This window comes from Scardinius erythrophthalmus (genome assembly GCF_964197995.2).
Source record: "Scardinius erythrophthalmus genome assembly, chromosome: 7".
In the NCBI taxonomy this organism is placed as follows: Eukaryota; Metazoa; Chordata; class Actinopteri; order Cypriniformes; family Leuciscidae; genus Scardinius; species Scardinius erythrophthalmus.
This window is the reverse complement of record NC_138227.1, coordinates 16884994-16957082: the sequence shown is the minus strand read 5'-3', so window position 1 is coordinate 16957082 and position 72089 is coordinate 16884994. Positions and strand designations below refer to the sequence as shown.

General features: G+C 38.3%; 1 protein-coding gene and 1 long non-coding RNA gene across 2 annotated transcripts in view; one reads left to right on the top strand and one right to left on the bottom strand.

Annotated features, from left to right (window-relative positions):
- The window catches only part of sorl1 (sortilin-related receptor, L(DLR class) A repeats containing), a 56944-nt gene extending 37784 nt beyond the window's left edge, over positions 1-19160 (top strand). The window contains exons 17-48 of the mRNA XM_081371356.1: positions 1305-1477; positions 2064-2195; positions 2279-2370; positions 2460-2706; positions 2811-2949; positions 3688-3861; positions 3967-4080; positions 4172-4294; positions 5344-5463; positions 5567-5692; positions 5909-6019; positions 6117-6248; positions 7114-7245; positions 7497-7631; positions 7731-7883; positions 8625-8780; positions 8959-9087; positions 9181-9307; positions 9661-9830; positions 9953-10065; positions 10143-10247; positions 10358-10424; positions 11946-12028; positions 12133-12214; positions 12294-12478; positions 13736-13855; positions 13933-14097; positions 14183-14357; positions 15360-15466; positions 15658-15856; positions 15941-16153; positions 17157-19160. Of these exons, the coding sequence (XP_081227482.1) occupies positions 1305-1477; positions 2064-2195; positions 2279-2370; positions 2460-2706; positions 2811-2949; positions 3688-3861; positions 3967-4080; positions 4172-4294; positions 5344-5463; positions 5567-5692; positions 5909-6019; positions 6117-6248; positions 7114-7245; positions 7497-7631; positions 7731-7883; positions 8625-8780; positions 8959-9087; positions 9181-9307; positions 9661-9830; positions 9953-10065; positions 10143-10247; positions 10358-10424; positions 11946-12028; positions 12133-12214; positions 12294-12478; positions 13736-13855; positions 13933-14097; positions 14183-14357; positions 15360-15466; positions 15658-15856; positions 15941-16153; positions 17157-17224 (4367 nt within the window). The 3' untranslated portion in view covers positions 17225-19160. The remainder of the gene's footprint in view (positions 1-1304; positions 1478-2063; positions 2196-2278; positions 2371-2459; positions 2707-2810; positions 2950-3687; positions 3862-3966; positions 4081-4171; positions 4295-5343; positions 5464-5566; positions 5693-5908; positions 6020-6116; positions 6249-7113; positions 7246-7496; positions 7632-7730; positions 7884-8624; positions 8781-8958; positions 9088-9180; positions 9308-9660; positions 9831-9952; positions 10066-10142; positions 10248-10357; positions 10425-11945; positions 12029-12132; positions 12215-12293; positions 12479-13735; positions 13856-13932; positions 14098-14182; positions 14358-15359; positions 15467-15657; positions 15857-15940; positions 16154-17156) is intronic.
- Positions 19161-45668: 26508 nt separating this feature from the next.
- Positions 45669-59344, bottom strand: LOC308694092. The gene is made up of 4 exons (XR_014030553.1): positions 59304-59344; positions 59133-59178; positions 53628-53733; positions 45669-46620 (listed from the first exon to the last, which is right to left on the bottom strand). It is a non-coding gene; the product is annotated as an uncharacterized lncRNA (long non-coding RNA).
- Positions 59345-72089: the final 12745 nt, after the last annotated feature.

Here is a 72089-nt window from a genome sequence, read left to right as displayed (position 1 = left end):
CTATTCATCAAAGAACTCAGAATTATTATTTTTATCACTGTTTCCACAAATACATGGTAAGACAAGACTTAACTAAGTTTTAGAAGTAGTTTTCATTGTTAGTTCTTGTTAACTTATATCAACCACAGCAATAACCAAAACATCAAAACTGACCAAATTTTAAATGAGATTTATATCTTTATCTTGATTTTTCACTGGTGGACTTTTTCAAAATGCTGTGTTATGTACTCGTTTGTTTTCACTTATGACATAGTAACCAGATGCAAGATATAGAATAATGTTAGACCTTCACTTTTTCTCTTGATCTAATCTTTCATAATAATTCCGTTTAGTTGTTTGGTAGCAAAAAACACATAAAAAATACATTGGAAATGTATTTCACTGTAAGCACACAATATGACATTTCATATACAAATCACAGTAATGTCTACAACTGTACCTGAATGTGTGTCCATAATAAATGCATAAATGTGTAATGACACAGTGAGATGTCATGATGGACAGATGCATTGAAAGCTACTCTGTTGTTGTACAAGATGATGCCTAGTCATTACTCTGGCACCTCATAGATTTAAAGCGATAGTTCACCCAAAAATGGAATTTTTTAAAATGGAAGACATTTTAAAGAACATTGGTAACCAGACATTTGACGGCATTGACTTCCATAGTAGGAAAAAAAGTACTATGGATGACAATGGGTGCCGTTAACTGTCTGGTTACCAACGTTCTTTAAAATACCTTCTTTTGTGTTCAGCAGAAGAAAGAAACTCATACAGGTTTGGAACAACATGAGGGTTAGTAAATGAAAACAACATTTTTGGGTGAACTATCCCGTTAAAACATTGCATACAGTAATGTGGACTGCCAGTCCTAAAGATGGGATTTAAAAATTGAATTAGGATTGTCTGTAGTGTAATCAAAAGCCCATCTTCCCACCGAGCTGTTCAAGAGCCGTCACTGTCTAGACTGCCTCTTTTCTCTGGCATTGTAGTGCTCAGCCACTTGACCACGCTTCAGTGGCTGTGTTGATTGGCTTGCCTCTCAGACTAGAGGATGCTGGGAATAAAAAAGGGGCCCTTTCAGAAAGCTCAAATCTGAAGCAGTGGGAGAAGAAAGTGATGTGACTGATGGGCCATCAGATTTCTTTTAAGACTATCAATGAAATAGAAAATGGAAAGTCTTCCCAGATGAGTGGAGGCTGTTAGCAAGGACCAACTCCATTTTAGTGCCAGTGGTTTTGAGATGAAATGCTCAACGAAATCTCTTAACTGAACACTCTTGCCGCCTTCTTCTTCTTCTTTTAGAGAGTAATGAGTTTATCCTGTATGCGGTGAGGAACTCCATCCACCGCTTTGATCTGGCCACAGGCACAGACCAGCCGCTCCCCCTCTCGGGTCTCCATGAGGCGGTGGCGCTGGACTTTGATTATGAGAAGAACTGCCTATACTGGGCTGATATTTCACTGGACACCATTCAGGTGAATAAATCTTTATAGGGATGCACAATATATCGGTGCCATATATTGGTTATTATTGACTGATATTTTGTTATTTGTGAATACTGAGAATTTGTTATTTATTGTGTTGGCTGATATTGTATATTTAATTGGTGTTCAGTTGTTCACATCTATTTCTCCTATTTGTTATATTTAGATGACCTTTGCTTAAAGTTAATCTTTAATAACACTTATAATTTATTGACACTTTAATGTCTTTAAACTGTAAAATAGCAGATCTCAAAATGATTATACATTTTTCATGCTGTGCATTATAACTTTGTGATGCCTAAAGCATCAATTTTTAAAGCATTTAAAAATTAGTTTACTTAGTGTCTTTTTTTAAATGTATTAAGACAAAATAGTTTAAAATGGTAATGTTGTATTATAAAATACAAAATAATACAAAATATTAACATTTCAGTCGTTGTCCATAACAAATAATTATCAGCTTTTTTTAAAAAAAATCCCAATTTTATACAATTTTTTTTAAATTGTGTATATATATATATATATATTAGAGAAATTTTAAAAGCAATGTATAAGCATTTTGTATGTTTTTGTGTAGAGATTGTGTTTGAATGGAAGCTCTGGACAAGAAGTGATTGTCAAAAAGGACCTACAAAACGTGGAGGCGCTGTCATTTGACCCCATCAGCCGGTTGCTGTATTGGGTGGATGCCGGTGCTCAAAAAATCGAGGTAATCTAATGTTAAAACAACTTCAGCAACATCAGTTACAGACATTCGTTCATGTAGTCGTCCTCACACTGTCTCTCGTCCAGGTGTCCAACTCTGATGGAGACCTGAGACGCACTCTGGTCAACTCTTCAGTGGTGGAACAGCCTCGAGCCCTGACTCTCATGCCAGGAGAGAGGTACGGTGTTCCCATAATCCCCTTTGTTTTCCTTAGCCGACCTTTTGCTCCCTGAGTACTAAGCTGCATGTGCTGTCTGTCTCTCTTAGCCTGATGTTTTGGACAGACTGGGGCGATCGCGCGGCGGGCGTCTACCGCAGCTGGATGGACGGATCCAACATCTCCTGCATCGTGTCCGAGGGAGTTCGCTGGCCCAATGGCATAACGGCAGATGAGTCATGGCTGTACTGGACGGAGGCATATGGAGACCGCATTGAAAGAGCAGACTTTAATGGAGGCCACCGCACTGTGGTAATGGAGGGCCTGCCTCATCCTTATGCCATTGCTGTTTTTAAGGTAGGCCCAGTCTTATCACTTTCTGGGAATGTTGCAACTGGTATTCTATCAAACCTTATTTGATAATCATAAACTCATTGTTGAACTGGTCTTTGTTGGTGTAGAATGACCTGTACTGGGATGACTGGTCTAGAATGGGAATCTTCAAAGCACCTAAATCAGGCTCACCAGACAGTGAGATGATAGTGGGCAGACTGACAGGAGTGATGGATCTCAAGATCTTCTACAAGGGAAAGAACAAAGGTCAGTTCTTAAGGAGACACAGTCGTCCTGAAACATATGGAAACTATGTTAATTATTACGGCATGAAAGGGTAATAGCCAGTAGCCTTTAATTTCTATAACAGCTACACAAAACCACACTTGTCAGCTTGTATTGTTAATGAATGCTAAATAAAAACATTTTTAAATGTTTTTATTTTGAAATATATAAATTCCCGTAAATTCCTTAGTGATATTTATAATTGGGCGGGGGGATTTTTATTGTAGTTCTTGCATTTTAGTGGACAAGAACACAGGGTTATTATCGTTAACTAAAACTAAAACCAGAACCATATAAAAGTTTTCATCACTTAAAATTAAATAAACCTAAATTTCAATAAAATATATATAAAAAAACACCATTTACAGACAACATTTATATTTTAATTTAGTTTAAGTACAAAAATAACTTAAACTAAATGAACTAATATGCAGCAGAAACAACGCAACTATCCAGGTGGATGCTGCACATTGGTGGTGGTTGAGGAGATTCTCCCCCCTTCTATGCAAAGCGCTTTGAGTACCCAGAAAAGCGCTATATAAATGTAACAAATTATTATTAACCGTGGCGTCCTATATCAGGCCTATTTTTCAGGAGTATTTTTAGGAGAAAACTATAGCTTTGATGGCCTTAAACCTATCAGACACGAAAAGCCACAGAACTCTGTTTTGACGTAAAATATAAAAATAGTAAAAAAAAAAAAATGTTTCTCCCCTGTAGGTCAGAATGCTTGTGTGGATCAGCCATGCAGTCTTCTGTGTCTTCCCCAGCCTGGAAACAAGCATCACTGTGTTTGTCCCGACGGAGTTTCCAGCACCATCCTGCCGTCAGGAGAGCCTCAGTGTCAGTGTCCCAGTGGATACCAGCTCCACAATAATACATGCGTTAAGACAGGTCTGACAGAAACAAAAGTGTCAGATATCAATAGCTCTAAATCGTAAATCATTTTTATGAAGTGAGTTTGATTTTATTGATGTTTTTCTGTCTGCTGCCCATCAGAGCACACCTGCTTGCCGAACCAGCACCGCTGCGCTAATGGGAAGTGCATCAGCAGCATCTGGAAGTGTGACAGTGACAACGACTGCGGCGACATGAGTGATGAGCAGGGGTGCCGTGAGTGACATCATCAGCCCCGCCACCTCTTTCTCATATAAAACAACACTAATGTACGAATGTTGAGTTTCATGTCTTTCTCTCACTGTAGCCTCCACTTCCTGTGACCCTGCGGTTCAGTTCCGCTGTGTGGCCTCAGGTTCCTGCATCCCACTGGCCTTCAAGTGCGACCATGAGGATGACTGTGGTGATAACAGCGACGAAGAGCATTGTGGTATGTGTGTGTTTAGAGCTTGATGTATCCAATATTCAAGATATATCTAAGAGGATTTTGCTGTTGGTATAAAATTAAGTGGTATCGTGATATTTTATTGCACTTTGTAATTGATCCTTAAGTTTAGAGACCGCATTACAGACCAGTTTAGAGATCACGCCCCATCTTTCAAATATGAAAACGTTATGATATACATTTTTTTTTAATAGTGTCTCAGAATCAATGTTGTTTTTGTCAAATAAAACTTTAAAAAGCTGAAATAAAATGTAATATACGTAATTAATTTATATTAATAAATAAATTGAAATGCTTCCTTGGCAACTAATTGAAATGAAATATGTTTTTAGTTGAAACTGAAACAGAAAAATGTAAAATAAATAGAAATATTTTTCTAAAAACAAAACGACTAATACATAAAACGTAATTCAAATGAAAACTGAAAATATAAAAACAAAAGCTAATTCAAAAAATGTATACATACTATAATAGTATATAAATAATATAATATATAAATAAATGAATTTAACTTCAGTAGCAAAAATTGTTTTAGTGTAATTTATTTGTCAACTGTTTGTTTCAGTGAAATAATAAATATGATTAATAGATTAATTTGTGAACACTTGAAGTTCAGGGAAGTCTATGTAATGTATGTTAATGGGAAAAAAAAAATATTTTAATAAAATTTCTGTTCATGAGTATAGATTGTTATATTAATATAATACAAATTATTAAAATATCTTTCTTCTGTTAATTAAAAAAAAAATAGAGCCTTTCCAAAATAGAGTAGAAATATTTTGAGATTTTTCTTTTTTTTTTTTACATTGCGGTTCAGGGCTTCCGTAGTTTGATATGACTTCCTTGGATTGAAAAAACAAATCTCAACACATTTTTTAGAGCAAATACATCAATATTAATAATATCTTGGAAATCATTGCAATGCTAAACATCATTGAGAGACTTTTTTTAGCTATATTGTATATGTATGTTTTATCTTGATCAGTTCAAATAACTTGGATGGAGCGCTCATATTTTATCTGCTTTCTTTTTAGAGTCTCACCAGTGTGGACCGGGAGAGTTCACCTGTGCAAGAGGCGTGTGTATTCGGGACGCATGGCGCTGTGATGGGGACAACGACTGCAGGGACTGGTCAGATGAGGCCAACTGTACTGGTGAGAGAGACTCATTTACTCACAGGTGCATAAAATATGCAGTGAAATATGTCACGTCTACATCCTTTACGTTTTTTTCTTTTCCTCTTTCTGTCTCATAAAGTGGGTCACCACACATGTGAGAGCAGTAGTTTCCAGTGCCACACGGGTCACTGCATTCCTCAGCGCTGGGTGTGTGACGGAGATGATGACTGCCAGGACGGCTCAGACGAGGACCCTACCCAGTGTGGTCAGTCACAAACACTGCCGTACTCACCTCCCTTGTTTCATTGTAAACTATATGATTTTTATTTTTATTTTTTTGGAAGACAGTGCATTTTTGAACATCAAATGTTCTGTCAAGCTCCAAAAATAACATAAGTGTCCGTACAGTCTCATTTATCACGTAAAGTCTTATGTATGTATGATTCTGTGTAATTTGACATCTATTGGTTTTGTCCGGCAGGGCGTGAAAAGTGCAGCGGGTTCTTGTGCGCTAACGGCACCTGCCTGCCCGCTAGTGCTCACTGCAATGGTGTGGAGGACTGTCCAGGGGGCGCTGATGAGCAAAACTGTGGTATGCGCTTCCTTTTTTATTTAATTGCAATTGGTTTTTTTATGTTGTGTTGTCATTGAAACTAGATAAAGGTAATAATGAGGGTCTGTTCCTGCAGGTCCCCTCTGTGCGCACTATATGGAGTTTGTGTGCAAAAACCGAGCGCAGTGTCTGTTCCAGTCTCTGGTGTGTGACGGTACACGACACTGTGCTGATGGATCTGATGAGGACGCAACATACGCTGGCTGTCGTGAGTCCAACAATTTGCTAACTGATATGTGATTATTATAAACCGTTCACTAAAGGAATTAGCTAAAAGCCCTTTGTGTTCTAACTGAGACTCTACATTTAACATGTTTAAGTTAGTGCAATTAATTATATTAATAAATAAACATTTCATAATGTACGCATTTAATCATGCTCCAAGTGTAAATACCTTAAGATATTCCTATGATTGCATATTTTAAAATGTCATTTTATTCCTGTGATGGCAAAGCCATTACTCTTCAGTGTCACATGATCCTTCAGAAGTCATACTAATATGTTGATTTGGTGCTCATAAAACATGTCTTATTATTATCAATGTTTAAAACAGTTGTTCTGCTTGATATTTTTGTGGAAACAGAGATGCTTTAATGTTTAGAGGATTCTTTGATGAACAGAAAGTTAAAAAGAACAGCTTTTATTTGAAATATAAATCTTTTAACACTATAAAAGTCTTTTGAACAATTTAATGCATCATATGAAATTTCTTTAAAAAAAATCTTACTGACTCCAAACTTTTGAACGGTTGAGTGTATATTATATTATTATTATTAATCATAAAAATAGTTATTAAATTATATGTGTATAAAAATAAGGCAATCAACCTACTTCTTATGACACTTTTTGCAATGTCTATTGCTTTTTTCTCGTCTGCCACAATTTATTGTTCTAACTTATTATCATAATTATTCATAATATCTCAGCAAGAATATGTACGTGCTTTCCATTTAATTAAATTAATCAGCACATCATGTAATTAATATGATTCCATTTTTGAATCAATTGACAGTCCTAAACGTGGACTTTGGATAGACTTTGGATGAATTGATTTGTTCTCTTCTCTTCCACAGCAACTAACCCTGAGTTTGAGAAAACATGTGACAGCTACAACTTCCAGTGTTCCAATGGAATGTGTGTGACCCTCGAGTGGAAATGTGACGGTATGGACGACTGTGGCGACTACTCGGACGAGGCCAACTGTGGTGAGCAATAACTCCCACACTGATCAAGAGGCCAAAGGTCAAATTCTAGGTTGAATTTATATGCGTCACACTGCACATTGACTTCATGCTGTTAGACAGAATTTTGGCTATGGAAGGCTACAGACTTCCAGTCAGAGAGTAAAATAAATCAGTAGGTCCAATCCAGTCGCACCTGGGACTAGTTTCAAACAGTACTGTTCACCTAGTTTCTGCGCTTGTTTTCTAATGAGTTTGTGTGCTTTCTGTTTCAGCTTCCCCAACCGAGGAGCCAGGCTGTTCACGTTACTTTCAGTTTGAGTGTAAGAACGGCCGCTGTGTGCCTGCCTGGTGGAAGTGTGATGGGGAAAATGACTGCGGTGACTGGTCTGATGAATCTCAATGTTCAGGTACATAATTTAGACCTGTATAGTTTGTTTGTAAAGTGCCAACAAAAGACACATGCTCAGTGGATTAATTACGATGCATTATGTTGTGTCTGTGTACAGGTGGCGGATCTCCTCACACACCTGCGCCAGGTCCAGCTACCTGTGCTCCTAATCGTTTCCGCTGTGGTTCTGGCGCGTGTATTGTGAACACCTGGGTGTGTGACGGCTACGCTGATTGTCCTGATGGCAGCGATGAAGTGGGCTGTCCTACAGGTGCCTTCCCTGCTCTTTTATTTCAGAAAGACATGTTCATTTAATATATTGGTTTTATATATTCGTAAAATCTTTTTTTTTAGCTTCTACCGATAATGTTTCAGCTTGCATCAATCAATAACATGTTTTAGCTTGCATAAATAAATTAAGCTTAGTTTAATTAAACTCTTTTTTTTTTATAATGTGACATTCGGCACTCATGTTCATACATGCAAATTCACGCTCTTCAGCTCAAACTGGTTCAGTGGGTGATAGGACAGTCCAAGAGCGCCACATTTCATTTTTCCCAGAGCTTATTCAATTCACTTATAAACTATATATATAATACTATATTAAGTGTTGTCACTCAATAATACTGTCCCTAGAAACATATTTATAAATAAGTGAATATCTTAGAGGGCTTTCACAATGGTCATGTTTGCTGCGGTCTGAGTCAGAGCCTGATTGTTCCCAGTGTTCCCGGCAAACATGCACGGCACATGATAGAAAACAGGATGGTTTTTTATTAATTTGGTGCTCTCAAAGTTCTCAATTATAAATAAAATAATTCTTAATACCAGATCTCAAGTGAATAAGTCTTAGAAAAGCTAGTATTTTAATACTAATTCAGTGCAGAGAATGAGATTTATTGAATGGGGAAAAAAATTTCACATAGGGAGCCATTTAAATGTAAAATAAGTTTAACCCTTGCCTCTTTTCATGGCTTATTATATTGGTGTCCTGCTTCTGTCTATTGCTTAGTCAAAGGCTCTGTGACTCCAGTGGCAACTGTTCCTCCATCGGGCCGCTGCTCTAAAGACCAGTTCCTGTGCCTGAAGCCTGCGACCTGTATCGCTGATTGGAAGCGCTGTGACGGACACCCTCACTGCCAGGATGGATCTGATGAGTCCAACTGCCGTAAGTGTCGTAACGTTTTGACACATCTACTCACTCTTTTCTACCGTTCTCCTCATTTTGGAAAAGAAATAAAGTCTTTAAATCTGAAATAACACAAACACTGTTACACTGCTTAGCCTCAACCAAAAATGTCTTCTACCTGCAACCTTTTCATTCTTAACTCTCCGTTATATTTCAGCCACTCATGGTCCGTTGCTCTGTGTGAACGGTACTCTCTGTGCGGATGGCGAGGCCTGCGTGCTGAACAGTGAGAGGTGTGATGGCTTCATAGACTGTTCTGACAAAAGTGACGAGAATAACTGCACTGGTGAGACACTGAGAGACGTTCATGTTGTGTCTGCTGACTGCATTGTACCACAATAAGACAACCTGACTGTTCATGCTGATTTACCCTTCTCAGTGGATATGCTGGTGTACAAGATTCAAAATCTACAGTGGAGCGCCAACTTCTCCGGGGCTGTGATGCTCACCTGGTCAAGACCCAAAAATATGCCTACAACATCCTGCTCTTTTATCATCTACTTCAGGTAAATTTAGCTTTCATCTACACCTGTGGTTATTAAGCTTTTCCAGGTGGTGGACCATTTCAACTGTGAACCAAATATCACAGACCACTTAACCTTTATTTGTTTTGTTTTGTGATGTCCCAATTAAGTTTTTTGTGCCCCCGATCCGAGTCATTTAATATTGAATATCTGCCGACCCTGAGTCCTGATCCAATACTTGTATTCTCTTGCTATGTGCACACTTAAAGTTAAAAGTGATTTAAGTACTTAAAGTTACATTAAAATCAATCAACAAACGTAGACATCAAATATGCGAAACAGACCTAGGGTCCACATGGGTCAATAACAAAGGTTGTATTTATTTTATTTTATAGGCAGGTGGGTGTCCAGCAGTGGACGTCTATGGACACGAACAGCAATAAGGGCAGTGCCGTTTTGACCGTGTTGATGCCGGACACCACATACCAGGTGAAGGTTCAGACTCAGTGTCTCAGCAAACAGCACAGGACCAATGAAATTCTCACACTACGCACACCAGAAGGATGTAAGTCTACAATAGCAGCACAGTCACTAAAATCACTCATAGAACAACTCAGATTTACATGGAAGGGATATGTTTTGTCTTCCGTTGCTTCATTGTGTCTGACGTCTGTGTTTGTGTGGCAGTGCCGGACCCTCCTCAGGGTCTGCAGCTGAGCTGTGACAATGCTGAGGATGGGACCGTACTGTGTTCCTGGAACCCTCCTGATAAAACGCATGGACTCGTCAGGGAGTATATTGTGAGGAAGATGTCTTCAGTTCTTTATAGCATTTATCAACGTCTACTTGCATCTAACTGGCTGTGTGTGTTGTGCAGGTGGAGTACAGTGAGAAGGACAGCGCTGAGTGGTTTTCCCAGCGTAGCACCAGCACCAGTGCAGAAGTGAAGAACCTGCAGCCCAGCTCGCTCTACAGATTTAGGGTGAGACACTCAAGAACTTGTATAAAGTTATTTTTATGTGAACTTCTGTTGATGATACAAGATCATCTAGATCGCTTCGTCTAACAATGTGTTCATCTGTTGTTTCTCAGGTGGCTGCCGTCACAAGCAGAGGCGTAGGAAACTGGACAGAAATTAAATCCATAGTTCCTCAAAAAGGTAAGGAAACTATATAAAAGCAACCTTCACAGAAGAGTGCTGACTCCCCCTGCTGGACATGTTTTATCTCATCCACCGTTTTCCTGAGCAAAAGATGAGCACATGATGGATTCTAACTGTTTGTATGCTGTCCTGTTCCAGTCTCCATAGGAAGTTAACCCGTTGTTAAAACGGGGTAAAAAGAGCAACTGAATTAATTCAACTGAAAAATTTAAATGAGCGCAGGGTTGCAAGCTGTGCTGTTGCTGACTGCCACAACAACAGCAATAGACTGAAGTAGTTCTTGGAAAGTATGTGTTTTGTTTTGAGCACCAGCAAATCTGAAAAGAATGTCCATATACGGCGCCATATGCCTTGCATTTTATGCCAAAGACTGACATGAGAAAACGACCATGGCTTGAAGCACTTAAGTTAAAAAACTCCCCATAAAAGTTATGTGCTCGCTCATCATTTTGAGGACAAAACCAACCCGAACTTCACTGATCGGGAGCTGTATGTAGGATATGAGCGCCCATCTGTTTCCAGTGTAGATTCATGTCATCTACACACTTATTAAACTTTGACGGGTGAGGCACTGACAAAAGACGGTCATTGCGACACTGTTAAGTGATGACACTATGAAGCCATGTGCTTTTTAAAGTCATTTTAATAGGTTTAATGTTGCATTATCAGTTTGGAAAATATGCTAATATAACTGGAAATGCAAAGGATAAATCCACTGCGAGACTTCCGCGTTCAGGAAAAAATGTGGATAGGATGGTTGGAACAGATTGAGTGTCATTGTAAACTCCCATTTCAGCATAAATATAAACAGGTCAATATGTATCTGTAATTTAATATCACTGGAAATGTCATGTGATGATATGAATAATAATGAGACAGGGCTTTCTAAAAGGATAAGACCATACAGTCTCATAAATGATTGAGGCATTCAAAATAACGGATACTAACATTTCATTAAAAATAAAGGATTTTAACATGATATTTTCAGATTAACACTGACTTTTCAGCATCATTACTCCAGTCTTCAGTGTCACATGATCCTTTAGAAATCATTCTAATATGCTGATTTGCTGCTCAAGAAACATTTCTTATTATCAATGTTGAAAAGGATTTTTAGAATGATTGAATAGAATGAATTGAAAGAACATAATCTTTGTATCATTATGAATGTCTTTACTGTCACTTTCAGTGATTAATGATCGATTTGATGCATCCTTGCTGAATAGGAGAAAAAAAACAACATACTGAACCAAACCTTTAAATGGTAGCATATCTGTTAATAAGGATTGGTGGTATGATCAAAGACTTATCCTACAATATCTTTTCACATTATATCACTATATCTCAATGATCTTGTCAGAGTAGACTGGTGACTATGTATTTTGATACAGATATTTTACTGGAAATATTACCCTCAAATGTTTTATATATTGCATAAATATCTAGTTGTATCTATCTTAATGTTTTAACAAAAAAATGCTGTAGTGTTTCATGACTCTTTAATAATGTGTCTTTCAGCTCTCTCTCCTCCTAATGTCGCGATCACCAGCATCACAGAAGACTCAATGACTTTGTCAATCACCAATGATTATAAGGTCCAGGTTGGTCAGATTGTTTTGTTTTCTCTGTGCAGGGTTTATGTCATGACCTCCTTCAAATGTAAATATAATATTGATCTCTCTCTTTCTCTCTCTGTTACGTGAAGCACTACATTGTCGTTATTTCGTGGGTATTTGATGAACATGTGAAGGAGAGCTGGAATTACACTGTCTCGGGAACATTGAAAGGTAAAACACTTCACAGTCATCAAACATCCTGTCAGTGTTTCTGGAAGAAGATACAATTTGTGTGCTCTTTTTTGTATAGCCACTAACCTGACAGCGGGGATGGAGTATGAGGTGGCGGTGTGGGCTCACACGGATGATGGAGACAGTCCTACTGCTCTGTCCCGCCAGCAGACCAAAGGCACAAGACCTCCCGGGCCGTCACTGAAGGCCAGAGCGCTCAACCAGACCGCTGTAGATTGCAACTGGACCGGCCCTCAAGCTGAGGTGAGACTAACTCATAAACACTTAATAAACACTCATAAAAGTGTGCGGTCACATTTATAGGTGAAACTTAAAGGCCGAAATCCACTAATTTCAATAGGAATTTGTGTGTTCGGGAGTTTCGCATTAGGGTGAAAAAGTTCACTATGTAGATTTCGTTCATGTTCAAGGTGGTCATATGAACTCAGACTATTGAGTTGCTCACTTTTTATTAAAATATAAGACTTTTACACAGATTAGCTCCAAATTCATACAAGCTCTGTGTTAGAGCTGCACGATTCTGGATAAATTGAGAATCGATTTTTTGTTTAAAATAGAGATCACGATTTTCCCACGATTCTGAATAGACAAAATAACATAAATTACTAGAGGTTCTGACAAAATATTAATTATAAAAATATTTAATCAATTTGAGTTAAAAAATGTTTTATCTGTTTGAATGAATGATTCAATCATAAAGACTTCACTTGTTTCATTACTGGATGAAACAGCGATTTTGAACAAATTTCTTGAATGAATGAATGAACGATCCAATGACAAATACATTTTTAACATTCACTTATCGCCACCTAGTGATGTAATGATGTAGTTAATACAATCTTTGTAAAGTATCAAGTTACGTTCAAAAGGTGATTTACTCTATATTGAGACATCAGTGTTTATTATCCGAACTATAAACTTTTATCCCAGTACTAATGTGATAAATTGAATTATTGTAACAGAAATAATGTTACTGTGTTATGTGGTTGAAAAGTCTGTTTGTGAAGCCGTTTCAAACCTATACATGACAACTGCAGGCAGCGCCAACGAATGTTCGCTGTGTGATCGTACTTCTCCAAGGTTTAATGGACATAGTCGAATCATTGTCATTTAGGAATAAGATTGCGTGGTTTGAATCGAGATCGCAGTCTTTTAACAATTAATCGTGTAGCTCTACTTTGTGTATTTAAAAGTATGAAAAGAAAAAACTATAAATACTGTAAGATATGAGATCAAGTAAAGCACTCATTGGTCACACTGTCTAACTAGTATGTACTAAGATTTAAATTATCACTTGAGGAAGAAAGATTTTAGGGTTTAGTCATGCAAATTCGCAGCGTTGACTAATAGAAAGCTGCTTGGTTTGAAAGTGGCTTCTGTGTGAGCTTTTGCTACACTATTGGCAATAGATAATGGACCTTTTTTGCTGAAATTTCGCTAATGTGACCACACCGTTAAGCTGAAAAGAGGCTAGTGAGACACCATCTTCTGATTTCGCAGGTGTATGGAGTGTTCTACGCCACCTCTTTCCTGGATCTGTACCGCAGACCTCACAGGGTGAATACCACCTCCACCAGTCTGACTGTGATCGTTGACAGCGACGAGCAATACCTCTTCCTGGTTAGTATCCACCCTCACTTTGAAGATCCGTTTTGGCACCATGATGTCCAGATGAAGTGACTGTGTGTGTTGTTCAGGTGAGGGTGATCTCGCCATACATGGGTCCTCCATCAGACTATGCTGTAGTGAAGATGATCCCCAACGAGCGACTTCCACCTCGAAACCTGCACAAAGTGCGAGTGGATAAGACGCAGGCCACTCTGAAGTGGCAGCCGCCATTCGATTCTCCCAGCAGTCCTTTGGTATGAAAACAAAGTCAATTTAAATGTTTTCATGATTTAGTTATGTCGGATGGGGGTGTTTCAAGCATCTTTGTGTATATATCAGACATATGCAGTGCACGTGAGAGATACGGTTCGTAAAACGGAGCGGGACTATAAGGTGAACACTCAGAACAACACGGTGGAGTACACGCTGAAGGGTCTGGAGCCTGGAGGACGCTACAGCATCACCATCAGGCTGCTCAACATGAGCAAAGAGGCCAGCTACACACTCAACACGGGTAGAGTCATCTCTTTTCTTGCCTGAAACATTGTATCATAAAAAAGGTCACGGGTGCCTGAAGGATTTCATCTGTCGGTACACACAGAGGGGGAGTTTTTTAGCAAAAACAAATGCAAACGCATTTGGCCAATTCACAGAAAGTCAGTCGGAGCGCTCATATTACAGTTGCAGACTCCACTGAAAAAAGTGAAACACTAAATGTGTTTAATATGTTAATATTAGTTGTATAGTACTTACACTTTATTATGTAATTTACGGTATGAGAGGCAATCATATAATATGGCACACAGTGAAGTGCCTGCAACCTCTTCAGCCCACGATGTAGCAGAGCCTGCGTTTATAACACACTTTCTTCATTCTAAAAATATTAAGGGCACACATTTTCATTAACTTTTTTTTAAACCAAATCCTCCATTCCCATCACTACACAACCATTCAGAAGTTTAAGGTTGGTAATTTTTGTATTGTTTTTGACAGATGCCTTTTCTGCTCACCATGGCTGCATTTATTTGATCAAAATATAGTAAAAACAGTAATATTGTGAAATATTATTGGAATTTAAAATAACTGTTTAAATATATTTTAAATTGTAATTTATTTCTGTGATGACAGCTGCATTTTCAGCATCATTACTCCAGTGTTCAGTGTCACATGATCCTTCAGAAATCATTCTAATATGCTGATTGGCTGCTCAAGAAACATTTCTTGTTATCAGTGTTGAAAACAGTTGTGCTGCTTAATATATTTATTCTTTTATGATTAGAAAGTTAATAAAAAACAGTATTTTGTAACATTATAAATGTATTTAGTGTCACTTTTAATCAGTTGAATGCATACTTGCTAAATAAAAGTATGAATTTCTTAAAAAAAAAACTGACTTTTACTGACCCCAAACTTTTAAATGGCAGTTTATTTATGGTATAAGTAAAAAATGTGTTATTTCATGGTGTTTTTGTTGTTGTTGTTTTGCTCTAAGCCTATATTTATCCATTCCACACAGTTTCTCTGCCTGCACCTGAAGCCCTCAAAATCTTAGAAGAACAGGATCATGTGTTCCTCTTCTGGAAGAGCCTGGCTGTGAAGGACCGGACCTTCAATGAAAGCAGGGTTAGAAACCACCTTTAAAGTCCACATGAAATCCACGTTGACTATTTACTCAATTAACATTTCTGGTTTAATTGTGTATGATTTATTGGTGCACATTATCCCACAGAAAACTGTTTGAAACATCTTTCCTATTTGGCTTTTTCCATTTCCTTGTTTTTGTTGGCTTCGCTAATGATCGCTTGACTCTTCAGGGCTATGAGGTGTATGTGCATGACAGTGTCACCAACTCCACCATGTGTCTGGGTAACACAACGGAGACGTTCTTCAGGATCAACAGCTTGTTGGTGGGCCATAACTACACGTTCTCAGTGCGGGCGCGCTGCCTGCTCAACAACCAGCTGTGTGGAGAGGCGGCTGTGCTGTTATATGACGAACTGGGCAAAGCAGCAGGCATGAGCTTTTACACACTAAACATTTTTGCCTATATGTCTGTGGCTATTTGTTTGATCCTGACACACATTTGTCATCGTTCAGGGCCGAATGATGCCAAATCTCAGTCGGGTAAATCCGAAGACATGGCGGCGGTGGTTGTTCCAGTGTTGTTCCTGCTGTTGGTGGGTGTGTGTGGAGGCCTGGTGGTGCTTTATCTCAGACACCGTCGGCTACAGCACAACTTCACCGCCTTCGCTAACAGCCACTACAACTCTCGCCTGGGCTCTGCCATTTTCTCCTCAGGAGATGAGCTGGGTAAGACCAGCTTGAGTCCTATACCTTTCATGAAGTCTGTATTTTGCTTCAGTGTACTTCAGAGAAGTGTAATTTACTGTAGTTAACTTCTCTTCCGTTTAGTTCAGTTAGCTTCAATGCAGTTCACTTTAGTTCACTACACTCCATTTTAATTCAGCTTAGCTCAGTTGTTTTTCTGTTTACTTGTGTTGATCAGTTGACCATTTTGTTTCAGTTCAGTTTAGCTCAGTTCACTTCAAGTTCACTTGGTTCCATTTTAGCTCAGTTCCACTTAAGTTCACTTGTGTTTAAATCGGTTGACTTATTTTAGTTCAGTTCACTGCAGTTCAGTTTAGTACACTTGTGTTTAGCTCAGTTGACTTTTAGTCTCTTCATTTTTGTTCAGTTCACTATAATTCAGTTAAGCTCAGTTGCCTTCATTTTAGTTCACTTAATTTCCGTTTACTTGAATTGAGTTTATTTCAATTTGGTTTACTTGAGTTGTTTACTTCAATTCAGGTCAGTTTACTTCAGGTGTGTTGTGTTCAATTTATTTAATTTCACTTCAGTTCAGTTAAAGTTGACTTTATTTGAGTTCACTTATATGTAATTTAATTTCCATTTAGTTCACTTAAGCACTTTGTTCAACTGAATTCAGTTCTGTTCACTTCAATTCAGTTTAGTTCAGTTGCATTAACTTGTTTTCAAATCAATTCAGTTCTGGTCCCTTTTAATTAGGTTCAGGTCACATGACTAATGTTTATTTCACTTCAGCTCACTTTATTAAGCACAAAGTTTTACATGCTAAAACTTAACTGAATTCAGTGAGAGTTCTGGTCACTTCAGTTCAGTTTAGTTCCGGTGCATTTACTTGATTTCAATTCAGCTTAGTTTAGGTCACTTTTAATTAAGTTCAGGTCACATGATTTATGTTCACTTCTGCTCACTTTATTTAGAGCACAAACTTTTCCACACTATGAAAATGAGCTGCTAATGTTGTTTCTTTGTTCCCTCTCTTCTGAAGGTGACGATGATGAAGACGCTCCTATGATCAGTGGCTTTTCAGATGACGTTCCCATGGTTATTGCATAGCTGGACAACTCTTTCTCTCCTCCTCCTTCACTTCCCACTCCACTTCCTCATCCTCATCATGTTTTCTTACGTGCCCATCCGGCACACCTTCAAGCTGCAGAGCTCCCTTCCTCTTGACTTCTCCCCGTCACTTAGAAAAACGCTGGATTTATGTTTCTGGACCCCGAGGAAGAAAAGAAAGCATGGAGCGAAAGAGATATTTTTAAATATAAGATGCACTTTTTTCGGATGCGCAATAACTTATTTTTTATATATAATATATGTGGGTATTGGACTTTGTAGGCATTAACTGAAGCAAACTGTGAAGGAGTTTGTCAGCTGATCGGCAGACTTACTAAACAGGGAACAGACCCTTAATGTATAAACTCTCACACGAGCATTACATTTGCTTTAAGCCAAAACAAGTATCTAGATATGGGTACATCAGTGCAAAAATTCACAAAAGAAAACAAACTAGAAAGCAAACCTCATGTACACAGATGAAAATGGACCAATGAATGCTGATAAAAAGGGAGGGCGGTACGTAGGCTCTTGACAGTAAATTGCACTGGATCCGATTTTTTTGTTGCATACCGTATGCTCGATTTGTGTCACTTTGTCAGTAGGCCTGCATTTGTCCATGGTACCTTGTTTACACTTTGTATCCATTGTTAATTTCCTTGCTCAGCAATAGGTTTAAAATTCTCCCTGCTTTTTGAAAATGTGAAAATTGTTGCCTATTTTGGTTGTTTTATCAGCTATTTTCAGAAAAGAATGACCAAAATGAAGACAATATAGGTTATTAGTGTAATTTACATATGCTCAGTCCATAAAAAATGCTTATGTTCACTGTCTGCTTTTTTCCTTTGATTTATCCTACGCATTTTATCTAGCAAAGAATATTATTGCATATCCTGTGTGCTGCCATGGTTTTAGTCCTTTAGTGTTCTCAGGGAACTGGGTTAATGTAGATGTACCAGCGATATCAGTCACACTGCCACAGGCAGCGCAGTGTGTTTAATTCGGAGACTATTGTGCTGTACAGTAGTTCCATATTGCAGTGAAGCCTGTGCAGCTCTTGTCTGAGCGAACCAGAAGGCTTCATCTTAGTCTCTTGTGCCAAGCTTAAGAAAAGCAGAGGGTAGCGCAGACGTCTTGCCTTCCCGAACAGTTGTGAAGAGGTACATGTGTTAAATCCATGTTTCATTTTAACTGAATTGTGGGTGTTGCTTAAAGATTTGTTTATGAATGTATTTTTTTCTTCTTCTTTTTTGTATCTTGTATTGAGGTGACCAGAAAAAAGGAAAATGGTTACGGTCTACCCCCTGCTTATTTGTGTTCAAGGATTTTAAATGAGGTTTATGGCCAGTTTACATTAAATGCTTGTGGTCATTATTAATGATACTCTCTCCCATTGTTAATTGGCAAAACTGTTCAGTTGGTAGATGCGGCTGTTTTTAGTAAAACTGTGTTTCTTTCAGTACCACATTGCCTTATTACAACACACTGAGTAAAGTATGTAGCAGTATGTCAATGTGATCACACATGTACACACTCACAGAAAATTGAAAATTGTATAAAGACAGGAATAGTGCGATAGGAAATGTGTGTATCGACATATTGTGAATTACCACTGTATAATGTTTTAAAAGTTCCAGTGCAGCACTTGTGTGAATCCTGAGCCACCATTTTTATTTTGTCTTGTTTGTATTCTTTACTCGCAACCATTTGTGGCGATATTTGTCATGCCCAATTTGAAACCCATTTTTTTTTTTTTTTTTGGTCAATAAGATCTAAACATTTTTACATAGCAGTGACGTTGGACACCGCCATGTTTAAATATTTAATCTTGCCTGCCTACTGAGGGTTTTAAAGATAAGAATATTTTAAGTGGTACAGTATGAGATGTTTTATGAACCACTTATGCTGAAATAAATGTGGAAAAATGTTAAATCTGACTTCTCTTGCTTTGTGTAACTCAATGGGTTAATAATCACGCTCTTGCAAAATAGTATGATTCGAACTCAGGGAAAATGTTTTTTTTTATACAAAGACTGAAATTGTTGTCGAAAAGCTTAGGATGGTGACGTTGAAGTCATGCGACTGGTGTTTACATATGGTTCGTTTATAGCCGTTTAGCTTAGACTTCTGCTGGTTTACGCTTCAAGATTTATAAAGGTTGTTCATTTGTGAAGATTATCATAACGAGTAAGAATCATAAGCTTTTGTTAGTCATAGACCTTATTTTCTGCAAAAATCCAAAAGCCAATGGAAAAATCCTAATGGGTATTTGTCGAGGGAACCAGGGTGATACTAACTTCCGGGTTGGCCTTCAAAAACACCTCACACCTGCACCTCTAAATAGCAAACCACAACGATCCAACCATCCAATTAATTCCCAACGGAAAAATATTAAGAAAAGATTATTGTCGTTTAATGCCGACTTTAATGTGCATGTGTGAATAAGTAAACTTGCTTAAATTAAGGAATAATTAGGAATCTCCCGAAAAATCGACTCAAATCAACTTATTTATGCTTGGTGACACATTATATGAAATAAAAGTCATTTCTGTAAATAAGTAAACCTAAAGAAAACAGTTTGCTTCATTTCCCTGCCTCAGCCTCTGGCCCTTTTGCCCGGTGTTTATTGATGTGTGGGCTTTATGTGAACCACAATTAGACATGTTTATAGAGGTGGGATGTCTTTATGCAAGGCATGTTCCTGTCTCTGTTTATTTGAACTTGTCACCCTTTATTTATCCTCACATCAAACTCCTCCAGCACAGATGTTGCGTTCGTGACGTCACGGTGAGCTCGCGGTTTCACAGCTGAACGCTTCAGAGCGTTTCGTTTGCTCAATGAGCTGCTCTCTTTAACCTGCTGTATTTGGCAGAACAATTAATCTCTGAGTAATTAAACATGCATGCGCTAAAATAGTGACTCTGATTGTAGATCACGAGTGCCATTTTTTGCCAGCGTTGTGTAGCTATATAGCTTAAACCAGCTAACATAACCTACAACAATTATGTCGTCTAATTAAAAAAATAGATAATATAGAAATATTTCAAATTTTTTTGCATTAAATGTTTTTTGAGTATTTTTTTTGTTTCAAAATTAAGATTTATTTAAAAAAATGCTAAATATATTATGTATTTATTTTTTTTATTTTTTTTAAATACAGCCCTTCAGGCATTCAGACAGCTTCTATAATGAGTTTAGCATGTGGCAATGACAGTGTAACAGTAAAAAAGCAAATGACATGAAATGTTATCAAATTTGGCCTGAAAAACGTCTAAATAATAATGCTGCAGCTTCCCTTATCCACCAGCAGATGTCTCTCATGTCTCAGTTTACTTTTTCACCTTCACTCTAATAAGTGCTGTACGCACTTACTGTACTGTCATTCCTTCTGTTTGGTGAGAACAACTACCGGTATACCAAAAGAATACATATAGTTAACTGTTTCCATAGGAGTATGAACGTTGGTGCTTTGTGTGAACCAATCTGTTCTATTCTGTTTATACAAATCACAAAATACAGAATTATTCATAGCTAGACAATTAAAACAGAGACAACATGAAAAAAAGAGAAAGCATGCATCTTCATCTATGAACATTTGCACAGATATGCATATTTTTCTATATTTCAACCAAATTTGTAAATGACTAACAAGTTTCAGCTGTTATTAAATGCATCCAGAGTTTAAAAATGTATAATAATATTTAAATTTAGTATTGTTAATATTTACCTGTATAATACCTTTACCAACAGTAGAAGACATTTCTTAAATTTTTATTTGACATTTAATATATATATATATATATATATATTTTTTTTTTTTTTTTTTTTAATTAGCTGACAAGCTGTTTGCTTTCTGTGATCTCTTTTATTAGAAAGCTCAAACTCTTGAAATGTTTCTAAGCTGACGATTTTTGAGCAGATTTCCATTGATGCGACACTGTCAGCGTAATGTAGTGGCTTCTTTGATGTTTGTAACGGGAAGGTAATTGATGTGAGCTGTCTAGTGTGTACAGATAAGGACCGTTAAGTTTTACAATGCCAAAGCTGCACTGGGACAAACAATTACATGAGGTCAATGTGGTAATGGATCTGTGTCTTTAGAGAAAAGGTCAGACAGAAAGGTCCACGTCTAAAAATAGACCCTCTGAAAAAGTGGAAATGACTCTGTCTTGTTTTCTGTTTCTGCTTAAATGTTGACACTTAAAGGGATAGTTCACCCATAAATGAAAGTTCTGTCATTAATTACTCACCCTCACGCCGTTCCAACCCAGTAAGATATTGTTTTTTTTGCGCAAACAAAGCACTCGCGTCGCTTCATAAAATTGAGGTTAAACCACTGGAATCACATGGATTATTTTTATGATGTCTTTACTACCTTTCTGGGCCTTGAAATTGGTAGTTGCGTAGCTGTCAATGGACGGACAGAAACCTCTCAGATTTCATTAAAAATATCTTCATTTGTGTTATGAAGATGAACTGCAATCTTACGGGTTCGGAACGACATGATGGTGAACCATCCCTTTAAAATGTGGTTGATTTTACTGTGCATGGTTTTTGTTTTCAGAAATAATTATATTAAAATAACTATATGATTATGAACAACAATCAGGGCAGAAGTATCATAAAGATGACTAGACATTACATTTAAAAGGAAGCACCAGCAGTGGGTGCACCAGCACAAACACGCTGTTTTCCTTTCACTTCATCTGTGATGCTTTTTCCTTTGCTTGTTTGGTCACTTTTCGACTCTTAGAGTGCGGATCGTGTTTCAAGACTTCAGCTTTCATCATTTCATTAGAGATACTGTTTAATATGTTTTTGTTCTGAGACTAAACAATGCCACAACTAAAAAAATAACAACAAAAAAGTCTATTTATGAAAACAGATGTAAGATATTTTTAGGATTTGAGAGATGTAACCTTTGCACTAAATCATGAATATTGTATGATTTATTTTAATGGAGTTTAATTTAATTAATTAATCAATTAATTAATTAAATCATTTATTTATTTTTGCTTAAATGTTGTAAAAAGTTGCAAACCATTTTAATGATATGTGACCCTGGACCACAAAACATGGGTCAATTTTTTAAAATTGAGATTTATACATCATCTCAAAGCAAAATAATTAAGCTTTTCAATGATGTTAGTTTGTTAGGATAGGACAATATTTAAAAAATCTGGAATCTGAGGGTGCAACAAAAGCGAAACATTGGGAAAATCACCTTTAAAGTTGTCCATTTATGTTCACGATTGTGCAGCATTCACTCACAAAATTTTTTTTTTTATATCTTTACAGTAGGAAATTTACAAAATATCTTCATGGAACATGATCTTTACTTAATATCATAATGATTTTTGGCATAAAAAGAAAAATCGATAATTTTGACCCATACAATGTATTTTTGGCTATTGCCACAAATATACCTGTGTAACTTATGACTAGTTTTGTCACCCAGGGACACATATTTTAATGTACATGATTATTATATAATTAACTGTTGTTTATCTGTTATACCTCTACCAACATTAGAAGAAAAAAAATAGTTATGACATTTAATTTTTCTTAAGTTATAAGTTTATTACCAGACCAGCTGTTTGTGGTTTTATCAAATTTAAAAAAAAAAAAAAAAAAGAATAGTAAAATTATTACACATTTTAAAATGCTCATTATTGACAGCAGTTATTACTCAAAGTTCATCATTTTTGCACACTATTTCACTTATTTTTAATAAACATTTAAAAAAAAAAAAAAAGAAATGCAGAAATGATCTTGCAGAAATGAAGCACCTGTTCAGATTTCCTGATGGTTGGTCATTTACCAGAGCTCTTTCCACAGGTCTGATGGTCCCAGTGTGCCTGTATGTGTCCTGTGTTTGTGTGCTCAGCATCCAGTCCTTCCATAAAACACCAGGAGCCTCTTGAACCGCATGCTCCTAGAGGTGAAAGGTCACCAGGCAGGTGGCAGAAGAAGGTCAAGGGCAGGTCTGGCACAAGAAGTTACCAAGTAAGTCGTATAGGGCTAATTTGTTGGAGACCTTCTGTGTTGTGTCAGTTTAAGTGGTTCTGGAAAAAGGTTTTTTTCTTTTACATTTTCAAATCTAAATCTAAATTACTTTTAGTGTTTCTGACAGAAATTTGGCCCTTCGTCTCACGGGCCATGACTTCCCTCTGTGCCTAGTGCTGGAGGCGGTTGTTCTCGGCTCAAGAGCGATATAACTTCCTTGACCCTTTCATATAAATTCTTGTGATTGGGAGCTCTGCTGTCACAACACCAAATAAGGGGCATTAAGTGCAAGTCTGAAAGGATTTGGCATTGGGTTTGGGAGTATAAGAGATGGAGAAAATGTTTTGCTTTGAAACACCCGACATTTTATATCACCAGAGTTCCTTCCCCATTTCATATCAAATTTTGACCATCTATAAGAGTTTTCTGAAACGTTATGTTTATATAAGCAAATGTGGCTTCATCTGATTAAATCTGAGTTAAATGCTTTTACAGAGGGAAGTTTGGATATCTCTTTTTTTATCACTTCATAAATCAGAAAATACCAGCATTAAAAAAACATATCTTTAGGAAAACATTATAAACGAGGCAAATGACACATGAACAAACCCTTAAGTAAAAACCTTCAGAAAATGGATAGAAATAAAACTGTAAAGTTTGGTGTAAGTGCTACTGAGGTGGAGTTTTTTAAAGATATGTAAATAAATGTAATCAAATAAACAGTCAAATGTGTATTTTGGATGGTTTCTTTCCACTATAGTCTGAAAGAAGACTTGGGAAGCAAAATAAACCAAAATCTCAAAATTGACCATTGAATGAAAAAACAAAAAAAAAACAAGGTTTTCCCTGTCCAAATCTGCCCTAAAGTCTTATTTTTACACATAATTGTGCCTGGATAGCCAACACTGTCCAAGTCTAGTAGCGATTTTTATTGGACGATCGCGCAGGTCCTAGCAGCCAATGGAAGTGAACGGCGCTGTTCCTCTCCTAGCAACAGGACTCCTTGGTAGTGCAAACTGTGAGCTTATGGACAACTACATGACAAAATAAAAAGAACTTAACACTCCCAAACAATGTAGTTACTGCAACCCCCCCCTTTAATTCTCCTTCTCTTTTCAATCCCATCTTCCCTGTCGATTTAGTGAATGCTTCCCAGGACAAAGCTAAGCAACATGGAAAGCAGCTGTATCGGAACAAAATCAGTTTTGATTCATCTGCTGTCGATGAACAGGTTAGTTGACGTACAAATTGTAAATTCTCCCTCTTCGGGCCTCTCCGACATATGGCGAAGCTTTGAAGCGCACACAGGGCTGCTCTGTCTCCTGTTACACGTGGCCCCGCTCAGGTTGCTATGTTTAGCTTGGGAGAGGTGTCACCTAGTCTCCATCAGCACCGGCCAAATCTCCACAAACATTGGGCACAGTTGAGCTGGCTTACCACCTCCAGCCCAGCTGCGGGTTCAGGCCGTGGCATCCCGACATCCCGTCTGAAGTGCAGACAGGTACCGCGGACGCCATTATGCCTGTGTGCCTTACCTGCTACTTTCCAGAAATAACACTGGCGAGTGCTTCGTTTCAAGCATTATTTGTCCCTTTCAGGTTCAGCCAAATGAGTCCAGACATCCGGGACATTGCTAGCTCGCAGACGAGCGTGAGAAAGACAAACAAGAGCCTGTTCTCCTGATACCAGCTCCATCCTCTTTTCTGGACCGTTGGCATGACTTCTCAAACAAACAGCCGTCTCTTTGCTATTTACGCTTTTTCAAAAGCACATTAATCTTCTGTAAGCTTTTCCCATGTATTAGGCATCTTGTGTTTATTGGGCTGGCTGCAGATTTTTTCTTCTTCTTTTTTTATTATTAATTGTAAATATTTACAGAGGACTTCTGGCAAATGGAGGTATAGTTAGCACCTCTTTAACACGCAGTATGAGGATGTAATGTGGTGCCAAAAATACCCCCAGCCACTTTCAGCCTCTTATAGCACATTATGTTGAACAAAAATCAACACTTAGGCCTACTGTCTGTTTTTGGCACATTCTATTTCTCTTCCAGAATGTGCGACACATTGATGCATACAGACATATTTGTGACGTGGATTAAAGTGTTTGCCGACTTTTTCTCTACGTTTTGGCCTTTTGGCACAATGAGACTGCATTTTTGTCCAACGAAAACTGCGCTTCCCCAAGTGGAGACATTTGAAAATGCTGTTTTCGCATTGTGAAAATAGGTATTTGAAAACGATGGCGCCGCGCGTATTGTACCCATTTATCTATGGTTGTACCTCCATTGTTTTCACTGTTATTCATTTTCATAGTGTTTGCTAAAAGACAAATCTTTCAATCTTCATATTACATTTCTGCTAAGCTGTCAGAATATTTACATGTAATTGCTGCCCTGCGTCAAAACGTGATGACATTTGCGTTTTAGACCATACGTGGAATAGAGATTTTAAGTAAGTGGTGGGATATTTTGCTAATAAAAATGGCAGAGGAATAGAGTGGTGCAGGTAAGACGTCTATTTCGCCGCTGGTTCCTTAAAGATTTTTCTATGGGGTTTTATAATGTTTTTTTTTTCCGATTTATGTGTAAAATAAGCCTAGAGATAACTTCACCATATTTTAACATTTTGTTCTACAATGTAAATTACACACGCCCATAGTGTAAACATGAATTTTGAACAGTTATGTTCACTTGATTGGACAGTTTAAGGGCGTGTAGTGTACGTTGTAGAACAAAACGTCAAAGTATCGTCAAGTTATGTTTTCCACAGGCTTTATTTTACTCATAAATTGAAAACCCCCATTATAAAACCACATAGGAAAATCTTGAAGTAACCAGCGGGGAAACAGACTTCCGGGTTCTGACGTCATACCTGCAACACTCTCAGTGAGCTTTTATTAAATTTTACACAAGAGCAGTAAGATGATTTAAGCATTTTCAGATGTTTCGGTGTGAACAAGCAATTTCTGGAAAAAGTAGAAAATGCTGGTGTGGACATAGAGTGTACTGAAACAAATATATCCGGATGAATGTGGATGTAGCCTAACTTCCTCCATCTTTCGACAAATTGTTATGAGCAACACATAGGAAACATGATTATTTCCCCTTCTCAGCGAATGCGTTGATGGATGTTTCCTATGAGTCGCTCCTTTGGTGCTCAGCCGTGGCGGCGCCTGGTTCGGCCCTGCTGCCGCTGCCGGGACAGTGTAGATATTGTCATTTCCTCACTGCCTGAGCTCCGTCTCCCCCACCCTACTGTAGCCAATGACACCCTCACTTCATAAAAGACACATTTGTTGTAACCCTCATGGTGTGGTCTGCTATTGTTCTGTGGTCAGCGTAGCATTTCCGTTGCAATTTTCTGATTCTTTGCAACACAAAGGCTTTTGCATTGAGCAGGTGAAGGAGAACAAAAAGGCGAGAGTCATTGGAAACATCTCAGTTTTTATGAATATGATAGTGTGTGTAGTGCAAGAGTGATTTATAAATATTATCTGCTGTGAGAAAGCAGTATCATCAGGTGGTGGTATGCTAGTAACTAGCTTAACCAGCAAGCCATTTTTCAAGCCATTTAACCATTTTATTGATGCTAAACAACATGGTTTAAAGGGGTCTTTTCAACAGGGTCAGCCCAGGGCTGGTACAGGGGGTCATCCATGATACAGAAAAAAGACAAATAAATCATTCAAAAATGTTGTTTATGTGCCATGAAGAACATGAAATGTACTTTTTGTGTTCATGCTGTTTTCATACAGTTTTTTCATTTTTTTCAATTTAATGACTCTAAAATTGTGGTCTAACCATCAAGTAATTGATTATTGGTCATGATTGTTTTCAAAAATGTTTCTTCAAAGTACTTTATTTTTTACAAATATTGTGAATTATTAATTCATACATTTAATTCAGAGAGTCGCACCAGATGACACATTGCTTTGTCTTAAAAATGTCACATTATCTGATATTTGAGAAGACTTATTGACCTTGATGATTATGAGGGTCTGATGGGGTCGTCTGTATGACATTGTTTCCTGTTGTTGTTTTTGTCTGGCGTGTTTGCATGTACTTGTGGACCTTTTTTTTCCAAATATTTATTATTGTAAATATTTATGTCAAACTATAGGTTTTTCTGCCCTGAATTATTTTTTAGTGAGGCTTTAGTCTTCATTGTGATATTGGATCACCTTGACATTTTTTAAAATCAAATTGTTTTTAAATGAATACACATAATAGTGTATTCATCTCACATATGTAAGAATGACATTTTTAATGTTTAAAAAAATAAAAATAATAATAGATCGAAGAAAAACATCACAATGCCATTGACCCACAGATCAAACCGCAGCCTTGTGCTGGTGTCCAGAGGGGGTCATGCGATTCCGAATGAGCTGTGGATAAAATCGCAGTCATAATGTTTATATAACCGTCCATTTCCACCAGTGTCCTTGGCTGTCATCTGTAAGGTGAGCAGGAGCGTGTATCTATTCCAACAACACCTGCGTCTGAGGCCTCTGCTTCTCACTAATATCTCCGGCACTCCCTTTATCAGCTCTTGCTGCCAACTTCCGAGTTTTAGGAAAACACCAAATTGCCTCCCCTGATCCCCTAATTCCAGCGACTTACTGAAGCAGTGAGCAGGCCACGTCTGGGGGGGGGGGGGGGATTGAGCCCGCACAGTGTTCGGGAGCGAGTGGGGCTGGAATCTGTGCCATATGAGTGTGCGCCAGCTTCCGATGGCATTAATGCAGCAAATTGACCCTTTCGCTCAGCACTGCCAACTCTGAGCCTGAGAGAGAGGAGACTGATAGCTGACATGTGTGCTCACTCCGGCATTGTGATACAGGCCGACACAGTCTGCTGGCTAGACTTTCGGTTGCCACATGAATGGGTGTACTGTGGCCCTAAGCAAAGCTCCCACTTTGACATGGCAAAGCTGGAAGGAAACACTTTTCGATGGCCTCTTGGCAAAGCAGAGTGGGCCATTGAACAACATTATACACAATAAGTGAAAGAGGGATTATGTAACTCTAAGAAAGGATTGACAAAAATATCCTCCCAGACCAGAAAAGTATTTTCTATGTGACATGTTGTTTAACTGTTCAAGCAGACGTTTGCTATTTTCAGAAACCATGTAACTGTAAGATCGGTTCTTCAAACTATGGGCACTTATGAAAACAAACTCTCTTGAAGCACTTTCCGCAGTTTCCATCACAGTGTAATTTCCATGACATTTCAGTGGTGGAACATACAATTTTAAAGATTGTTTTGAATAAAAGCTTCCGTAAAAAGATTAATTTCATAGTTAATATTTTATGTATTCTAAATGTTCTAGTGTTTGGAGGAGAGAAATAGTTTGTTGGGATGGAAATGATGCTATAAATGATTGACTGTATTTTCGTAATTATATAATTTTCAAATAAATGTTACAATAGTTTTATGATTATTTAAAATTGTATTTACTTACTGCTTTAAAATTGTGGCTTGCTCAGGCTTGCTCAGTTGGGGATATTTGGGGATATTTAATTTAATTAATCAATCAACGATACTATTGATCAGCATTACCAAACGTGGACGTTCCACTAGAAACAAACATTGATGTATTGTTTTAATTTATTACTGTGAAGCTGCTTTGATACAACCTGTGTTGTGAAAAGCGCTATATAAATAAACTTGACTTGACTTGACTTTAAATGTAATTACAATTTTACAAAACTGAGTGACTGTATTATTATTTTCACAATTACTCCTTAATTTAATTTCATGATAATTTCACTGTTTTAGATGATCATACTTAAAATAGCCTATATATAATTATAAAATTATATAATTTAAATCAAATTAAAAGGTAATAATTAATACTTTTATGATGTATTTTCATATTTTATACATACAAGGCAACAAAAAAAGCAATGACGGCATAGTAAAAAGTTTCCAAAACTATTTTAATGTGATCTTTAAGCAAGAAAAAAAAGCCCCTGGCAGATGTAATTGAAGAAACACTCATAACTAAGTAATTATAATGCCTGCGAGTCCTGTCAAAACTGTGTGATATACAGGGACCCTTGTGTCATTAATTCCTTCACAGTTCAATGAAGAACACTCCCAAACACGTGTGTTTACTTTATTAATGTTCATGAGCATGCATATTGCAAGAAACACCAGTGAGCTATTAAATCCATTAATAATACATGCACTCAGAGTACGTGACCTGAAATGTAGAAAAACCACATGTGACATGAATTACATGAAGTAAATTCGTACTGTGATTAAGAATACAGTTGATAGCAGACGCATTGTGTTTCTGAGTGAAGTGACACGCAGGGAGATGGTTGGCCACAGGCAGAGCGGCTTCTGCCCTTGTGATTGGCTGTTTCCTCAGCCAGTGTGACTGCTGCAGACTCACCTCTAATCAGGCTCTTCCTGTGGACGGACTCTAACAGCGCTTCTGTTTCCTTTTATCTTTCCTCCCCTCCGTGTTCAACAGATCGGATTGCACAGCAAAAACTTCGGTCAACTCTCCCCCTTTCCTCCTGCAGCCGTTCTAACCAGATGAGGGGGAAAAAACTCTTTTGAAGTAATTGTTCTTTGAATCATTTTATTTTCATACAAAGGTTCTTTGCATTCGCACTACAGCCGTTCCAATTTATTATAAGCTACAGGACCAAATTACCTTGTTAATCAGGGAAACCACAGTTTTATTCCAAGAAATATTCAGGCTGTGTTCCAGTTGTTCCAGTATGCCATCAGTTATGATCAAGAGTACAGGCATTCCCTAAATATGTTACATGAGACTGATGCAACGGTTTCAGGAATGCTGAACATCTGGCATTGCACCACATTCCATTGAATTTCCTCCGTTTTTTTTGTAAAAACAACCCTTCTAAATGAAGGTATCTGTATCGCCTTGAGCCTTTCGTCGCTGTATACAAAGTAGATTTTTATTATTATTATTTCTTCTAAGCAACCTTGGAAAATAATTCAAGTTCTTGGCCTTGGTGTTGTACCCATTCTTGGCACTCTGATCAAACGTTTAACAATATCTGTAGTGAAAAGCGGCACTCTGATAAAAATGTAGGCCTAATTAAATTTTGTTCGTCCTTGCTCTTCTGCGACATTTTTGAAGAAAAGAAAAAATTCATATGACATATGACATAGCATGAAGGACACAAGACATTCAATATGCAAATGTACTTTCAGCCGACCTGGAAAGTGCCTCAGCGGCCAACCTTGTGACGGCAACGAATATTTGATTTGGTACTGGAATCTTATATTTAAATAGATTTAAAGAAAGTCGCTCATCAATTATGCAGCATCTCCTGTCTTTAAGATGAGATCGCAAAGTTAGCATAAGGAAAACAAGATTTTCAGAAGGGAAAAAAAAGCACTTTTCAGAGCTCGATCCCATTACAATATTGCAACTGGTTAACAAAATAAACGTCTTTTTCGACGTGAAAACGGGCTGCGTGTTGGACTGCGTGCGCTAGAGAGGCTGCGAGGGGCCAGGTGTTGCTAGATTTGGCTTCTCAATGTCACTGGTGATGTGAAAGGACAAAGGCAGTATTGAGAGCCCAGTCAGAGGCCTGGGAGGAGTGGGATAGTTTTACAGAAAAGCCACTGTTTGTGCCAAGCCTGCACCCATATACAACAGACACTGTGTTCTGCTGCTCCGCTCCCAGCTTTGTCCTTGCGCTCTGCCTCGCTCCCCCCCCCTCTCCCCTCTTTTCTTCTTGTTTTCGAACAGGTAGTAATGGTGCTCTCATCTAGGCCAGAGATGAGAGAGACAGATAGCTGACTGTAAAGAACACAGTTTGGCATTCTAGACTTAGGCTCTTAACATCCCACACAAAGACCTGGAGCCGGAGGGAAACATGATAAAGCCGTGCGCGGAGCAGACCGTTCAGAGACGCCCCCCTGCCCCGCCCGTCTGAGACTGCTGGGAAGTCTCGCTCCAACGGACATCTGTCCGCGTATGTTTACCTGCTGTGAATGCACCTCCAAGTCTCAAAGTTGGCACAAATCCCATTTCTGAAACCCCTTCCAAAGGAAAAGCTGACTTTTGTTCATTTTACTGTCTTCACCATGAGAAGAACGACTGAAAGGATTGTGTTTGCAACATCCATGATGACACTCTTACAGTTTGACCATGTCTAGGTCAAATCACAGGGGAGAGTGGGGTAAATCGTGCCATGCTTTACAGTACTTACTGCATTGTAAAAAAATATATGATCAGTAAGTTATGACAACATATGTTTTTACGTTGCTTTAACTCATCAAAATAAGTCAAGCAATTTTCAACTTTTTATTAATATTTATTAAGTTATGCCAGATTCATCTAATTTTTAAGTCAGTTTAATGTGATTTAAGTTGAAATGACTTAAATATTCAAGCTGATTGTTAGCCTGGGTTTCCCCATACTGCCTTGCTCGCAGCGCGATTTTATTCACGCTGCTAGGCAGTCTGGACACCATGGACCAAATTTTCCCCTGAAAAAGGGAACCAATCACAGAACGGGGAGGGAGCAGCAATGACACCGAAGCAGTTTGTTTATATCTATGGATCCAACATGGCATCAGACTCGACGTTACCTTCTACCCTCATGTTTATCTTGCACAAACGGTAATATTCGCTAAACGCCATCGTGTACAAATAAATCTTTGACCCATCGTCTTTTTCCTCGTCGAATTTCTGTCGCTCTACATACGTCATCTGGTATAATTGAAGCGATTGGCTATGAGCTACGTACAGGCGCATTTGATAGACATTCATAGCGCCCAATAAACGGCTCTGGGCATTCGTAAACCACGCCTCAAATACTCAAATGAGACTTGGTCTGACGTTAGCCAGGCTAGCCAGTACTTAAAAACAGCCAAAAAATGTAACAGTGTGTAAGGCAAGTCTAGGCAAGGTATTTCAAGGTAAAACAAATGCACCTATACATTTCAGGATGTATGTTATGAACTGAAATTAGAAGAAAGCATTTATAAAACAAGACCGTAGAAATACGAATTATGAAAAAAAATTGTCTAATGATAGCTTGCTCATGTCAAGGGGTATTTTTAAAATTTCACATCAAAAATAGAAACATATCTTTAAAAAAATGACTAATACGATAAGATACTAACTATCTTATCAAATTAATACTACTTATTAATCCCTTTTTTAATATTTTTTTTTTTTCTAAATTAGCAAGTACAAAGTTTAATATTCAAAATATGTGAATGTACTGATACATTTTGATGTACTGATACAGCAAGTTGTTTGTTGTAATATAGCAACCTGTTACGAGTGTTTACTACATTTTGAAGCAAAGCTTACTATTACTATTAGTTGAGGCACTGGCACATCTTACCCCAAAGCATCTGACACACTTTACCCCACAGTTTTTAGGAAAAATGCTTCATTTATCACTTCGTGACAATAAATTACGCCATGCAGAAAATTCACTTGCAATTCAGGAAATAAAAACTGCTTAACTTTTAACAAAATTATGCGGTGTGCTATTACAGTGGCACATCTTACCTCACTCTTCTTATAAACGAGGAATGAGGAAATTAACAAGGAAGGAAGAGCATTTCATAGGAAATAAATAAAGAGAAAATATACATGTATCAGCACACCATGCCTCTGTGAGTGTGTGTCGGGTCTGATCCTCTCACAGAGGTGTGATCTGCCTGCTGCATGAAAACAGAGAAAGATAACACTGATGTGATAATGAGACCCACCCAACCACACAGCCTGTCCTTCCTAAGCTGACAAGTCATCAGAAAGCAGTCAGCGGCAGCTCAGCTGCTTCTCTTCCACCTCTCTCTCTCTGCCCTGTTCCTGCATGTCATCCTCATTACGCCCCTGTGCTCCACTCCACCTGACCACCCGGAGCAGCCCGCTTTTATCATCCTCCACATCCTCTGCTATCAAAACACAGCCGACAAACACAAAATGTCAATTTAGCTGCACTCCAGTGATCAATCTGCTGTGAGACAAGAGGGACGGGATTTTTCAGCATAGAAAAACAACTATAAATAAATGAATTAGAAATCATTATTATTGTAATTTTATTGTTATTAATACTACTAATAATAGTGTTACTTTTTGTAGAGTTTGATCATATTTTTTTTTATGTTTTATTATATTATTATTAGACAGTAGAACACTGTCCTAACACAACGTTTTTAGTTTCCAGCAACAAGTAATTTGTCTGTCAACTCTAAAGGCACAAATTCTGTGTGACATGCAGCCAATCAGAAGCTTTTTGATGTTTAATATGCAGTTAGGAGGAATGGGATTGTAGACCAATGAGATTTCACTGTGGACGGGACTACCATGCACAATTTTAACCACAATAATTGCCCTGATTCTTGTCACGGTTGCAGCCAGTTGGGATAAAAACTATAATATAAATTGTAATAAACTGTAAGAAATGATTGCATTACATTATTATTATATTAACTTTTGTAATAATGTATTTGTAATAAGCTGTTTATAAATAAAGCACATTGATTGGAGCATGCATGCAGGTTGATTCGCTCTAGAAGGTGTTATGGAGGATTCAGAGCAATGGGGTGGGGAGGGAGAGATATGAGGCGAAGGGATGTGAGATAATCAGCCGTCCGCAGAGCCGTGTCATTTGTCTATTGTCTGTTTTTCCAGGCTGATGGGGCAGAGAGAAAAAAAACGGAAACGCTGCTTTAGTCCTGCGTCAGTCACTTTCTTCCCTTTTCTTCTTGAACCGGAGCAAGGACAGCGTTCATCAATTTCCTGTCCTTCGTCCCCTGAAACACCTACAGCAAGCACTTCCAATGCCTCAAAATACCCTCATCTTCAAGACTGGCAAAGCACCAGCCCTCGCTAATGCCACCAACAGACTAGTTGCCTTTCCAGAGGAATTCTGACGATGGTTTTTTAATATTCCACGCCGCTTTGCGCCTTCAGATTTCACGCTGCAACATTAACATGAGCTGACACTAGGGATTAGAGACAGACAGCTGGAATGCCCGGGCCTTTTGTGCAACGTGGATCTCTGCCAAAAGCCTTTGCTCAGAGGCCAAGAGGGACCTGGGAAAAAGACTGCTCCTTGGAAATAAACACAAGACTGGCCAAGAGGAAGGAATGTGCCACTGGTGGACAAGAACTATTGAGCGGTGACCGGACAGCGCTGGGCACGCAGACGCCGCTTCGAGAACGAAGCCGTTCAGGACCCGCAACCTGTGTAACAGCCTGTCACTCGCCACTCTGACATTTAGTTTTGCTCTCAAAGGCCGATGCAGTAAACTGAATGACCAGCGGATGAATCTGAATGAAATACCTCGCACATATTTTCCCTTTCCGAGTTCTGCCTCATTCAAGAGTTCCAAAAGTGTCGTTTGCAGTTCAGTAATGACGTGTTTATCAGAATATATAATTCCAATTTTGTTTTATTTTATGTGGAAAAGCCTATTCAATGGATTTTTTAAATAAATCATCAGAATAATTACATGATTAAATAATCAAATTAAAAGTAATATGCACACATCCAAAAACTTAAGGCAGGTGCGCAATCAAATAAAGCACTTCACTGACAACGCTATCTCACGACCAATTTGTACAAATTCGTACGAGTGAGTAAAATGTGACCGATTTGTATGAATTTGTACGACCTCACTCGAACGATTTGTCTAAACCCCAGTGACGGTTTAGGGGGGGGGTCAGGGGTAGGTGATTCGTACAAATTCATATAAAATATGTACGATTAAGCAAAAATCGTACAAATTCGCACGAGTGAGGTCTTATGAATTCGTACGAATTAGCCACCTCGTAAAATCTGATCGGGTTGTCACTGAAGAATAAACAAAAATCGTCACACTGCCACTGCTGCTTCCAAATATGAATTTATTAAAAATGCAACATTTCGACCTGAAGGTCTTTGTCAGGTAGACGATTTTTGTTTATTCTTCAGTGAATAATCAAATTAATCACAATCAGATATTTGTGATTTATATATCAATATTTGCTGAGAAAAGCCATCAGATAATTTAAGTAAAAAGTATAGAATCCACAATAAAATAACTTTAGAAGTTTTATATCTATATCATTGAGCTGTAATTTTCCTGCAATCCATTTAGCAGGAAAGTTGGAACATTTGGTAGCAAAATTCTTTTCTTTTTTATGCTACATTTTTTGAACACATAATTTTTATGCAATTAAATGCATGACAGCATAGACTTGACAGCTTTACTTAATAAATGTAGGAATTAGAGTAAGCGACTTTAATTTAACACATTAGTAATCTAGAAAATTACACTTAAAAAGGGTGAAAGAGGAGGTCAGCATAGAAAAAAACGTATGCAAGTTGTAAAACACTCCAAAATTATATCTAGCCCTGAAGATCAGAGATTTGTTCCTGATATTCTTGCCCAAGAAACTAAGCTATTTATTTATCTCAGTTTATCCTGGCAATTTGGAGACACGTAGCAGTAAATATCTTCAAAACTGCCAAGAATCTGAAACCCACAGCCTCATGCCAAACCAAATGAGCTGTTACAGTTTTCTTCACTTATTGTTGTATTAGACTGATGATGTTTAGTTTGCATTCGTGTTTGTATATATTAAATGCGTTTAACTTCCACTCTTTTAAATGTGCCATTATTGAAATTGAAGTCGGATTTCAGCCATCATATTATATGATTTGACTTCACAGCTAAACTGTCAACCGGTAACTTTTCCTCCAGGCGTTTAGCCATTACCACAGAGAGGCGAGGGGGGAGTTATCATATAGAAGATTTGATGGCGTTGCAGTGGCTTGGTGGGAGTTTCCATGGCAACTCATGAGTCTGGTCACACCTCATTAAGGGACACAGCGTGCCTGTATAGGCTGGCTAGTTCAGGAGTGTGTGCTCTCCATGGTAATTGCCTTCAGATTTTACTGCCTCACTGCGCACAGTAAAATCACACATCCTAGATGAGGCTCACTCTGGTGAGAAACTCTTCTTTTTTCATGGTACAGGTGTTCCTCTTGCGTTTATTGAGCAGAACAAGTGCGCGATCACTAACACAGAAACAATGCTTGCTGAGATCTCACTATAAGATTAATGATTAACTTAAGGGTTCCTTGTTTGTCTGAAGCTTCGATTCTAAGCAACAAAAATGTCTAAACAATCTTCCTGTTGACATGGTCTTATAGATAACCTTAAGTAACATAAGGCTGTATTTTCAGTGAAAGCCACCTGACATCTGGTTTTGTTCACATATCATGAGTATAAAATATTGCCATATGGGAAATAAATATTAATATCAAAACATTCAGATGATATCAAACTACATACAAAACCACACTATGAAAATACCCTACTACGCTATAGGGAAATAACGAGAAAAACGTATCAAAGTGCAGTAAACTGTAAAACTGTTTTCGCTACAAACCAGCGTGTTGATAATTAAGACAATACATTCAAATAATGGTTAGAAATTCCAGTTTGCAATATCAAGCTGGATAACCAGTTGTTTTGTACAGCTAAAAATAACTGGAAGTGAATGACACCGAAAGCCAGACACATTCAAATTACAAATGGCCGCGCTCGCTTTTACTTGAAAAAAAAAATGAAGTGGCTAGTCAAGGCCAAAAGTTTTTGTAGTGACATACATTTTGTGTTTGCAAAGTTTGCTGCTTCAAGATTATACGGGAAACCAATGATGAGCATTTCATAAGTTTTAAAGGCTTTAATTGGTAAAAAAAACATTCAATATATGCAAAGAGTCAGTGTTGACACTTCTTTATAACTGCAATTCACTCATGCTTCTGGGCCAAATCCTGACTGATGGCGATCCATTCTTGCCTTATTAGTGCTCAGAGTTGATCACAATCTGTAGACCACTTGTCTTTTGAAGATTGACCACAGGTTCTCTATTAGATTAAGATCTAGGGAGTTGTCTGTCCATGGATCCAAAGATTTTAATGCAATAATCTCCGAACCACTTGTGACATTGTGCTCCATCATGCTGGAAAATGCACTGATCATCACCAAATTGCTCCTGGTCGTTGGGAGAAGTTGCTCTTGCAGGACAGATAAATACCATTCTTCATTCATGGCAGTGTTTTTGACCCACCTTGGATGAAAAGCAACCCCACACATGGATGGTCTCAGGATGCTTCATGTTGACACGACACTGGACTTGTGTTAGCGATCACCTTGTCTTTTGTCAGTCGATTGTCAATCAATCAATCGATTGTCCAGATGTCCCAAACAGTCGGAAGAGGGCTTCATCAGAGAAAATAACTTTGCACCAATCTTGAGCAAGCTCAGCACTGGTAAAATAAGATTCCATAGCTGTCTCCTCATGAGGAAATGGTCCTGCCGTTTGATGGGATGTCCTAACACTCTGGGATGTCCTTCATCAAATGTTCTTCACTGTAGTTGAACCTCTCTCCTTGGAGTTCTTGATGATCAGGTAAATGGTTCTTTCAGGTGCAATATTCAGAAATTTCCATAAATATGAGGCCATTTTGTTGCAAAGCTGTACATCTTTCTTTGGAGGAAACCATTTCTAACACAAGAACACATGATTGGAAGCACTTCTTCCCTCCATTTATAGCAGTCTGCTCTTATTATCAAATTAAAATGATAGAGCAATTTTACCTGACTAATAATACTTTCCCATGTACTGATGCCATGATTAGTGAAATAATGTTAGCTGTCAGGGCCAAAAAACAGTGAAATTTGGGTTTTTGTGATAAAGTTATTTTGTTTTTGGACCAATTAAGCTTTTTGCGATTATATAAAATGCATCTGATCACTCTGCACAGTAATTAACTTTGCTAAACAGAAATTTATGTCACTGCCAAAACTTTTGGCCTTGACTGTATACTTTTTGAATGTCATTATATGTGGATATTACACATAAACGTACAAAACCCCATAAAACTAGCAAAACACTTTAGTTTAGGGTCCAATTCTCAATATTAACTTGCTTATAATAATGCATAGACATCATAATATCTATGATAATAATGCATATTACTAGGATATTGGCTGTTTATTAGTACTTATAAAGCACATATTAATGCATTATTCTGCATGACCATATTCTACATCCCTTAATCCTTTGCAATACCTAAACGTAACAACTACCTTACTAACTATTAATAAGGAGTTTATTGAGGCAAAAGTCATAGTTTATATTTAGTTAATAGTAAAGATTGGACCCTAAACTAAAGTGTGACCGGCTGTTTTTATTGATTATCTTTTACTACCACATTTACTCATTTAATAAATTTGCATCTTGAACTTTAAAAATTCAGAGAAATTTAACACACATTAGAAAACAATATTTGTATTATTTAATTTGCCATTTTTGCAAAGGTACGTCCATGTTGTGCACAGAGGGGTATTTGACCTGGAGTAGGGGGCTTTCAGTAGATTTATTATCCCATGGCAACTCAAAGATGAATGTGAAGAATGTCAGGAAAACAGAGAACTGGCCCATAAGAATGTTCAGGGAGTATAGCAAAGATGAACTGATAATGTACAGGGAAAACAGTTCTGGTGTGCAAAGTAGGAAGTTTGGGAAGGAAAAATAATGAAAATGGGGGGCCGATGAGTGGAGAAGATTACGAGAGGGGGGATGGGAAAGCATGGGAGGCTTTGATAATATGGAACAAGACGCATATGGAGAAAGTTACTGAATGTTACCATGGCTGACTCTGTTCCAGATTCATAACTGATTTACACACCGAGCACCAGCAATCAGTACACTGCTTTCTATTGTGATAAATAGCGCTCTTTCATATACATTTCTATTAAAAACGTCTGTATGCCGTGAGTAAAATAAATTAAAGGGTGACAAATTTGCATAAAAGCCCAGAAAGTGTCCTGTGAAAGCAGAATGCTGCACTGAGGCGTGAGTGTGATTGCATAGTTTTTGTGTCTGCAGTAACTGGTTCAGATGCTCATACAGCTGTGGCACAGTTCTTATCTCCACGGCAACAGGCTGTGATGTAGGGGGAGCTGGGTAATGCAGTGATATTACACACTAAGCAGTTCTGTTCAACTGGATCAATGTATATATCCAGTTTATTTAGCTAATTTCTGTATTACATTATCAACCTCTTCCAGCTTGCCCTTTTTTTATTTATAAATTGTATACATTTATATATTATTTATTCATTGTCTTTTGGCTTAAAGGTAATTTGTAATCTAAAAGTTATTTAGTTACTGACAATATCTGCTCAGTGGTCCTCATTTTACAAACGGGCGGAAAAGTAATCTCTTATGGGTTCATAAGCGCTGCTTAGTGTTCGTCTCTCTGAGAAAATCATCATTTGTCTTCAGTAAAGCCAGGGACACACTTAACGACTGTAAGGCCGATTATGAATGTAATTTGATACTTACGACTCATGCCCAAATGCCCTGAGTCAGAGACAGTTACATTCAGTTCTTTTGAAATATGTTTGAACTGTTTTTGTACAATGAAAGTCAATGAATGGACAAAACGCACAGAGACATTTGGCTAAATATCTTTACCAAAAAAAAAAAATGGGGTAGAAACAATTTTCACTCATTTCATTAAATTTCACAATTACTAAGACAAGACTGAAATTGTATTTTCTTCTTATTTACAACTTCATTTTTTACAGTGTTCTCTTGTATATCACAAAAGAAAGAAATGCATTTAATTTTAAAAAGGATTGTTTTCGAACAGGTTTCCTAAAACAATTGTTATTAGCCGGCCAAACTGGTGGTCCCGCCCCATTGGTTGTGAACAAAGAAAGCTTTTAGTGCAGAGTTCATGCTTTTCAAGCAAATCAACCTTGTGAGTGCCAATGCATATTAAGCCGAGAGCGTATTTTACTATCGAAAAAATTACACACCTCAGCTTGAAGTAGAACTGCTTTAAAACGAAAAGAATGAGCACTTTAAGCTTCATCTATGGACGCATGGTGGCCGTCCTCAGGCGTTTCCTTTTATCGCACCTCCCTCTATGCAGTGTAATCTCAGCACCTGCACAGTGAATAAACTAATAATCTTTCGCCTCTCAGCGACTGCAAAGTTTTTTTTTTGTCTGAGCTCTTCTTCGGTAGCTCTTTCATGATATGACCGGTGGCTTAGGCGCTAGAACGTATTGCATGGCATCGGCGGGACGGCTAATGATGCAAACAACGGCAGTCATCCGTGTACCTCCTGACTGATTGGTTTCTTTGTGTACGGCCTCTCTAATGAGGCAGGCCCAGCTCACGACAGATATATAGGGCCATATCACTGCGTTACAAAGCAGTTATTGTCATTTATGCCACCATTAATGCCATGGGGAAGTGCTGCGCTTATACTTACGTTCACTCAGGTTTCTACGCACCATTGTCTCTATGCATTTCAGCTTCAATTAAGCCCTCCCACAAGGAGGTAATGGGCTTTCATGGGCCACTTGAGAAGCTGTGTGCAAACCCGGAGAGGACTGAATGAGAGCAGGGGCTCTCCGCTCCCGTCCCTCTCGGGGGAGAACCACCCACTACGCTCTCATCCATGGGGATGTTTCCAAGCCTATTCACCTGATGGCATTCCCCCGGTGAACCCTGGGACTTTCCACAACTCTCTCGATCAGGCCAAAGAGGCCGCATATCAGACAACAACCCGCTGGAACATTGGTATTTGGAAAGTTTTTAGAAAGCTCCATGTAATTAAGGTTTACACTTCTATCATGTTATTTTTTTGTGAACAAAAGTACATACATAACCAGTCAGATTCTACATCTATTAAAAACAAGCAATTCATGAAAAAAAAAAAAAAAAAAACTTAAGTATAATCAGGAAATGACATCATAAAGAGTACCCCTGACTGTGTATCGAGGTCAATAAGTCGCTTAAAATATCAGAAAATGTGAACTTTTAAGGAACTTAAAGATGGTTCAGGTTGTAAATGTCTTGATATTAATAATAATTAATTATACTTATAATATATCACCATCATTATACATATATTATTAATGGCCACTGATGATTACTGGATGAAGCTGCACAGAAATCTACCTTATATATTTGAGGAAAATATATTTGAGAAAAATGACTGCTTGGCTGCAGATGATTTTGGACATTTTTCAACCAGAAATGGGCACCAATCAAAACATATTTACTTAAAATAAAATTACTTTACTGCATGATTACTGCAGATAACAGAATATAATTTATTCCTTGAAGTATGTATTTACTTTTTCCTTTCTTTAGTAAGATGCTAATGTCAATATGTTGTTGTTGCTATAGCAGCTGTCAGGTAAATGTAACTATAATTGTTCTATTTATAAAAAATAATTAATAAAAACAGTTAAAAATGTATAATATAAAACTGAAAATGGCATAAAAAGCTTTTCAAAAACATTAAGCCAGCATGAATACTAAATAGATTTCTAAGAGCTTGGCTTTTCCCCTCTTCTATGTCACTGACCCATGTAAGGGTGTCCTAATGAAGGCTGTCCCGGCGGGAGGAGAGGGCAGCGGGGCACGGTGTGGGCAGGATGGAGGGGCAGGGCTCCAGCCACTTTGATGTCTGCCGGTCCAGTCACGCCTGTCTGCTCCGCTCACGGCTCAGGGGACTCCGTGGGACTTCGCAGCCCTCTTTTAGGCGGACCGGTTTGAAGTGAGGGACCCCCTGCCGCACACAATGAATGAACGCATACCTAGCTGACGGCCGTTTGTGCCGCGAGAAGAATGGCAGGAAGGGGAGAGAAGGGACGGGGGGTGAAAGTGCATTTGAACTTGGCCGATACCATCTGCAATTTCCTCTGACTCTGCGTTAGTCTTTCCATCAGCATATCTGCTGTATTAAGACTTGTATTTTGTAGTCATTCACCAGCGTGGCTCACGGTGTTTAGAACAAGGTTTTCTATTGCATACGACGAATAGCGCGCGCACGCACGCGCAGAGAAACACACATATTCCGCGCCGAGTGTTTTGTAAAACACATTTTCGGTTTAGTCCCAGACTTTGACTTCCAGCATGGTGTAGTTTCTGACTCTCCGACAATGCCGCCTCGCTTGGCTAACGCATTGTTCCGTGTGTGGGAACTAAGTTTCCTCCTATATTAATAAACAGGAGAGCCCCCTCCCCCTTTCACACACCCTCCCGTTTTCCCCTCACTTTCTGCCCACATAATAAAGACTCTTATAATACGAGAAAGGACGGTAGGGAAGGAAGAAAAGAGGAAGAAAGTTGTGCACTCTTAACACTTCAATGGAGCCCCGTACTGCAGCACACACACATCTCTGCCTCTCAGGCTGCTTTTGACAAAGGACAAGGGAAATGCACAGATCAAAGCCGCACAGCGCGAACCACACACAGCTCCACTATATCGCCCCCCCCCTCTCTCTCTCTCTCTCTCTCTCTCTCTCTCTGAATGAATATACAGTCGGCTCGGGCAGATCTCTATTGCCCTTGAACAGTCCCAGGTGAGGGCAGCATCCATTTCCCGAAAAGAAAAATACCTTGTTTGCATGCGACTTTGGCTAAATTAAACCTTTTCAAAAAGAATTTAAAGTAAATTAAATTGAAATAAACACTAAGTTAGCCCAGCAGTTAAACGATTGCAAAATTATCTTAGCACTTGAAAAAAAAAAGTATTTGAGACTAATTAAACCCAACAAATCATTTGTTTGTCCTTGTGGATCATATAATCTATAATTAAAGAGAAACAAACAGCAGGAAAACGGCTTTATGATGCAGAAAATTCCAATCAAGGACTATATTTTTTCTTTTTAAAGATTTTTTTGAAAGTCTGTTATGGCACAAATATGTTCAAGGAAATATTCAGGAAATGCAGTTTCACAAATAAACAGTTTCAGAACTAAAAGATAATATCACATGAATACTGAATAATTACAGAGAAGTGAGTTAAATTGTTGCAATTATGAAATATCATTTTCTTGCATATACACATTGGCTATAGATATACAATGTTGGTATTCGTCTATACATTTTGAGTGAGACCCAAGTACCCATTTATCAACACCAAAATAGAAAAAAAAAGGTTCTTTTGATTAAATAATACTGAATATTTAAACATTAATTTTAAATAAAATGGGCATTGTTGTAATACATTTTTAAAAGCAACTGCAACTGTGAGTGAAAGACCAAGTACAAAATAACTAAGACTCAAGAGTTTTAAATGTTTTGTCAATCGCAAATTTTTACTGATCTGCATGGAATTAATAGTCATTTCTGTTATCTAGAAAAAAACAAGTCTGATCTGGTACTGTAAAGTGTTGAATTTATCTTGTATACGTGGCAGGGCTCCAAGTCTGTTTAAAAGTGGCACTCTTAATTCAACATGGTGATGCATCTCATGCATATTTGCTTGTTGAAAAAGAAAGTGCTGCTAGGCTTGGAATCCAATTCCAGAGAACCTATTTCTGGATCTGGAAATAGCCGTAATCTGCTATTTATAGCCAAGCACAGAAAACACATTCAGATTTCTTCTTGATGCATGAAATCACACTGCCACATTTCACTTTAAATGAGGGAGAGTGACATCACCGTCTCCGACGAACACACAGCCACGTTCAGCTCCGTTCAACAGTTTGTAACACTTTCAGGTAAAACAGAGCGACAGAATCGTTGTGTGCTTTTCACGGTGATTTAGCAGGATGTAATTGTAGTGGCTAAATGAGAAATTTGAAGAGAAACATCTGTGTTTTTCAATGTTGAGAATCTGAGTATAAACATCTATAACACTAAGGAAGTCATGCTGGTGACAAATGAACAGCTCAAAACAAACTGAAAAATGCTCTCAATTGAAAGTACCGGTTGCACCTTCAGTATTTTTAAATTCCCAACAGGAACTGAAAGAGGGTAAATTCAATTGTAAGTAAATACTCTTATTAAGTAATTAAGTATGAACGTGTGTGCACCTCTAATGCTTATTAACAGTGTTTGCCAATCCACAGAAAAGACAAAGTGACGAGGAGAAAGGAAAAAGAAGGAAAAGGCATCATTTAATGGGGTCTTAAAGTTCTCAATGAAGATCTGAAAGTTAACTTTTAATTTACAACTGAAAATGAACAGTTTTAGGATTAAAAAAAACAACAAGTAAAACAAGGAACATTGTGACATTATGAAATGTTTAATATTCAAAAGCCTCACAAATCATTAGACAGATTATATCAATTGTAATAAAATAACAGCACTGTTAGAAAAATCTGTAGAAATTACAGTATTACTGGCAGCTACTTGCCAGTAACTTACTGTAGATTTAAATTGATGTTATTTACTGGCAACAATGTGTTCAAAATTAAATGAACATTAAACATTAACAAGTCTTTATCTTTACAGAATAAAACTAAAAGAACATCCTCATGCAAAGCATTCTGGGAACCAAAATCTGAAGCAAAAAAAACAGAAAAAGGTTGATGAAGATTTCTGGTTCCCAGAATGCTTTGCATTAGATTGTTATTTTATAATTTTATTCTTTAAAGACAAAGACTTGTTAATGTTTAATGTTCATTTAACTTTGAACAAACTGTTGCCAGTAAATAACATAAATTTAAATCTACAGTAAGTTACTGGCAAACAGCTGCAAAACTACAGCAATTTTTTTACAGTGAGTCCTTAAGTAGATAACAAGAAAATAGAAGCATTTTCACTAGTGAACAGGCATTTGGATCCCACTGTTGACTTCTAAGCTTTGATGTTATACTCATTTTATCAAGGGATAAATCAATAAATGAATAATGTTGTATAAGAGCCATACAAATAACAGATTAGATTGTACAGGATGACAATATCTTCCATGTCATCAAGATATAGCGCCTGCATTTATATTTTGTTCTGCTGAACCTGAATGGGCAAAACATGAAATGATAATTGTCCTGTCAAATTTAACATAAACTTTCACATGTAACAGACAGATTGAGTCTTTGCAATAATATTAGAATTTGCTGCAAGAAATAAACCTAAACAAAATGTCTTCAAAAAAGTATTCAGACACTTAAGTGCCACTTTACAGTACGAATGTAATCAGGCTACAGTAGATAAAAATATAGAAATAAGTTCCTAATACTGTGCTATTTTAGTTATAACATTTTAACATTCATTTTTTTTTAACTCATAATCAAGATATTAAGATTTAGATTTCTATAGTGGAAAGTCCTGTACCTTAGTGAAAAAAAAAAACTACCAAAATGTATTTAAAATACATTTACTTCATTCAAAATATACTACAAATCCACTAACATATTTACTAACATATCACTTGAGAAATATTATAATTCAATTTTATTTTGAGTAGCCTACTTTATTGCACAATGCACCTTTCTTAACATTAAGCCTAAATTGTGTTTTAATATCACTGTTAGGATCTCAGTATAATATCAGTCTTTAAAAACAAGATATTTAAAGTGTACGTACTTGCAATAGTTCCACTTTAGCACAATCAAATATTAAGTTTATCTTTTCCAGATAACTAAAGTGCATTAAGTAAAAAATTAGTTGTTCCAATTTAGCAGATTTTAAGTATATCAGTTTAGTATACCAAAAGTACAATTGCAGGGTATTTATATTAAGTAGATAAATATGTAAATATATAGCATACTTAGCATTCAAATGCATTTTAGGGTAGTCACCACTTATTTTGTTTTTCACAATTTTGTAAACACCATTTTTCATTTGATAGTTAATTATTTGACATTGTTCTGCAGAGCAACCAATGAATTTTGTAACAGTAAAACTATTTCATGTAGTCTCTCAATTAATACGGTTATTAAAACTGCATGTATAATAACTGTATAGCAGAACTGAAAACCCCCCAAATAGCTTTAAAATAGCTTTAGATGAATTATAGCATGTTATGGTGCAGGGCATTGCTGAAACTATATCATGTCAATCAGAATAATAACAGCTGTAATTCATCACATTAACCATGAACAACATTTTTTTTGGCTCGAAAAGTAATATCTTTCTTTAAAATAAATGACACTTGGTTTGAAATATCAATATAATGCAAAGAAATTCATAACTTTTTTAAGTAACTTAAATATCCAAATACATTTCGGGGGAATGCAGCAGCGTGAACAGAAGTGAAGATATGACCATTAAATCCTAAAATCTTTATCACAATTATGTGACAAATCTGGATTCATAATCAGTGCATGCTGTACCTCTAAAGACCAGGAAACAATCTGGAGGAAGTGCAGCTGTTTAATGACTGGTTAACATCAACACTGAAGCCATTGATTAGGACGTGCATGCAGAAGAAACACTGTGCCCTAATATAAATAGCCTGTGCAAGAGCATGCCTACTGACAGATTAAAACATCTTTGAAGTCTGCCATACATCACTTGAAACTCCCATCTTGGTTTTAAAGCTAATACGCTTAAGTCTTCCAGCAGTCAAAGCTGCTCCTTCACGAAATTTTAATCCCGGCTTTGATGATTTGTTATGTACTGCAGGAGAGAAAAGGAGAAGAAGAAAAACTGTTAAAGTTGTTCTGAAACTTTTACAGACAGACAAGCTTTGTATCTGTTTATAAAGACCTGAGACTTACAGTTGACAGTTAAAAAAAATAGCTGACCACGGTTTTCCTCAAGCCTGACAATAAGTATATCCTTCCTCCACTCACAATTTATGCTTTAAAACCCCATAAATAACTGTTATATAGTTTCTATAGCAACACACTGGAAATATTCTTGCTATTAAAATGGCTAATAAAAGCAATAAATAACTCAAAATAGATACAGTGCTGTGGATTCCTGCTAAGAGAATTCACAAAAGCAAACCGTTGCTGAGGGTCAGTAATGATTAGTAAGGAGAAACAAGAAGCGGAGGATATTAAATCTAATATATGTGGCCGACAACATTATGGTTTTATTACCCCCCTGAAAGAACACAAAAGCTCCCTGAACGCATTAAACTACAACAAAGATTGAAAACCTGAGTCAGCACAAAGGCAAAAAGCCTCGTTACTGCTTAAATAAATATGCTGTCTTAAAAGTCATTGCTTAGTTATACTGAACGTTGAGGGATGAAAGAGTCCAAGCAACCTAACAAACTTTTTTTGTGAAATGATAGACATCCATCATTTTTAAATGTCTAAATGCATTTCTTATGTAAATTCTGAAAATCAGTTTTACTTAACAAGTCCACCTCAGTTCATTAGTGATCGTTGCTAACTAACTTATTCAAACCTTAAAATGTAAAATGGCCGCTGCTTTTTATCGAAATAATTCCTTTCGACATATGTTCTTGAGTCCAAACATGTTCTGAATTATAAAGCTTTAAATACCCTCAAAGGAGACGATGATTATGAAGCAGGAAGCTCTATTTAAATTTGAAATGGATAGTATTACTAAAGCCTGCACGAAAAAAAAGAAAAAGAAAAAAGCCCTTCCCCCATGGCTTTCGGCCCACTGTCCCCGTTAACCTGGCTTCATCATCCTTGTGAGCCGAGAAAACAAAGCCGCCGCAGAAAGCAGAAGTATTTCATCGTTTATTTCTTTTACATTCATTTGTGTTCCGCAGATTTAATACAATCAAGACAGAGTCAGGAGATTCAACACCCCGACGTCAGAGCCACCGCAGAGAGAGAGAGAGAGAGAGAGAGAGAGAGAGAGAGGGGAGCCAGCAACTGGAAGTGTTTTAGGAAGGTGAGAGAGAGAGAGAGGGAGAGTGAGTAAGAGTCGGGCCCCTACGGGGGGCTTATTACAGTCAGACGGGCATGTCGTGCCTGCGCAGGGTCAGCAGGTTTACGCAGAAAAGCCTCCTTGGGGTCTGATAAAGTAACCGCCATTTGCTACGGCATTGTCGAAGTGTTTTCTTGAACTCGCGGTGCCTAAAAACTCAGTGACCCGAAGTCCGTGTCTGACATGGAGGCTGTCGGATTTACATTAGTCTTATATGAAAAACGTACAAGGTTTCAACGCACAGCGATTAAACAAAAGCACATTATATTCAAAACAAAAGAGCTGTAAATTACAGACACAAACAGACAAAGGGCTTATTATCACTCAAGGTCTTAAACTGACAAACGCAGGGAGCCTTCGCTCACGGTGGTCTGAAAAACGTTTTCTGTAACGTGGCTAATGCGCATCGGGGAGGCGCCAATATAAAGACATTTTGCTGGATGCTCTTAAAAACATTAGGCAGACAAAAAATGTTATGCTGAGCCCTGGAAGGAACGCTGCGCCAATAGTGGATTTAGAATTTGGAGCTGATTTCTTCACAAATCAATGGGGTGCGGCCACTCGCTCACATGCAAACATTCGCACACGAACACACTCGCGTACACAACGGCGTTCACACGTTCGCTTAACCAGAAACACTGACGCTTGATAATACAATAAGTAGGCCAAAAGCCATGCGAGGATAAGACTCGGAGAGTGTGCGAATAAAACAAAAATGACAGCAGGAGGGAAACTGAGTGGGAGAGAAAGAGACAGACAGACAGAGACTAAGAAAAAGGGCAGCGCGTGTTCACACACACAGAAAAGAGAGAATCAGGCTCATTCTATTTTGGTTGCTGTCAGCTCGAGGATAATCTGCAGAGGCTTTCCTGACTGAGATGGCAGACTAAGAGCAGGCTTAGTCCCTGAGCCATCTCACCATTCCCTTTACACATCTTCACTGCGACCTGCAACTGCACTTTACACCTCGTACACACCTGCTCCACACCTGACATTCATGGACAAATTGGAACAAAATAAGCCATTCTGGGGCTAGTTGTCACATGCAGAAGTTGTATATCAGTACGGGATTTTAAGTTAAAGTGCAATTACACAATCATTTATTTTCAGAAGCAGTGATGCTTTTTTCTTCAAACCCCTCTTAAACTAGAGCCATTTCTGCCTAACATGTTAAAATGACACATTTTAATTTATACAACAGTCATAAGAGTAACATTGTTGAGTCAACAAGTGAAAAAACACACCGACAAATAGGCCCGGCTTAGATTAAGCCAGGATTGGGCCTTAGTTCAATTAGGACATTTAAGTAGCTTTTATAAACGTGTCTTAGAAAAAATCTTGAGAAAAAACAATGGCACTGACATATTTTAAGATATATCAGATATGAAAGTTCCTTTCAGTTAAAACATGCATTTTAGTCTGGGACTAGCTTAAGCCTTGTCTGTGAAACTGGATATTCATATTCATACAAGCTATATAATGGAGGTGTTTTTAGAATTCATTTATTTTCATAAATATCATGACAGGGCAAGTTGTCACATGTTTTAAATGTTATACATTTATACGATTTTTGGCCCCCCAAGAATATATTTTTATATTTTACCCTTGACATTTTTGTTTCATGACTTTTACATTTTGCTGAAAGCTAATAATAAGCTTTATATCGGCAACTCACTAGTGACAACATGCCCTTCTAAACATCAAATTGTATATTTCCTGTGCAATATCAGTATAAATGATCAGAAGACTGAATGTGTCTATCCAAAAAGTGGCTATAAAAACTATCCCTGCTCTTCTTTAAAACTGATTTAAAAAATATACATTTGTCATTAGGACAAATGTCAGAGTAAAGTCTAGAAGTCTCCAAACCTCTAGAGATTGTGTTGAATTTCATGATTATAATGTTCTCACATTCACTGAAGAGCTTTATTATACAGTACAGGTCTGTATTTTTGGTTGCATGGGTTTTCTTAACATCAGGACAAGCCAGCTCTGTGTATTCTGTTGTCCTGGAGGTTGAGGAAAGGAGAAGACGTGCTGTCCATCCAAAGCAGGCATCTATGGACGCACGGGCACGGCTGACATGTTTTGTAAGCAGAGGACAGGAAGGACAGTCTGAGGACGATGGCTCACACCCAGCCTGTCCTCTGTCTCTCTGTTCAGGTTAGTCAATAGTCACAAACACGAACAGTGACACAGCACACACCATCTCTCCATGAGACGCTCTCCGCGCGCGACTCATTTTTGTTCTTCATTAAAATGAATAAAAGATTAAAAAAAACTTTAACATGCTCAAATAAATAATTCAAACAAGCTCTTGAAAAAATTTGAATCAAGTCTGATTTAACTATAAATTGACAATATGATGGACCAGTCATAAAAGAATAAAGCTGATTTAATGTGTTTTGACATCACATTCAAACACATTCAGGTACAGGGCAATAGGATAGAAATCATTTTCAAATATTTGAAATCCCATTTTATTAGACAGTATTTATAATATAATATACATTCCCTGCTCTATATATTTTTGACAAAATGTATTTTAAAAAATATTTAATCATCTATTTATTAAACAATACAGATAGCATATGTAAACTGAAATCTCCCTTAAAAAAAAAAAAAAAAAAAAAAAACAGTATTCCAAGTACCAAACAAAAACAACAGCTTAAAATAACAATAACTCAAATAATAATGGGAGATTACTTTGGCATGTGAACAATGATCTGATAAGCCATTTGAACATCTGTTATCAATATTCTGGCCTTAGTAGCAAGGCAGCTCTACTCAGGTTATGTGAAGCTGATGCCAAACTAATTCAACATCAAATGAGATTGAGATATGAGAGGATGAACTGCGTCCTGAAACAACAAAATAACCGAGGCCCTGTTTACACCTGGTATTAAGATGCGTTTTGGTCGATCGGATCACAAGTGGACGACGCTAAATGCAGGTGCAGGGCTCTAGACTCATTCTTCTCACTGGTCGCACTGGTGTGACTAACTTTCTCAGTTGGTCGCACCAACACAGGATTTAGTTGCACTTTTTTTCCCCCTTGCTACAACATGGGATTAATCAATGCATGCTGATGAATAGTTTTGCTCTGATGTAAAAAGACTGACAGTGACACGAGACCTCACGTTGGCAAAATGTTTTAATGGTTTAACTCTCAAATGTGACTGATAGGCTTGCTGCGATAGTCGGTGTTGGCGGTGTTACAGGTGTTCAGCCGCAACAGCGGTTACATCACTCGAACCGCGCCCCAATTAAATTTTTTTTTTACAGTAATAAAAATCATTTAGTTCAACATAAAACAGAATGTGTCTGCTCAATTCAGCGTGAGCCGAACGAGAGTCGCAGCACAGATCACCAGCAGGAGTCAGCTCATCTTCCATTGGAATTGATTGAAAATGCCCATGTGGTCACATATCGAATTAGCGATTTAAAAGCAAGGAGCAAAAAAGAAAATCTCAGGAGAATACAGGAGAATATCCGGCTTGTCGTGGTCGATAATACATGCAAAGGCAGGTAGGCAGACACCGATTAAGTGCGTGACCATGCACTCGCACAAATTCTCAAATTCACACATTCTCATAAAATGGTCACATCAGTCTAGAGCCCTGAGGTGTAAACGGAGTCTAAAATGTTTTGAGCTTGTCCACTTACGACCACTTCCAGAGGAAAGACCGGATTGCTTTCGTAGTGTAGACGCTCATGTGTTCGAATAGCCACAAAAGACCGCCTACTCTCCACCAACTGACCTACAGCGCGCTAGCAAAACAGGATTTAAACTTTGTCGGCTGCGTGGAGACCCAAGTTTGGTTTGAAGATGAAAAACGTATCAAGCACAACGATCTCTCACAATTCCTGATTTCTAACACGCATTCATCGCGTTCGGCGTAGTCTTGCGGCTTTCAGAGTGGAAACGAAAGCTGCTGCTCTCAATGTGTTGTCCAGTCATCTCCGTTCGCGTTCAAATGTAAATTGCGCAAGCTTATTTTGTCAATTAACCCGCACATAAACCCTCCCCTATTAGAAATCAGGACAGAAGTGGTTGAAAGTGGACAAAGGAGACGGATTAAAACACCAGGTGTAAACGTGTATGTGTCTGCCTCGTCTACTTGGTCCGATCGACCAAACGCATTTTAATACCAGGTGTAAACGGGGCCAAAAAGCGTCTCAAGCTCTGCCAGATATCATAACATGTGGGCATAATCGCACTACAGCAAAAAAATGTATACGTTTGACAGTTCAACACATTTATAATACGTGTAGACATCCAGTGCGAATGAAGGCTTTGTATGACATGCGCCATATAATTGGGGAGGCTTTAGGATACAGCTCTGGCAATCTGTAATACCCGTAACCAATGAGCATTGGCCTTTACAGCACTGGGGCCATTATTTCCTCAAGGTGCTTGTGGAAGTGTGAGAAACATGATTTGAATGTTCCTTTGTGCCTCATTTGACGGCAACACACACACACACACACACACACACACACACATGCAGAGCTGATGATGACAGAGTGAGAGACAGAGCTGCCACCATGCTTTTCTCGGCACTCGGAGACCTGGCCACTAGCTGCCCCTGGCAAATCGCTGAGAAACAAACGTCAACCACTGTCATGCAAATCGCACTGACAACAGTCACCACAGCGACACAATTCCTGGCTCCCGAGGGAACAGGGCCACAGCCAAAAGAGACAATGTTTATTAATGACAAATTAATCAGTCACCAAGCATGATTACAGAGAGAATTACGTACATAGAGGCGAAGATTGATTATCATGCTTAGAAATTCTGATTGAGTGCAAAATTAAAAGAACGAATGAGTGTAATAAATTACAGTTTGTTTATTTCAGGGACCTCGTGTTAAATGTACACTACCTTTTAAAAGTTTGGGGTCGGTAAGATAAAAAGTAAATAAATACTTTTATTCGGAAAGGATGAATTTATTCGATCAAAATTTGACAGTATGACATTTAGAATGTTTGTATTTCAAATAATTGCTGTTCTTTTGAATTGAAGACACAAAAATATAAATAAGCAGCACAACTGTTTTCAACACAGAAAATAAGAAATGTTTCTTGAGCAGCAAATCAGCATATGAGAGGATCATGTGACACTGAAGACTGGAGTAATGATGCTGAAAATTAAGCTTTAACATCACAGGAATAAATCACATTTTAAATGGAAAACAGTTATTTTAAATTGTATTAATATTTCACATTATTACTCGTTTTTACTGTATATTTTGATCAAATAAATGCAGTCTTTACATTAATTAACCTTACCAACCCCAAACCTTTGAAAAGTAGTGTGTATATTGAATATATCAGTGATAATCACAAACATAAAATAGTTTTAATAGTGAATTTTATTAATTAACATTACTCATCAGCTCAATTGAATCTATAATTTAGGCAACCTTAGGTAGAGCTGCTACATTTTTTTTTTAAATTTCTAGGATGTTTCCATCCCTTTTGAGCAATAATCATAGTTTAATGGCTTGTCATTGTTTTGTTTGATCAAAGCATAAAGAATACCAAAGGGAAGACATGTACCTACATCCCGGAATTTAATCATTTATTTAAAAAAAGACTAGCTAAAATCAAACAAATACGAATGTAACAAGTCTCACACCATTAGCTTCCGCAGCTATTGAGTTCAGTAAGGCCCAGTGAGATGAGCCAGAACAGGTCCGACCCAGCAGCACATTCCCACAGTAAGTAAGGGGAATTCCAGGCCGTCTCCATATGAACCAACTGACCTGAGTGCAGTGAAAGGAATACTGTTCTGCTCGGTGAGCTCCACGGATAGTCCGGGCCAGAGGATGAGAGGACTGACCTATCCTTGCATTCCTGAGCTGGGCAGGGCTGAGTGAAAGAGAAAGGCTTGTTGATATACACTGGTGACATTTCCCCGCTGGCTTAATTAGGTTAGGTTTGAGCTGATTAATCTTCCTATGCCTGTGCTGGTAATCCTTAAGATGCTCTAACCTGTACTGAGATCCGAGGTGCCAGCCCGCCAGCGCAGATGGCCAAGCAGACAGCGAACTCTCTCAACGCTCATTATGAAGTGAGCAGCTGAGCCTATGCTGCTATTATGGACCTATGTAGATGCAGGCAGTCTCCATTATACGGGTACAATCTTCTAGTGGTCAACCAATATGGGCTTTGCAATGTTAATGTCAATACCTAGAGAGTGGGGTGGCCAATATAATTCTGAAATAGCCTAAACATGATAAAATTTTATGTTAAATAAGACATACAATAAAGTAACCTTACATAGTATTTACCAAATATTCAATAAAAAAATTTAAATAGAAAATGTTTAATATTAATTGACAGGGCTGTTGGTTGATTTTGGGGAATGTCACAGGAGATAATGTAGGCCTACTGTATATATCAAATTACTGGTGATTCTTTTGTTTTTATCTAAATGACTAATTGCAAATGTATCACTTCTGTTAATTAGAAAACACAGGGCATTCAGTTGATGCTGATAATCTCAAAATGGTCAAGTCCTTTATTCAAACTGGCTGATATATCATTACACTCTCCATACACACACACAGCTCTGCTCTTTAGCACCATTAATCATTGCACTAGCTGTAGCCTACCCTTGTCCCAAGGGGGAAAGTATTCAGGAATGTTGCATGTGGATGAAGGTATGACAGACACACGCGATCGTCAACTCACCAACGACTATGTTCACATAAAAATCACTGAGATGCATCGTTCTCTACTGACTATACAGTACGTTCTCATTCATCTGCCTACTTGGAGAGCATGGACAAGCACATACCTTCTCCATGTGACTGACACTCAGCCAAAACTTCCTTTACATTATAGATCCAATGCAACTACTGCAGAATCATAAATTTAGGTCTTAGCATAGAATCTGGATCAATTTATAGGTCAACCAAATATTGAGCAACACCACCTGTGGGGATGGAAAATATTGTTGCTTCTGACAGACAGTGCTTTCCACATCATCTTGCCATGATTTATAAAAAAAAAAAAAAATGAACACTGTGATAAACAAATCACGCTCGCGTGTGGTCACCATCATGAGTCCAGTCTCTTTTTTAGGAAAACCCAATCAAAGTGATCTATATTGCCTGATTGTAAAAGGAATAGGAATAGTCACTATACCAACCAAAATTACATACCCTTTCAACCACCACTGAGTAATAATAAGTGATGTCCGGTTTGTGAATGAATCATTCTTTTGAACTGGTTCTTTTTAGTGAACCGGTCGAACCAGTACACTAAATCGGACTGAATCGTTCTAAACAGTTCGCGTCTTGCGCCAGCGCTGATCCACAACTACTCACTTTCGGACATGCCTGACAGTCCCTCTGACTCGAAATAAACCAATATCCCGGAGTATGTGTTACTCCAGTAAATCCAACTGAGACATGTTGAGCACGAACAGCTGATACTGAGCATGTGCGTACTACTGAACGTACAGGTACAGCGGTTCTCAATCACCAGTACAGAACCGAGAACTGTTTGTTTCGGACACGTTCGACATACTGATAACCGATGAGCTGATGAGCTGAGCAAGCGTGCAATTTTTTCAGAGGGAAGAAATACAGGTTTCTTAAGTATTTTGTTGAACATCAATAAGTGTAACAAAATAAAACATGTTGGAAACATGTTTATCACATAATTACTGTCTTTTCGCTGTATTATTTTAAAGATTGGATATTTGATGTAAACTCTTGCCAAGGTTTTAAGGGTGCAAAGTAAATATTTATAATGTGTTAATCAAAAAACATAACATATTAAACATACTGGAGACATGCATCGACTTTTTTAGTTTTGCCGACTATAGGCTATATGCAGGTTATATCGCACGTATACTGCTACAGCAGTTCTCTGATCAGCAGTACAGAACCGGAAACTGTTTCTTTCAGACACGTTCGATACAGAGAACCGATGAGCTGGAGATACTGAGCATGCGTGATAGCACCGTCTCTAAACCGAACCTTCTTTCGGCCAAGTGCATGCTGTGCTGATACATGAGCACAGGTGAACCAAGGACTTAAATGAGGGGCCGAATTCGACGAAATGTACGTTTATTTAATAACAAATAAAATAAAATTGATCAATACCAGTTTATTCACTTTTTAGGCTATCGATTAGACATTGCATCGCCAATACAGGGTTCATTTGCAAAGCGTAAATGTAAGAAACTTATCCAAGATGATTATGACGATGATTACTATTATTTAACTGACGTTATGAGTACAAATCTGAATTTATTTTTATCCACCGGGATGATAGAATTGACATCATTACGTGAGGACGTAAAAGAACTGGTGAACCGTTTTTTTTTTTAACCGGTTCATTGAAACGAACTGTCCGAAAGAACCGGTTCACAGAAAAGAACCGGACTTCCCATCACTAGTAATAATCTTGTTCCATCAAACAGTCTGCCTTTGCACTTTGCACTGTTTTTAGACCTGAGCTGCTTTAGTGATTCAGAGGGATGTCTTCAGAAACTCTTACAGCAGACTGGGGCAAAACTCTCACCGGGGTAGGTGAGACTGAATATGAAGTCTCAGCAGATCAATTGGACCTGACTGGATGGCTCTGGCTGGAAGTGTATCAGATAGATCGGTGCTGCTTAGCCATGGGCGTCACCCACCCTGGCGCTGTCTAACACTCCACCTGCACAACCTTCCTCACTGCGGCAGCCTTTGTTCTAAGTTAGTAAACCTGTCGCAGTCTGGCTTAAACATGGCTGTACTGCTTCCTCCATGGCTCACCAGTCCACCTTAAAAGTGGGCCAGGCTCAGGGAGGCTGTCCTAGTGTCAGTAGAGTGCAACGTGAGCGCAGAGAGACAGGAGTGAACAATAGAGCTGCAGCCTAGACGCCAAAGCACAGCACTGCAGAGACAGGGGTAAAGTCAATATAATACCATGCTATGCCATAGAAGAGACCAGCCTACTACAATCCTTTCGTTTTCATTTGAAAAGAAAAAAACTCAGATATGCGTGCAAAAGCTTGATGATTTCCATCAGAAATTCAGTGAGCAATCTAAGCAGAGTGTATCAGACAAATCCTCTTAGAGAGCAAGAGCATGGCTACCTCGACATGTACCGAGACGAAGAGCTTCGCTGTTTGCTCTCCCTTTAGCAAAAAACGTCACATATCACACCTCAAACCCTAAAGCATTCAATGTATGCAATAGCAACGACACTGTTTGTGATGAAGAGAGTTTTCTTTAAATGTGACAGTGGGTACTGATAGATAGAGAGAGGTAGAGAGACAGCCTGTGGGTGTAATGGTGGGTAGAGAAAGAAAGACAGACAGGGATGTGGGCGTGATGGCACGATGCATTATACGTACGATGCAACGGCTGATGCCTTAAATCGCAACACTGCACCGTCCATGAACTGTGGGCAAGCCTTTATCTCGTTAAGCCTCTCACTGTCTCTCCAAATGCCAAAAAAGGTCTTAGACAGTAAAGGTGTTTGTGTAGAGTCTGCAATAATTGCTCTCACCATAGCTCTTGCATAGCTTTGATTCATTCATGAAATGTTGCCGCAATGCCATTTTAGACAGCAGCAAGACGTGCCACAAGAATGGACAAGTGGTCCACGGACATACTAAGAACATGGAACTAACCACAAAAGAGCATCAGTGATCTCTCAACAACTGATGATGTCTTCCAGTTGTGGATCTTTAAGGTTTAGTGTCTAAATCTTAAGGTTTAGTTAAAGGGATATAATTCAAGGTTTGTCAACAACCCAAAGAAAAGAGGCCTAGTCAGCACTTGTGTAACACAGTAGCCATGCTACATGCTAAAGCCATGCCAGAAAGCATGAGGGCCTTAACACACACACATGACTCAGCAGCACACATTAAAAAGATGACATTCACATCTACAAGGTGAGCGGTTGAGGGCTCTCTGAGGTCAAACACAAGTGTACCGAGCCTTTAGCATGACGCTCTCCATAGTACTTTGTGCTGCTCTCAAATGAAAAGAGATCTGAAATTGTAAATATAAGTTATGGTCAATAAAGGGATAGTTCGATCATCATTTACTCACCCTCATGTCGTTCCAAATCTATATGACTTTTTTTTTTTCGCAGAACACGGAAGATATTTTGAAGAATGTTGGTAACCAAACAGTTTTGGTTACCATTGACTTCCACACTATAGACATAAAGGCATTTTTCAAATGATCTTTTTTTGCATTCCACAGAAGACAAAAGTCATACAGGTTTGGAGCAACGTGAGAGTGAATAAATGATGACAGAGATTTCATTATATCCCTTTAACAGGTCCTGGCTAGGCAGCATTTGACATCAAACTCAAGAAGTGCAAAGGAATCAAATATCCTCTTTTTAATCTTATCCCTCCAACAATGAGTCCTCAGCTGATCCAACCCACTAGCGCATCACATGACCCCTATGCCAGCATTTCTTCAACCCCCCCCATGCACACTGTCCATTTATACACACAACTAGCTGCTTCCTCTCTCCTCTGTCAGTTGTGCTTCGCCGTTGACTAAAATGTCTTTGTTTCCGACGCCGGCAGGCTGATGACAGAGCGCCCCTCTCAGCTCCCAAGAACCTAACCCGTGCACATAACAGGAAAACGTCACAAGTTAGGGTCTCAGGGATTGTGAGAGGCACATTCGCAGATTGACCGCCAACCTGCAACAAAATTCGAGCACAAGGTCACACTCTGATGTGTCCCACCACAACAAAAATTAGAAGAATGAATGGCAATAAAAGGCCCATCTACTCATAGCATTTGCGCATTCCCCAGTCCCCCGACACTTGTTTGTCTGTCTGTCTGTGACACAACAAGTGCAACCTTCAGCTAGACACAACATTGACCCATCTTTCCCTCCCCCCACAAGCTCTCTCCCTCTCTCTCCCCATCACCCCCACTCCGTCTCTAACATTGAACAATAAGGCACTTTGAAAAATGCCCCTGGCTCCAGGTAAACTCTTCACCAGCTCTTGTCTCGCTAAGCTCTCTTCACAAGCATTCAACGTTCGTTAATCATAAAAACCTCTCTGTCTAGCCACTGTGACTTAATACTGGTGTCCCAACATACATCACTGGTTACTCTAAACCACTAAATTCTAACATTAGCTAAACCATGAAGTGTTATAGACTAATACAAGAATTTAGCTTACTGTTAACTGGCAAGCCCAGCAAGAGCTGCTTCAGACAAAGGTAATGAAGACACTAACTGATGCTACAGCTGTGGGTGGGGAGAAGCAGAAAATGGTTTTAAACTCACCCTGGCGCGAGGATGAGCATTAAGCCGATCGAAGTTCTCTCGCAGCCTGCTTGACAAAGAAAGTGGGTGAGAGAAAGAAAGAGAGAAATCTCAGATTTCAACTTTTGTTGCTAGACCCGCTGACAAAATTGTGCAAATTTGATAGGCTAGAAAAAAAAAGGAGAGTCATACGGTCAGGTTGACTGGACGGCTGTTCGTGTGAAACGAAAGAGGAAGAACGAAAATGAGGAGAGGTGGACAGGAGAGGAGATGGTTGGATGGTTATATTAAAGCACATGTCCGTACGTCCATATTACAGCTTGTCGAAAAAGCGGCCGAGGTGGAGAGCGTGCCGATGAGGAAAAGCCGAAGGGTGGTGTGATGGCACTGAGGATGAGAGACAGTCCGAGCAGCAGCAAGGGCCACACTACCAGCAAATCATGCCAGTCTGCTGGATCTCAGGAGAGGAGGGGTAAACACACACGCGCGCGCACACACAGCACAGAGACTCTCACTCATTCACTTCACCTCACTCGTCCAGCGCTGCTCAGCCGCGGCAACTCCGTTCACGCGTATATCCCTATTCCAGGTCTGACTCGATTGGATGATGGAAAACAGGCAGCCTGCTGCTGCCAAAAACCCTGGGCTACTTCCCGCTGAAAGAACACGACTGAGACGCAGCAAATGCATCAATGCACCGCGTTACTGGCTCTCCACTCTCGCTAGCTCGCTCGCTCCACACCCCCTTCTTCTCTTTCACTCTCCGTATCTGTCTTACATTTCATTTTCTCCCTCCCTCACCACCTCTCTCGCTCTCTCCCAGGACACACACATGCACGCTCTTCCTCTCTCTCGGAGTTGAGCAGACTGAGATGCATGCAAAACTGAAAAGAGGAGGGGGGAAACGTAGAAGCGTGACACCCCTAGTCCATCTTTCCCTCTTTATAAATCCACGTTGAAAAAAGTTGGAGAAGGGGGGAAAACAGAGAAATATCCATTAATTTGCACGCACAGCTGTGATCATTTAAAGGCAGAGGCCCACTTCTCCTGAGTATCAACCCGAAGGGGGAGGATGTTGGTGGAGAAAGAGAAATAAGATAGAAAACGAGAGACTTTCATGATGATTGGTTCACGATTTACTTAAAATATCTGTACATTTGGTATTCCCAATGACATTGAGATTCTAGAAGTTCCCTATCACATGCCCTGCATCATAAACACTATTCTTTAAAAAGAGAATGAAAGACAGAGAGAGAGAGGCCCTAGAAACACAGCTACATGATGTGCTTGGCTTATAGAGGCTACATTTAATCTCCACTGGCTCCCCCAGGCTTGGGCAGAGCGAGGGGGGAGAGTAGCCTGTGCCGATGGGGGAGGGATGAGCCGAGCAGGTAGGGAGGCTAGCGACGGACAGCAGTGCATGGGATAAAATCAGCGACAAGAGAGGAGGGAAAGCAAACCAGCACCACACTGCCCTCTTCCTCTCTTTTCCTCACTTACATCATGATCTTGCTGTCTCTGTCTAATCTCTAGGCGTCACATGTAGATTGAGCATTATATCGTCTCTGATGAGGATGGGACATGCATGCAGGCTCTTCAGCGGTAAAACAGAGATGCTATCCCTTTTAAATTCCCCCCTCGGCTCCTAGGCCCCCACCACTGCCATCCTCATTTATCACCCTCTTTCGTCCAGATACAGCAAGCCATCAGTGAGGTGCTAATATTAGACTGCGCCGGCTGCCGCCTAGAGCCTATAGCGAGCACACGCGCGTGCACATGCACATATGCGCACACAATTACACATGCATGATAATGACCTAAAAAAGTATAGTAAAGCATATTTGATGCATGGTGGGTAATGCAAAGAGAAAGTGCATGAAAAAAGCTGTGCAAAAACACACACATTCAAGACTACTCCATATGCCGCACTATTAATTTACAGGTCTTTAGCACGCATGTAATTGTGCATGCATATACACCTCAATATTGGATATTCAGAAAAAAAATCCTATCTCTTTAAATCTGTTCCCATTTTTTTTATATTGTTTGCTCGTAAAAAAAAATCAGAGCAGTTAAAATTATACAGAATGAGATCAGCACTTATTCACTGTGTGGGCCTTTGGATCAAGCAGACAACTGTGATTTTTTATTTCAAGAGGATATGGCTTTTTTTTTTGTGTGTGTGGCAACCCACAAACTGTTTATGGCAAAATTGTAGAGTATTTCCAATCCTAAATCCAGTCATTCCTGCTGTAGAGAATGCTAAGTGCTCACTGTAAGATTATGACTACAGCTATGTTTAGCAGACGTGTCTCCAGAGAAGTAAAATATAAGGCCATTAGCAAAGCGGTGTAATTATAGTGCTTCATACCTTGCATAACAAACATTGTGGTTGAAGTTCTAATGAGGGAAGAGGCACTTCTTTAGGACCCAAATAAACCCTTGATTTAGTGATACTTACAGTATAATACATGACTATGATAATCCTCATTACATACTATCAACTGGAGTAATTACAGTACATCGTATATCAAGACCTCATAAAATTAAACAGAGTTTTGTGGCTTTGAGTCTGTGTTTTATCTTTGAGGCTATATGTTAGCGTAATCCTAAATGTCTTTCTCTTCCGGGAAAAAGGAGCAAAAATATTGATGATTCATTCTGCACTAAACAGATTTTTGTCCAATCGAATGCACTCTATTAGAATGCCCATTCCCCAATAACATCTGCCATTGACTAGCAAGATGAAAATCAAGCTCATGACTGACTTATAGTATACTGGCTTTAAAAAAAATGATAATTATAAAAAAAACTTTATATGCCCTGCTTGAATTTTCTGTTTAAAAAGGAAATGGATTCATATATGAGACCTTGTGAGACTAATATTATCATGTAAACTTGCAGTCTCACAATTACCAAATGCAAAGGACCAGATGATATTAAGCTAATGAGGCAGACACAAAGCATTTCGATTAAGTTAAATGCATGTATTTCAGAATATCGGCACAAGAGCGAGGCAACATGGTCGTATAGCATTTCGAGAGCTTTCATAAAAAAGAGAGAGCGAATGAATGTTCATGAATGCCTCAGAGTGAAAGTGGCGAGTTGAAAAATCTGTTTGTTTGTCACAGCTCTTTTCCTTTGGAAGCGATTATCAAGAAGAGGTGCAGAGAGCTACAAACTTCTGTGTGCTTAGGACCCTCTCAGTTCTCTGATCTGCTTTGGATTCGTGCTTCAAGGCTGACATTACGCAGCACACAGACCCTCCTGGCCAACTAAAGGCACACACAGAATGAGACACGTTATCGCAGTTGTATTGCCGCAGAGACACGGAAGAAGAAAGGAACGGAAAAACGGGAAATAAAGCAACATCAAAGACTACATTTTCAGATTATACATAAACCCTGGAAGGATTCTTAGAATCAGATGCTAAGCAATTTACAGCTGTCTGTTTCAGTGTGTGTGTGGGGCGGTGAAAAGCTGCACCATTGGGGGGCAGCCTTTTGCTCCATTACTACAGTAAAGGCTGTGAGGGAGTGTTCACGTGAAATCTCCAGCCCAGCCAGTGAGATCTACAACGAAGATAACATCTCACTCAATCTTGCTCAAGCTTTGTGCGCTGAGCATACGTACATCCATGCGTTCTGTTGCTCTTAATGTATACTCAGGCAGCCTCTGCTGTTGTAAACAAAATGACACAAGTACACACTTGTGAGCATTTTCATCACTTCAATATGTGTAAACCTGTTATTACCAGTAAACAAGAATATAAAAGAAAAATGGTTGTGATTGCAGTGCAAATATCATGTCCTTTAGCTGACATCTTAGAAAAAAAGGACATTTCTGCCTTTTCTACTCGTGTAAGATGAGGACAGGCCCGGCAGTAGCATGGGCATTAATAGAAACAGAAAAATCTATTTCAGCCTCCATTGTTCGTGGATCAGAGGTGGCATATGGTACTTTATCCTCGCTCCAGAGAATGAAGCATGCTGCTGTCATCTAAAGTGCGCTTTTAAGCATGACATATCTACTTAACAGTAAATACAAACTTCAGTCTTTGTATCATCTTTGTTCCCATGAAAACCACTCTGAACCATTCAAAACTGATGGCTAAACTCCATCCATCAACCTCAAGATCCAAAACCAAGTGTAAACTCTTTACCATTACTTGGCTGTAATTTTGACCAGTGTTAAAAAGTAATTAATTAAAAGTGGTGAAATTAACTAATTTAACTATATGTTCCTTGGCATTACAGTCTTCTTTCTCTCAAGTAATTCAGTTTTACTGAATCGGTTCCTTTGATTATTCATGTAAATTAAACTGACCAAAACATTTTTCAGCAACTCATGCAAGATGGCAGAAGTTTATGACATTGATATTTTATTTGTTGCATTTAGTAAACAGTAGGGTAATTATGGTGAAAGGAATAAGAATAAGATTTGAGTTACAGGGATGAATCAAAATAGTAAAGTAGTAAATTCTAGAGACATGTTCAGGTTTAATGCTATTTCCCTAACTAAGATCCTTATTTTCTGTACTACTCTGACTGTAATCATAAATTATATATCTTTATTAAATCAGTTTTTTAAGGCTATTGTAAAAAACGACAGTTTGGCCCAAAGCAATTTAACACGCTTCTATTTTTAAATGCAACCAAGAAATTTAGGTAACACTTTATTTTACAGTGTCCTTGTTACATATATGTTACATGTATTTACCATAGTAATAACAGTAAATTATGCATAATTACACACAACTAACCCTCAACCAAATCCTAATCCTACCCTAAGCCTATAGTAAGTACATGTAGTTGCTTAACACACTTAAATATATAATTACACTGTAACAATGACACCTTAAAATAAAGTGTAACTGAAATTGACCCCAAACTACTGAAACATAGTGTAAATTGGAAAGTTTAAGTAGAAACACTACACCTCTCACCTGAGACTATAAAAGGTGATTTCTGTATAAGAAATACTGTCAGTACAACTATGACTTGTGCGTTTTACCTCAAGGTCTTTGGTGTGCCTGGTCTGTGTCAGTGACTCATTTTGGTTCTACAGAACACATTTGCAGCTCAGTTATTTTACAGGAAATAAAAATCTGATGTTTTGTTTATGCTGTTGTGTTTATATGCATTTTGTTTATATAGCTCCTTAATGAGAAAGACTGCACAGGTGGAAAACGTCAGCGAAAAAGTAAGGTTGTTTGTTGAGGTGCTGAGGCAGGAGTGTGTGTATCTCAGGGAAAGCTAGGAGGTTGTACAGTTATCTCCTGTGATGTTACTCTAAACTATACAACCTACTACCTCAGCCTGGGGGCACTGCAGAGACCCTGAGGGAGGAACAGGGTTGACCCTCTATAAATCTGAGAAGGAAATTCGACTGTTAATTTTGATGAGACTCCTTGGTTGTAAACGGTTTCAAAAAACTTTTAAAATCCTACATTCTGAGTGCAGGATGGTTTAAACCGAGGCCCTGAATAGTAGGTGTGAAGGCCACACAGACAGATACCTATAGATACAAGCTTGTGTGGACAGTCACCACAAGTTCGGATCTACGGGTTTGTGTCAGCAGGCAGGTCTCTTCTTGTAGAAAAACCAGTTCAAATGTCATCCATCTGCTTCAGTTATTCCATTCTCAACCAAATAATTCTAAATCTGGAAATGAATTTCAACCATATAAAGGTAATGCTGTTTATAAACAGGCTGCATATCGCAATTCTGAGACTACTATACTTATGTAAATAGGAATGGCAGCACATACACTGAGGTGAAAAACATATTTGCAGTTTTACGGTTCAGCTAACAAACAATCAAGAAAACTGATTCTTCCCTTTCTTGTTTTGATTAGATACAATTGAAAATGTCTCCACAATGGCGAGATCATCTGAGACATTCAAACACACACTGAGATATTTGGACTATATTCTTGTAAATGACTCCCGGTGCGTCTTCATGCGTCTGCTCTCCTGTGGGCTATGAATCTAAAAGCCAAGTCAACAGTGCAAGAGCAGCTTGCAAACAAACAAAATAAGAATCCTTGTCTAACGAAAATATAAAAATGACAACATTACAACAGCACTGCAACAAATGCACATTCAAACATCCTTTATAAGCTATTTTCAAAGAGAATGATATTATTATTATTATTATGATATTTTCTGGACGACCACAAAATGATGAGAGAGAGAAATAACTTTCATAACATATGAATATACAAAAACCAAAATAATGGCTCTTTTAAAGGGTTTAATATTTGTTTTAGACTTTATAAATTTTTTTTTACCAATGCTGTATAGCATACAGTATACCTTACATATGGATCATGACTTTGGCATGTTAATGTCAATTATTAAATTATTTTAAATAATCATGCTTTTAAATAATTATTTTAAACAATCAAGATCCAGCTAATGCAGTTTCTGAACATACTTTTGAAGAAAAGAGCTGCAACCTCTTCATTTTAAAAGGTCTCTATTTGAAAAGGCTCTCAAAATGGAGGCAGAATGCCTGAAGACACAGAACAAAGCCAAATTTAGAGAAAAATTGTGAAAAGAACAGTCAAGATGTGTCAAAAACTGTAGATGTGTCCCCAACTGTAACACATTCTGCAGACTAAGCTAATTACAAAAGCTAGTATAAAAGTGATTTCATGAGCAGACAGCAGTTATGAATTCAACACCTGGATATCTCACACCCACTCTCTCTGATATTGCAAGCTAATTTTAAAGAATAGATTTTAGTTTACATTAAATCAAGCTCATAGACAACAAAGGTTTTTATCATTATCTGCTTGTCCATTTTCAAGTCAGACAGGCAATTAAACCATTGCCTTGCAATCTAAGTACACTCTAAAAGCATTCAGACAAAAGAGGAAGGGCATCAGATAGAAATTTTGCGAACAATAGGAAAACCAAAGCTGTGTCCAAGCTGGCCAACTTCCAACCCTCCTCTGAAAGATCTCATCAAACGTCAGTGCATGCTCTTATAAATGAAGTACAGAATAAAGGCATGTATACAGAAAGAAAAGAAAGAAAGAAAAGAATGAACAGTTAAAAATCGGTATTAGACGGATATAAGCTAAGGATCAGCAGTGTCTGCTCTAATAACCACCAGCTAGAAGAAACAAAAACACAAAATCACCAATCAAATACTGAACTGGGAATTTATATTTTAAACTAAATATACTATATACTTCTATACTATAAGTTTTACTTTAACATTTTGAAAAAGGCAGCAAAACAAAATAAAACAAAATAGTAGGAAAAATAGTAATAATACTTTTATTATATTATAGATAACATAATTATATTATATTATCTATCTACTATAGAATTAAATTGATATAAACTAAATTGTTCTTGCAACATACTATTTGCCATATTCAAAAATATGAAAATGAGAATATTGTAGTTATTATTAGGGCCCGAGCACCAATGGTGCTATACAATAACTAAAAACAAGTTGATTTTCCATTGCCAGTGTAACACGTTTTAAAGCGGCAAAGTAGTTGGCAAGGTGAAAGTAAAGGTAAATACACAAAGCAGGGAAATATTGTATTGCAAACATCTACAACATGAACAAAACAGCTACAAGTTGCCCAAGCACACAGCTATAATAAAGCATTTAAGAATCATCAAGCACCAGCATATCTTGAATAAATATTGAATAAAAGAAAAAGCCAGGTTTAAAACACATTATTCGAAGAATGCCACCCCTAAAGCATACCTAAACCTTTTATATTCTAGCTTTTTGGCCTCTTTCCCTTCCATCAGACCATCTTTCTTTCGGTTTTATAGGCCTGCATCTGAGGACAACAGCTGAGCAGTGTCAAATCAAAGACCTGTCAGTACAACCATAAGCTAAATATCTGCATTACCCCTGAGCTGACCACACACAACTATATATACAGATTACTGGACAACTTTCTTTAATAGCATAGCATCATATAACAATTCAAAATACAAACTTACTTTTATAATGTATTATTTTTTTAAGAAAAAAAATCAAGCATTGACATGTTTAAAAATTCCTAACATGTTTATGAGTCCTGTTGATTTATTTCAAAATGAAATGATGCATACACAGACCAATGCATTAAGATATTTATTTGCATTGCCTAAAAATGGAATATTGTCTCACCTAATTGAACAAGCATTTTTCAATGCATTTTAAGATTTCTGCATCCAAATGTTTTAGGCCCCTTCCTTAGCATAATAAAGATGTGTGAAGTAAGTCTGGCCCATGTAGCCAAACCCAATGCCATTAATAACATACGGCTCAGTGTGAAATAATTTGATGGTCAATTTAGACTGGCACCGCACCTCCGGTGAAGAGCTTCTGACAGTTAGTGTTCCCTTCCCGTTTCCCATTACTTGAATACAAATGAACAAACTGACTTTGAAGTAGGTGCCAAGATCCTTTAACTATGTTAGTGGGTCTAAGCCAAGAAGTTGAAAAGACTCCTCAAAATCAGCTGAATAGGGGAGTGAGAATGACCCGGTGTTGCCTAAGCATCAGGGACGGCCAGACTTCAGTGGAGAAGTGAACTGATGCAGGACTTAACATCAGATCAAAACAACAACACGCCCAGGGCCTCACCAACCTGCACGCCATAACCATGAGCAACTACACTGACTTCTACAATAATAAAAAATGCTAAATATTAAGCACAGAAAATAAAACGTAACAATGTGGTAAACAAATCTACCAAATAGAAAGAATCAAATGCTTACCGACTGTGTTTACTGTTTCCAAAAGGTCTCTTTGAACTCACTGTACTTACAGTACTGGCAGATGGTATGGAGAATGTCCAGTGTGGCCCACAAAAGAGCAAAACACAAATGTGCAACTGAAAAAATAGTAAAAAAAAAAAAAAGTTGAAACGAGCAAATGGATGAGATAAAGCGAGGGAAAAATAACTATTTGAAAAAATAAAAACAACGAATTGGAAAAAAGACATTCCCATGTTCATGAGAGATCGATTTTCCTTGTAATAAAACCATAAATAAGAGAAAGCAAGTCAGTATTGTACGATCTATGTGCCTGCTTAACGACCAAATGACAGGCAACATCTGTTTGTAAGAAAGCCAAGATCAAGTCTTAAAAAAAATTGGCTTGATTTTCTCTTTCACTCTCTCTCTATAGCCCTCTCCCTCTCTTTCACTCACTCTGTTGAATGAAGCGAAACAGAAAAGAAAGAAGCGACTGTGGAAATTCGGCAAAAATGAAAATGGAGTTGTGCACTAGTCCCTTCACCCCTTAACCTCATCTCCGCTTGCCTCTCTCTCTCCCCCAGCTGTAGAGGAGCAACCCAGGTAACAACTCCTCGGCAATCCTCACGCTCCCCTCTCCCAGACCGACGGACAGACCGACCGCCCGCCCAAGCAAACCCCCCACCCCCGCACACATACACCTCCACACACACACACACACACACACACACACACACACACACACACACACACACACACACACACACACACACACACACACACACACACACACACACTTCTTGGAAGACTTCTCTGCACCAAAAATAAATACTAATCTGCAGTTCAGTCCAGCATCTGAAAGAGTCTCGTTGGCCCCATGCCATTGTTTGCTAGGGGCAAAATTGTTTCGTGGTGGACTTGCCATTTCGGCAAACACTGACACCTTCTGTACATGACTGAAAGCCAAAGAGTTTCCTTTCCTTTGTTTTAACTGATATCTCTCTAGCAATCTAACAGAACATCAGTGGAATTAGCATTTTTATTCGAAATACAGTTAGCTTGACCACTAGGTGGGCCATAGGCGACAGCGAAGAGCATCAATGTGCGGCGGCTAAGAATAGAGGGTCTTATTGTGGCACATCTTCTAAGGATCAGCAGTCTGCAAATATAGCGCTTGGGTATGTAGACGTACATAAATCAGAGCAACAGACCTAAATATACCAAAATAACACCAGCAGCGGCAAAAGGAATATGTTTTAAGCGCTGATGTTAGCATAAGGCCAAACACAATACTTTAAAACACCATCTCAAGCTTTCACACTTTAAGATGCCGGTTCTACTCGGCAGACTGAAGCTGACACCCTAATAGACCTGAATGCCCAGCGGGTATGTGCCGTTTCCCGGGGGACGGGGTGAAGCCATGTGAACACGCTGTGGTGTTTCCCCTGGAGCGCTGACTGTAAGCAATACCTCCAGTGCCTCGTACTCTACTCCCAGCATGGTGGGAGGGAGGGAGGGTGAGTCGTGTACATTGTGCACTGTGTCGGTGATAAACATATGCCTTCAGACTCGGTTAAGAAGCCACCATGTCTTACACCTCCAAATTCCATGCCTCTCCCTCTCTGTCTCTGATATTCTACTCACGCACAACTGCGGCACTGCTCCACCAATCCGTTGCATTAACCAAAATCTCAGACAAACGGGCCACCGGTCTCTCTGTCTCACTCCTGACCAGTCAGCTAGAAAGCCAGAGCTAGAAACTGCACCAGAAGGTGACCATTTCCGGACAGAGTAGGATTTGAAGGTCGAAAACTCTAAAAATCACTCTGAAAATTGGGATTTAGAATCACATTTAAAACTGGCAAGTAACAAAGAAAAGTTATGATGTAAAATTAATAAGAAATGTTTCAGAAAATGTTTCTGAAATTGAATGAGATTATTTGTGACAGTGACCATATAAATGTCTTTGCACAAATGGTCAGATCAGATGTTCTTGTTACCATTGAAGCACAAGCCGCTCTTTGACGCTCATCTCAAATCATGCTGGATGCATGATCATCAGGTTTTACACAATTAATGTAGCTTGAGAGTGGCTTTAATTCAAACAAACAAGGATGTTTTTTTAATAATAAAAAATATATATATTTTAACATTTCCTCATGTTGTGTTCGGGTCATTTTGACCCGGAGAGGATATTCTTTTTCCCAAAAAATAATAGTTAATGCTATCGTATTGGACTAACACTTACTGACTTTACTCACCCAGGGTATAACTACTTCCCCAAAATTTTTTGAGAAGTTTTTTTCTTTTTTTCTTTCTGTGCTCTCAGTAAAAAATGACCAGCCTAAAAAAAATTCTTATAAATCTCTCATTACTCTATATTATTACCAAATATTGGATAATTTTTTTTCTCAACTTGTTTTCTTTCAAGTACGATATTTCTTTTTGGATCTGATTGATCGTATACCTCCTTTATCAGAGCTTATTTGTGGGTAATTTTTGGCAATACTGAATAAAATATAAAAATATTTTGTACAATTTATCATACTAGTGTGCTTTAATGTTTAACAAGGAAGTTTGTTTTGAAATACTTTTATCTTTTCAAAATCATAGGGATTTCCCTTATACATCTTAAAATTCTCTAGTTATGCTATATTATCAGCAAATATTGGAGTCAATCTTTTTGTCAACTTGTTTTCTTTCAATCAGTACAGGTTTTAATTTTTTTAAACTGAAATCTCTTGACTATCGTCGATACACGATACTATCGGCACAACCCTACACCGCATATACTAATTTTCTTCCAAGTCTTCTACATTAGATTAAGACACAACATTTTAAATAAATTATCAATATTAGCGTGTTAAAAACAGGACATGGTTGATAAAGGTTAAATAGTAAGTAAACTGTGTCTCAATTACATCCATAAATGTAGTGTGACCATTCAGCCCTTTGTCCCTGACTGAGACATCACCTGCTGCCCAGCAATGATACTAGTTAATTACTGTTAATCTCGTGGGAAAGAAAACTGGCATTTTGTTTTCATTACAATGCAGTCTGCAGTCAAGGGAAAACAGCGTTGGTGGACCAATTAGTGTCATTTGGCTCTGATTTGCGGTAAAGTTCAAGCATCTTCTCCTTTGCTTTATATTATCTGTGCTCCACATCTTAAGAATGTATTGGGGAATAAGAGGATAGTATCCCTATATAGCCAGAACAAGCTTTATGCAAGATGATGCATGTGAGGCTCAGAGGACATGAAGAGTTTCTTTGTTCCCGTCAACCCATGAACCACTGCAACACTATCCACTCTGTTCCACCATCGTCGCATCCACCCTTCAGGATTGGTTGAAACCGATTTGAGACCATGACTCAGCCAGTTCCTCTCTGGTTCTCAGAGGGTTACAGTCTTGTGTGCCCCCAACTGACCTCAAATGCTTTGTCAATATACTTTAGGCTTCTAATCTTACACGGGCCCAGTCAGCACCCTCAATGTCCACACCACTCCTCCAAAACAAGGATAGTTCTAGCTTCTGAATCTGCAAACTGTTTAATTTAAAATGAATGACCAGCTTAAAGAGTTTAAAACCCATAAAGTATGAGAGCCATAAATTTGTCATCAGAATAAAAAGGATTATCCGAGTCTGGGTAAACACACAAATCATGATGTAAATTAATAAACGGTATGCCAAAAATATTGCGGTGCTTGTGGGAGAGCTGGTGGTAAATTTAAAATGGTCAAACTGAGGATCTTGTGAAAAAAAAAAAAAAACCCTTTGTAGTGGAAGAATTAAGCTCCTAAAAGAAATAATTTGCCTTTTGTACAAACAAAAAACCTTTATGAAATGCACAAGATGAGTCCTTTGTGCGTGAGAAAACCTTTAGATTTTAAGCATACTCTATTCAAATACGACAAAAGCCGCGATAATAACAAACGAGGAACATCTTCCTGCACAAGGCTACTCGTAATAGAGTCGCAAGTGAATTACTCTTGAAATAAGCAATGTTTTATAACGCTAATTTCAAATTCTTGCCTCATCACGGCAGTTGTTTCGCTGCTGGAGTTAAGAGAGGCATATCACTGCATTGATTTCATTATGCTTTATCAGACGGATTCTTGGCTCAAGGGGGCAGAAATGAAAATTGTGTACTGGTGCGGCACACAGAAATAGAAAGGAGAGACCTTCTTTTCATCCCTATACCAAGTGCACCTTATCTTTGAGATTCTAAGCTCGAGTTCAGCATAAAAAAAAAAAAAA